The sequence below is a fragment of the Oryx dammah genome, unplaced genomic scaffold (assembly GCF_014754425.2).
Source record: "Oryx dammah isolate SB20612 unplaced genomic scaffold, SCBI_Odam_1.1 HiC_scaffold_18, whole genome shotgun sequence".
Classification (NCBI taxonomy): Eukaryota; Metazoa; Chordata; class Mammalia; order Artiodactyla; family Bovidae; genus Oryx; species Oryx dammah.
The window spans coordinates 678,473-750,561 of record NW_024070202.1 but is presented as its reverse complement, the minus strand read 5'-3'; the positions used below and the strand labels follow the sequence as shown (position 1 = coordinate 750,561).

Here is a 72,089-nt window from a genome sequence, read left to right as displayed (position 1 = left end):
GCCACATTTTCTTAATATCTTTTGCTTCTGTTAGGTCCATATCATTTCTGTCCTTTATCAAGCCAATCTTTGCATGAAATGTTCCCTTGGTATCTCTAATTTTCTTGAAGAGATCTCTAGTCTTTCCCATTCTGTTGTTTTCCTCTATTTCTTTGCATTGATCGCTGAGGAAGGCTTTCTTATCTCTTCTTGCAATTCTTTGGAACTCTGAACATTCAGATGCTTATATCTTTCCTTTTCTCCTTTGCTTTTCGCCTCTCTTCTTTTCATAGCTGTTTGTAAGGCAAATTAGATATAATTAATTATTATATTTACCAACAATAATTTTATACAAAATGCATTCAAGATACAGTAAAAATTACAAATTTTTTCTACCAATGAGCAAACCTCTGTTACGATGAAGCAAACTTGGAAAAGATGGGGAAGCAAGAGCTGCAATGTCTTAAAATGAATGGCCCCAAGATACAGACATAAAACTTAAGTAAAATTAGATGGATGGTCTGCTTCATCTTAGTTTTGTCCAGGTAAAGTGTCAGGCTACAGAGTCAGCTCCATGAAGGCCAAGTTGATATCCATTACAAACAACACTAGACATAAATAATATGTCATCAGAATATTTTTTTCCAGTAGCAAGAGAGACTGGGCAAATACATTGTAAATATCCATTATTATTCATGCTATTTTAATAAAAAGCCTTTCCTTCAACACTGGAAAATATAAGCAACACCTTGGTATATTAAGAAGACTGGAACCACTGTTTAAGTTTACTGATGCAATTCAGTTCAGTTCAGTTCAGTCACTCAGTCACTTCCAACTCATTGTGACCCCATGAATCACAACACGTCAGGCCTCCCTGTCCATCACCAATTTCTGGAGTTCACTCAAACTCACGTCCATCCATTCGGTGATGCCATCCAGCCATCTCATCCTCTGTCGTCCCTTTCTCCTCCTGCCCCCAATCCCTCCCAGCATTAGAGTCTTTTCCAATGAGTCAACTCTTTGCATGAGGTGGCCAAAGTACTGGAGTTTCAGCTTTAGCATCATTCCTTCCAAAGAAATCCCAGGGGACTGGTTGGATCTCCTTGCAGTCGAAGGGAATCTCAAGACTCTTCTCCAACACCACAGTTCAAAAGCATCAAATTTTCGACACTCAGATTTCTTCACAGTCCAACTCTTACGTCCATACATAACACCTGGAAAAACCATAGCCTTGACTAGATGGACCTTTGCTGGCAAAGTAATGTCTCTGCTTTTGAATATGCTATCTAGGTTGGTCATAACTTTTCTACCAAGGAGTGTCTTTTAATTACATGGCTGCAATCACCATCTGCAGTGATTTTGGAGCCCAAAAAAGTAAAGTCTGACACTGTTTCTACTGTTTCCCCATCTATTTCCCATGAAGTGATGGGACCAGATGCCATGATCTCTGTTTTCTGAATGTTGAGCTTTAAGCCAACTTTTTCACTCCCCTCTTTCACTTTCATCAGGACGATCTTTAGTTCTACTTCACTTTCTTCCATGAGGGTGGTGTCATCTGCATATCTGAGGTTATTGATATTTCTTCTGGCAATCTTGATTCCAGCTTATGCTTGTTCCAGCCCTGCGTTTCTCATGATGTACTATGCATATATATTAAATAAGCACGGTGACAATATATAGCCTTGACGTACTCTTTTACCATTGGGAACCAGCCTGTTGTTCCATGTCCTGTTCTAACTGTTGCTTCCTGATCTGCATATAGGTTTCTCAAGAGCCAGGTCAGGTGGTCTGGTATTCCCATCTCTTTCAGAATTGTATTGTGATCCACACAGTCAAAGGCTTTGGCATAGTCAATAAAGCAGAAATAGATGTTTTTCTGGAACTCTCTTGCTTTTTTGATGATCCAGTGGATGTTGGCAATTTGATCTCTGGTTCTTCTACTTTTTCTAAAACCAGATTGAACATCTGGAAGTTCACAGTGCGCATATTGCTGAAGCCTGGCTTGGAGAATTTTGAGCTTTACTTTACTAGCGTGTGAAATGAGTGCAATTGTGAGGTAGTTTGAGCATTCCTTGGCATCGCCTTTCTTTGGAATTGGAATGAAAACTGACCTTTTCCAGTCCTGTGACCACTGCTGAGTTTTCCAAATTTGCTGGCATACTGAGTGCAGCACTTTCACAGCATCATCTTTCAGGATTTGAAATAGCTGAACTGGAATTTCATCACCTCCACTAGCTTTGTTCATAGTGATGCTTTCTAATGCCCATTTGACTTCACATTCCAGGATGTCTGGCTCTAGATGAATGAGCACATCATCGTGATTATCTTGGTCGTGAAGATGTTTTTTTGTACAGTTTTTCTGTGTATTCTTGCCACCTCTTCTTAATATCTTCTGCTTCTGTTAGGGCCATACAATTTCTGTCCTTTATCGAGCCCATCCTTGCATGAAATATTCCCTTGGTATCTCTAATTTTCTTGAAGAGATCTCTAGTCTTTCCCATTCTGTTGTTTTCCTCTATTTCTTTACATTGATTGCTGAGGAAGGCTTTCTTATCTCTCCTTGCTATTCTTTGGAACTCTGCATTCAGATGCTTATATCTTTCCTTTTCTCCTTTGCTTTTCACTTCTCTTCTTTTCACAGCTATCTGTAAGCCTTCCCCAGACAGACATTTTGCTTTTTTGCATTTCTTTTCCATGCACTGATGCAATACTCACATCAATAACAAAAGAGACTGAAAAATTGATTTGGTATTCAATCTTAGCAATTTCAACTAATTTTCGAGAAAATCAGTGTATTAATTGTAGGTTTGTACTCAAATTGGAACCACTGCTGCTGCCAAGTCGCTTCACTTGTGTCCAACTCTGTGCAACCCCATAGACAGCAGCCCACCAGGGTCCCCTGTTCCTGGGATTCTCCGGGCAAGAATACTGGAGTGCGTTGCCATTTCCCTCTCCAATGCATGAAAGTGAAAAGTGAAAATGAAGTCACTCAGTCGTGTCCAGCTCTTAGCGACCCCATGGACTGCAGCCTACCAGACTCTTCCATCCATTGGATTTTCCAGGCAAGAGTACTGGAGTGAGATGCCATTGCTTTCTCTGCAAATTGGTACTAGGTTTATGAAATTACAGAATTCTCTGTATTTTTTAAATTTCCCTATTGCTCATTGCTGCCAATTTCAGTACTATAAATCTTAATTGTGAAATCCACTTCATGCCATATTAGTGCAAATTAAAATGTTTCTGATCATAGAAAGAAATCATCTATAGTTTGTGGAATAATCTATACAAGTTGTAGCTCCATCTTTTCCACTTAATTTGCAAGATACAGATAGAAGCATGAACTGACCTGAAACCCGATGTTCTTGATTAATTTAATGAGAATTTCTTTTTAGGAGTAATGAATCTCAAGTATGTTTCTTCTCAGTATTCATACATTCTTTAAGATATTAAAAGAATTTAGGATTGCAAAAATGGTAGAATATTTTAATGAGCATGCCAGTAAAATGGCATTTTATTTCCAGTGACATTAGAAATATCAAAAAATACAAAGAAAAATTTAAAAGCTGAATTCACAATCTAAATTCTGCCAAACCCTGGGTTATATTTCCCCCGTGACCATGAATATATGAAGTACACAGAATTGTACTTGGAGTATTACTCAGTGGACCACAAACCATTTAATTAGGTGAAACACTGTCTCTTGTGTCATTTTAGTGGATGCATTTTCTTCTAAATCATTAAAGATAATTACACCACCACATCTATCCCATTAATTACATTTTTGGATATTGAACTTTTGAAATAATAGGTGTTCATCAAATAAACATGAAATGTAGACTGTGAAATATGGGAAAAATATAGAAATAATTGTTATTAACTGCATTTCAAATCCAACATTCAAGTTTAGAATGGAGAAACTTGGCCAGCTCTGCCTTAAGCAAAAGATAAAGATGGTCTTCTCCAGTGATGTAAAGTGGATATAATTCACCCTTATATGACATCATGAGAAAATCTTCACCTCTGTGGTAAAACCATACCCAAAATCTACCATCCCAGTTTAATGTCAGGCAATCATTAGGTAAACCCATATCTGGAAACATTCTGCAGGATACCTCACCAATATTCCTTAGAATTTTCAAAGTCAAGACAGTGCAGAGGACACTGAGGAGATGTGAAAACTAATCCAGTATGGTACCCTGGATTATGTCTCAGAAAGAAAAGAGTGTATTAGTGGGAAAAAACAAACCTGATGGAATTCAAATAAAATTTAAATTTTAGTCATCATAATGTGCCATTAATTCTTTCTTAAATTTTATTTTACTGTGTGAGAACACCATATGAGATCTACCCTCTTAAGATATTTTTAAGTGTACAATACTGTGTTTGCATCTTGCTAAATTGAAACTTCTTGACCATTGATTCATAAATTCCTGCTTCCCTCTCCGCTAGCCTCTGATAACTATTACTCCATTCCTTCATTCCAATATATCATATAAGTGGAATCCTGCAGTATTTGTCTTTCTATGACTGACATTTTCATTTAACAAAATCTCTTCAAATTTCATCCATGTACTCATATATTACACAATCTCCACTTTTTTAAAGGTCAGATTGTATTCCACTGCTTACGTAAGTACTGCATTCTTTTATCAAACTATCTGTCCATAGACATTTCAATTGTTTCCACACCCTGGATATTGTGAATGGTTCTACAGTGAATGTGGGAATGCTAACATATTTTTGAAAGCTTGACCTCAAATTTTTAGGATAAAACCCATAACCAGGATTGCTGGATCATGTACAATTTAATTTTCAACTTAATAGAGAAACTCTATACTATTTTCCATAGCAGCTACAACATTTTGAATTCCTACTGAAAATGTATAGTGAGATGTGATGAAAACTCTGAAATATCTTTGCAACTTATTTTTTAAATTAAAAATTATATAATTTATTCTTAAAATGTCATCATTCATATTAGTAGTCCCATTTTATTGTATCTTCAATACTACAACCAGCTCTGCTTTATGCCAGTTCAGTTCAGTTTAGTTCAGTTCAGTTGCTCAGTCGTGTTTGACTCTTTCTGACCCCAGGAATCACAGCACGCCAAGCCTCACTGTCCATCACCAACTCCTGGAGTTCACTCAAACTCAAATCCATTGAGTCGGTGATGCCATCCAGCCATCTCATCCTCTGTGATCCCCTTCTCCTCCTGCCCCCAATCCGTCCCAGCATCAGAGTCTTTTCCAATGAGTCAACTCTTCGCATGAGGTGGCCAAAGAACTGGAATTTTAGCTTTAGCATCATTCCTTCCAAAGAAATCCCAGGGCTGATCTCCTTCAGAATGGACTGGTTGGATCACCTTGTAGTCCAAGGGACTCTGAAGAGTCTTCTCCAACACCACAGTTCAAAAGCATCAATTCTTCAGCGCTCAGCTTTTTTTACATTCCAACTCTCACATCCATACATGACACCTGGAAAAACCATAGCCTTGACTAGATGGACCTTAGTTGGCAAAGTAATGTCTCTGCTTTTGAATATGCTATCTGGGTTGGTCATAACTTTTCTTCCAAGGAATAAATGTCTTTTAATTACATGGCTGCAGTCACCATCTACAGTGATTTTGGAGCCCCAGAAACAAAGTCTGACACTGTTTCCACTGTTTCCCCATCTATTCCCCATGAAGTGATGGGACCAGATACCATGATCTTCATTTTCTGAATGTTGAGCTTTAAGCCAACTTTTTCACTCTCCTCACCATGCCAGCATACTATCAATTCTGAACTGAAAAAGTGTAAGTGTAATAAGTAGCTCTCAGTTTCCCCACTTTGCATCATTTTGCTACAACATTTACCAGATTTTGTTTTTAGTATCTGTGACTGTCAGTGTGTTGGGGCCAGGTTTAGAGGTAGTTTTTGGGAGTAATAAGCAATATTTTTTTAGCTTATTATTAACGAAATAACAACTAACTTAGTGACTGCAAACTTACAATTTCCTAGTAATTTTGGGCTGGCCATAAAAGTTCATTACAATTTTTCCATAACATGTTACAGAAAAACCAGAACAAACTTTTTGGCTAACCAAATATACACATTTCAGAAAGAAGTAAGCAAGAAACAACAAATCTAATTTCCTGGTCCAGAAAATTGGTATGTGAAGTCAGGGTTCAAACACTATTTTCTTTGCATAAATAGATAATAAATATAACAGTTGTTTTAGGGCCTCCTCCACTAGTAGGTTTCATGGTGGCTCATACAGTAAAGAATCTGCCTGCAATGTTGAAGAACTTGGTCCAATCCCCGGGTTAGGAAGATCCCATGGAGGAGGGCACTGCAACCCACTCGAGTATTCTTGCCTGGAGAATACCATGGACAAAGTATCCTGGTGGGCTACAGTCTCTGGGGTTGCAAAGAGTCAGACACAAGTGAGTGAGTGAGCACACCAGTAATAGCCATTACTGGAGTGATTGCTTGGAGTACAATAATCGCTTTGAGTACAGTAACTGCCCTTGGAGTACAGAATGAAGCAGGGCAAAGGCTAGTAGAGTTCTACCAAGAGAATACACTGGTCACAGCAAACACCCTCTTCCAACAGCAAGAGAAGACTTTACACATGGACATCACCAGGTGGTCAACACCAAAATCAGATTGATTATAGTCTTGGCAGTCAAAGATGCAGAAGCCCTATACAGTCAGTAAAAACAAGACTGGGAGCTGACTGTGGCTCAGATCATGAATTCCTTATTGCCAAAATCAGAGTTAAATTGAGGATGGTAAGGAAAACCACTAGAACATTCAGGTATAACCTGAATCAAATCCCTTACAGTGGAAGTGAGAAATAGATTTAAGGGGCTAGATCTGATAGACAGAGTGCCTGATGAACTATGGACAGAGGTTCATGACACTGTACAGGAGACAGGGATCAAGACCATCCCCAAGAAAAAGAAATGCAAAAAAGCAAAAGGGCCCTCTAAGGAGGCCTTACAAATAGCTGTGAAAAGAAGAGAAGCTAAAAGCAAAGGAGAAAAGGAAAGATATATCCATTTGAAGGCAGAATTCCAAAGAATAACAAGGAGAGATAAGAAAGACTTCCTCAGTGATTAGTGCAAAGAAATAGAGGAAAACAATAGAATGGTAAAGACTAGAGATCTCTTCAAGAAAGTTAGAGACACCAAGGGAACATTTCATGCAAAGATGGGCTCGACAAAAGACAGAAATGGTATGGACCTAACAGAAGCAGAAGATATTAAGAAGAGGTGGCAAGAATACACAGAAGGACAGTACAAAAAATATCTTCACGACCAAGATAATCACGATGGTGTGATCACTTATCTAGAGCCAGACATCCTGGAATGTGAAGTCAAGTGGGCCTAAGGAACCATTACTACAAACAAACCTAGTGGAGGTGATGGGATTCCAGTTGAGCTATTTCAAATCCTAAAAGATGATGCTGAGAAAGTTTGCACTCAAAATGCCAGCAAATTTGGAAAACAGCAGTGGCCACAGGACTGGAAAATATCCATTTTCATTCAAATCCCAAAGAAAGGCAATGCCCAAAGAATGTTCAAACTACCGCACAATTGCACTCATCTCACACGCTAGCAAAGTAAAGATCAAAATTCTCCAAGCCAAGCTTCAGCAGTATGTGAACTGTGAGCTTCCAGATGTTCAAGCTGAATTTAGAAAAGGCAGAGGAACCAGAGATAAAATTGCCAACATCCGCTGGATCATCAGAAAAGTAAGAGAGTTCCAGAAAAGCATCTATTTCTGCTTTATTGACCATGCCAAAGCCTTTGACTTTGTGGATCACCAGAAACAGTGGAGAATTCTGGAAGAGATGGGAATGCCAGACCACCTGAGCTGCCTTTTTAGAAATCTGTATGCAAGTCAGGAAGCAACAGTTAGAACTGGAAATGGAACAATAGACTGATTCCAAATAGGAAAGGGAGAATGTCAAGGCTGTATATTGTTACCCTGCTTATTTAACTTCTATGCAGAGTACATCATGAGAAACGCTGGGCTAGATGAAGCACAAGGGGGAATCAAGATTGCTGGGAATACAAATAGCATCAGATATGCAGATGACCTCACCTTTATGGCAGAAAGTGAAGAAGAACTAAAGAGCCTCTTGATGAAAGTGAAAGAGGAGAGAGAAAAAGTTGGCTTAAAGCTCAACATTCAGAAAACGAAGATGATGGCATCCAGTCCCATCACTTCATGGCAAATAGATGGGGAAACAGTGGAAGCAGTGGCAGACGTGGTTTTTTTGTTTTTTTTTTTTTGTTTGTTTGTTTTTTTGGTTGTGGTGGGCACTTCAAAGTCATTGCAGATGGTGATTGCCTCCATGAAATTAAAAGACCCTATTCCTTGGAAGAAAACTTCAGACCAACCCAGACAGTATATTGAAAAGCAGAGACATTACTTTGTCAACAAAGTTCCATCTAGTCAAAGCTATGATTTTTCCAGTGGTCATGTATGGATGTGAGAGTTGGACTGTGAAGAAAGTTTAGCGCCAAAGAATTGATGCTTTTGAACTGTGGTGTTGGAGAAGACTCTTGCCGGTCCCTTGGACTGCAAGGAGATCAAACCAGTCTATCCTAAAGGAAATCAATCCTGAATATTCATTGAAGGACTGATGCTGAGCTGAAACTCCAACACTTTGGCCACCTGGTGTGAAGAGCTGACTCATTTGAAAAGATCCTCATGCTGGGAAAGATTGAAGGCAGGAGGAGAAGGGGATTACAGAGAATGAGATGGTTGGATGGCATCACTGACTGAATGGACATGAGTTTAAGTAAACTTGGAGTTGGTGATGGACAGGGATGCCTGTCGTGCTCCAGTCCATGGGGTCGCAAAGAGTCCAACACGGCTGAGTGACTGAACTGAACTGAATAGCAATTAACTTTTAGTTGTTGTGTTTTTGCTTTATATAAATACTGTCCTTGTGTTTTTCCCTATCACACTCTCTTTTTCATTTCTACATGATATTCACTGAATTGAATAAGAAGACACTCTTATCATTTATGTTTTAAGAGAAAAATATAATATTGATGGAAAAAACTAACAAGTAAAGGACAATAAAAGAAAATTACAGAACAATATTACTAATACAGAATTTTAAAATTTGCATAAAATATTGACACATTAAACCAATCAACTAATAAAAAGGTAAATATACAATGCTTATAGTAATTTTCTTTGGAAAAACACATATTTTGACATTAGAAAATTTTTAAGAATAAAAGTTACCATATCAAAATATTAAAGGCGTTAAAATGAGGGAAATTAACTTGATAAATTCAACATTCACTCACCGAAAAACAAAATATAACAAACAGACACATACAAAAATAAATACATGAGATAACTTTGCTTAACATTTTAACCATGAAATGTTAAGTATTTATACTTTCCTTGTTAGATGAAGAAGTCAGGGGTACCCACTTTTACTGTTTATTCAAAATTGTACTAATGTTTTCAGCTAGTTAACCAAACACAAGAAACAAATAAAAGGAATAACATTGGAAACAACATATCCAGAAAATGTTTAATTAGAGATTGTATAATATGCATGTTGAAAATCCAAAATAACCTACAAATAAATTATAAAATTATTAAGAAATATTGTTAGAGTTGCCAAAAATCCATTGAATCCTAATGGAAAAACAATAAACATTTTACTAATGACATTTAAAATACTATGAAAAATAGTCAAACATCCAGATTAATTTAAAAATATATGTAAGAACTTTATAAAGTATATATCTTATATTGTAAAACATGATGTAGATCTAAATAAATATAATAATGTAGCATGCTTATGATTTGGAATACTTGAGGATGCAAACTTATCATTCTCTGCAGATAGATATACAGTTCTGTTTTTCTACACTAAATCTAAACAAGAATTACTCTAAAGTTTGTTTTAAAAGGTAAAGATAAAGAATATCTTAAACACTCTGTAAGATAAAAAGTAACTTTTTAGGAGTTGCTCAACTTGATGTCAAAGCCTATTAGTTAAGGGTAGTTCTAATTATAAAACAGCTAGAAGCATACAGAAAGTCTAGAAACAGAACTATAGATGTACCATTATTTACTTTATGAATATTCTGGCACCACAGAGCAGTGTTAAAATGAGTGAATTTTTCAATAAGTATTTCTGGGGTAAATATACACCAATAAGTTAAAATATAAAATTATGCCCCTTCAAAATTTACTTTCAGTTTGCAGCACTGTTTTTAATAGCCAGGACGTGGAAGCAACCTAGATGTCCATCAGCAGATGAATGGATAATAAACCTGTGGTACATATACTCAATGGAGTATTACTCAGCCATTAAAAAGAATACATTTGAATCAGTTCTAACAAGGTGGATGAAACTGGAGCCTATTAAACAGAGTGAAATAAGCCAGAAAGAAAAACACCAATACAGTGTACTAACACATATATATGAAATTTAGAAAGATGCTAATGATAACCCTGTATGCCCGATAGCAAAAGAATCACAGATGTATAGAACAGTCTTTTGGACTCTGTGGGAGAAGGTGAGGGTGGGGTGGTTTGGGAGAATGGCACTGAAACATGTATATTATCATATGTGATACAGATCAGCAGTCCAGGTTTGATGCATGATACAGGGTGCCTGGGGCTGGTGCACTGGGATGACCCAGAGGGATGGTATAGGGAGGAAGGTGGAAGGGGGGTTCAGGATGGGTAACACATGTACACCCATGGCAGATTCATGTTGATATATGGCAAAAATACAATATTTAAAGTAATTAGCCTCCAATTAAAATAAATAAATTTATATTTAAAAAAATTTTTAAAGTGAAAACAAATAAACATTGTAAACCAAAAAAAAAATAATAAATAAATTTAAAAATCAATACAAAAAGAGAAAATAAAACCTCAAATTTGAAAATAGAGGAAGTAGAATATAAAATATAATACTGTATGAAATGTGTGATAATTTAGCACATAAAATATGAGAATACCTTATTTTGAAGGTAAGAAGTGGATCTTAAATAAGACATTAAAAGCACTTCACCGTGTAAAGAAACAGTTTGATAAACATTAATTCATTAAACAAAAGGAAATGTGTGCACCTAAATACATCACCAACTGAATGCATAGACAAGCCACAATCTAGGAGAAAATATTCATGATATATACATCACATGACTTTTATTTAGAATGCATAATGAAACACATGTTTCCTAATAAAATATTAACAATCTAATACAAAAATAGGTTTACAAAAACCCTGAATAGCCCCATTCACAAAAAGTAATACAAGTCAAAAGACTCATAAAAATTATAGGAATTCAACCACAGTAAAGTGGAGTTGAATTCTTAACCAAAATGAAGTACCCCTACTCACCCACCAACCTGAAAATATTAAAAAGTCTGCTATGACAATATTAAATGTTGGCAAGAATGGACAATAATTAGAACCCCAGCAATATGTGAACCATGAACTCCCTGATGTTCAAGCTGGTTTTAGAAAAGGCAGAGGAACCAGAGATCAAATCGCCAACATCTGCTGGATCATGGAAAAAGCAAGAGAGTTTCAGAAAAAACATCTATTTCTGCTTTATTGACTATGCCAAAGCCTTTGATTGTGTGAATCACAATAAACTGTGGAAGATTCTGAAAGAGATGGGAATACCAGACCACCTGACCTGCCTCTTGAGAAACCTGTATGCAGGTCAGGAAGCAACAGTTAGAACTGGACATGGAACAACAGACTGGTTCCAAATAAGAAAAGGAGTACGTCAAGACTGTATATTGTCACCCTGCTTATTTAAATTATATGCAGAGTACATCATGAGAAACGCTGGACTGGAAGAATCACAAGCTGTAATCAAGATTGCCAGGAGAAATATCAATAACCTCAGATATGCAGATGTCACCACCCTTATGGCAGAAAGTGAAGAGGAGCTAAAAAGCCTCTTGATGAAAGTGAAAGAGGAGAGTGAAAAAGTTGGCTTAAAGCTCAACATTCAGAAAATGAAGATCATGGCATCTGGTCCCATCACTTCATGGGAAATAGATGGGGAAACAGTGGAAACAGTATCAGACTTTATTTTTGGGGGCTCCAAAATCACTGCAGATGGTGACTGCAGCCATGAAATTAAAAGACGTTTATACCTTGTAAGAAAAGTTATGACCAACCTAGATAGCATATTCAAAAGCAGAAACATCACTTTGCCGACTAAGGTCCATCTAGTCAAGGTTATGTTTTTTTCTGTGGTCATGTATGGATGTGAGATTTGGACTGTGAAGAAGGCTGAGCGCTGAAGAATTGATACTTTTGAACTGTGGTGTTGGAGAAGACTCTTGAAGGTCCCTTGGACTGCAAGGAGATCCAACCAGTCCATTCTGAAGGAGATCAGCCCTGGGATTTCTCTGGAAGGAATGATGTTAAAGCTGAAGCTCCAGTACATTGGACACCTCATGCGAAGAGTTGACTCATTGGAAAAGTCTCTGATGCTGGGAGAGATTAGGGGCAGGAGGAGAAGGGGATGACCCAGGATGAGATGGATGGATGGCATCACGGACTTGATGGACGTGAGTCTGAGTGAACTCCGGGAGATGGTGATGGACAGGAAGGCCTGGCATGCTGCGATTCATGGGATCACAAAGAGTCGGACACGACTGAGCAACTGAACTGAACTGAACTGACATGCAAATAGTTGGAATTTAAACTAATCCATCTATTTTGGAAAATTGTTTGATGGTACCTAGCAAAAGATCAGAAATGAGCTCTCTTTGATCCAGAACATTAAGAGATAGGGCATAGCTCACACAGTGAGTGCTCATGTGCAATGCAGCACATACTTGTGTAAGAATGTTCATGCAGCATATCCATTAAAGAGAAAAAGGTGAGATAACCAGGAGTGAAATTGCTGGCTCATATTGTAGTTCTATATTTAGCTTTTATGTGTGTGTTTGTGTATATGGGTGTGCAAAATTCCATATTGTTTTCCATACAGCATGCAATTGGTTATACCAATTTACATTCTTACCCACAATGCACAAGGTTTCTCTTTACTCTAATTATCTCCAAAAATTGTTATTTGCAGACTTTATAAGGAAAGGAGGAGGGGCAATTTAGGAGTATAAAGTATACAAAATACTCTGTATAAAATAGATAAGCTACAAGTATACCGCTGTCTAGAGCCATAAGTTATAGCTATTATCTTTTGTGTTCTGTGCTGTGCTCAGTCACTTCAGTCATGTCCAACACTATGCGAACCCATGGACTGTAGCCCACCAGGCTCCTCTGCCCGTGGGATTGGGTTGCTGTGCCCTCCTCCAGGGGATCTTCCCCACCCAGGAATTAAACTCATATCTCTGGCATTGTCTACATTGCAGGCAGGTTTTTTACCCACTGAACCACTACGTTTTAATAGTGTGTAGTCTAAAAATATAATGAATCACTATGTTGTGCATCTAAAATTATTATAACACTGTAAATAAATAATACTTCAATAAAGAAGAGGAAATAGCCAAATTCCATTTGTAGTAGTAGTATGAATAAACATATTATCATATTAATTTTTATTTTGTGGAACATTCTTCCACGACAAAAATGGAACTACTGTTACAGTCAATTACTTAAAAATTCTTTTGAAACAAAACGCTGAGCCAAATAAGCCAGACATAAGGGAATATACTCTAAAATTTTAATAATACAAATTTCAAAAGCAACAAAATTAAGTTTTATACTCTCACAACCTATTTTCTGGTTAGAAGAAAAAGTTTTGAACATAGCAGTGAAGTTTGCTCCTAGAGGTATCAGAGAGACACAGTGACTAGAAAAATGCTTACAGAAATGCTGTAAAGAGCTGATAATTTCTTGGAGAAAGTAACATACAGGGTGATTATACAGAATTACTTGTCTACTTATTTATCACATTTCATAATTTGAGAGAGAGAAAAAAAGAAAGGAAGGAAGAGGGGGGAAAAAAGAAAAAGAAGAAATGGAACAGAAATCATTTGCAAATTCTGAGGATTTTAGGATCTGGACAGCCTTTTGCTGTGCTGTGCTTAGTCACTCAGTCTTATCCGACTCTGCAACCCCATGGACTATAGCCCACCAGGCTCCTCTGTCCATGGGGATTTTCCAGGCAAGAATACTGGAGTGGGTTGTCACGCCCTCCTATAGGGGATCTTCCTTACCCAGGGAAAGAACCCAGGTCTCCCATATTGCAGGGAGATTCTTTACCATCTGAGCCACCAGAGAAGCTCATGGACAGTATTAGATGATCATTATTTTTCCTGTAACACTATGAAAGTGAGACATAAACATAATTTTATTTCCTTTTTCTTTTAAACTAAAGGTGATATTTTAAAATCACATTGCAATTTAAAAATCAAGTTATATTCATTATATATATAATAAAATAAAATATATATATAATTATATATATAATAAAATATAATATATATAATACAATATATATACAATAATATATATATATATATAATTTTATCAAGAGATTGTATCCCATTTTGTCTCAGTCACTAAAGAATCAAAATGTACTTCAGGAGACATGAGTTCCATCCCTGGCATGGGAAGATCCCCTGGAAGAGAGCATGGCAAACCACTCCAGTATTCTTGGCTGGAGATTCCCCATGGATGGAGAAGCCTGGTGGGCTGCAGTCCATGGGGTCACAAAGAGGAGGACATGAATGAGCGAATAAGCACATCATGTTTGAAAAAAAAAATGTAATAACCATCAACACACTGTATAAAGCACATTTAAGAAAGTGCTCTCCTCTATCTCTCTTCTCACTCAAAATTGCATTGGGTGAGAAAACATTCTGATGTTGGCTAATTTTCTGGTAGTCTCCTTCATATCATTATTTCTAAGACTGTAGATAGGGGATTTAGCATGGGGATCACTATTATGAAAAGCACAATGTCTACTTTGATGAAGAGCCATGAGCTTCAGGAGTTGGGTAGCCAGTGGAGAAGAAGGATGACCCCATGGAAAATGGTGATGGCAGTCAGGTGGGAGGCACAGATGGAGAAGGCTTCTAGGAGTTCACTGGCTGAAGGCATCTTGACAACTATAAAAACATAGGAGGCGAGAATAATCAGGAGGTGACACACCTCATTGAGAGGAAAAATGATAAAACATGTCATCTGACTGAAGTAAAAGTCAGAGAAAGAGGCAGAGACGATGGCAGAATACTCACAGCCAAAGTGATGTATGATGTTAGAGACGATGGCAGAATACTCACAGCCAAAGTGATGTATGACGTTAGAACCGCAGGACAGCTCCAAAAGAGAACATGTGATTGTCAAGGAACACATTCCACCCCATGTGTAGGTTCCAGCGACCAGGAGGCTGCAGAGCTTAGGAGACACAGCAACTGTGTAGATCAGGGGGTTACAAACAGCCACAAACTGGTCATAGGCCATCATTGCTAGCATGAACATATCTGTAATCACAAGTGTGCAACCAAAAAAGAACTGCATCATGCAACCCATGTAGGAGATAGTCCTTGTGTCCACAACCAAGATCTCTAAGAGTTTGGGTGTGGTTATAAAAGAGTAACAAAAATCAAGAAAGGAGAGATAACTGAGAAAGAAGTACATGGAGGTGTGAAGTTTGGGATTGGTTCTGATGATCACAATCATATCCAGGTTCACCACCACAGAGACAGCATTGATGAAGAAGAAGACCAAGAATAGGGGCCACCTGGAGCTGTGGATAACCTGAGAAGCCTGAGAGGATGAAGGTGATTCCAGCACGCTGATTTCTCTCATCCATCACTATGGTTTCCGGCAGAGAAAACCAGAGTTCACCCTAAGCAACCAGACACGACAGAAATAGAGGGTATTTTTTTCCCAGCCTGGACAGGGGACTGGTCTGCAGTGGTGAAGTCTGGGATTTCCCAGGAATGCGAATAAGACATGGTTGGAGCCCAAATGGTATACCGTGTGTCTACAGGTGTGGAGAGTGCAAGTTAGCTTCTGATGGAGGGGCAAGGAGAGGATGGACTGGGAAGAACAGAGTGTCCCAGTGACTCAGAAAATGTTCTTGTTTGAATTTTTTCAAACTTCTCGTCTCTATCTCCCTTTTCTCCACATGGATAATTCCTTTGCTTAGCTTCATTTAATTGAAATTGTTGATTACACTTGCAAATTCTTATGTTTGTTCAAGCCATTCTAGCTCCTCAAGACGTCCTCTGTTTTTCTCTCACTTTTTCTTAGTGCTCTCCGATCAGAGAGAGGCTTCCCAGGTAGTGCGGTGGTAAAGAATCCTCCTGATAGTTCAGGAGATGTAAGGGATGTGAGTTCAACCCCTGGTTCAGGCAGATCCCCAGGGGAAAGAATTGGCAACCCACTCCAGTATCCTTGCTGGTGAAATCTGATGGATGGAGCAGCCTGGCGGGCTACAGTCCATCGAGTCACCAGTCACATAACAGAGAGATCCAGCACCCACCTCATCAGAGAAGCCTCAGGTTTACGGCCCCTTAATGATTTCGCCAACTGGCCAAACCTTGGTAAAAAGTCATATATTGTATCTCCTAGAGAATATGAATGATGTTTTGTTAACAATCTAGACTCTTTAATCAAGTCAACTTGTCTTCAAATTTAACCTCAGTCACTTATTAATATGTATCTGACAAGTTAAGCTCTCTGAAACCTTACCTATAGAATATAATTCTAAGAATTTGTTTTTACTACATAATTAAGTATAAAATATAGCTTAAATTAGTGAATTATTTTCTAAAATGTTTAAGACTTTAATTTCACATGTAATACATACCCCCCACCAAATTTAGTTTAGAATACTGGAGCGGATAGCCATTCCCTTCTTGAGGGGGTCTTCCCAACCCAGAGATTGAATCCCGGTCTCCCATAATATAGGCTGATTCTTTACCAGCTGAGCCACAAGAGAAGATCAGAAATACTGGAGTGGGTAGCCTATCCCTTCTCCAGCAGATCTTCCCAACCCAGGAATCAAACCGGGGTCTGATGCATTGCAGGCGCATTCTTTACCAGCTGAACTATCAGGGAAGTCCAAATTTAATTATTTTCTAAAACATTTAAGATTTTAATTTCACATGTAATAAATGTCCCCCACCAAATTTAGTTTTTTCTCTTGTATTTCTAGTGCTGATTTTCTTTTTTTATTTTCAGTTATATATAAATATATTTTATTTTTCATATTATTTTCCATTGTTTTATTTATTATTATTACTGTTTATTTTACTTTACAATACTGTATTGGTTTTGCCATACATCAACATGAATCTGCCACGGGTGTACACGTGTTCCCAGTCCTGAACCCCCCTCCCACCTCCTTCCACATACCATCCCTCTGGGTCATCCCAGTGCACCAGCCCCAAGCATCCTGTATCCTGCATCAAACCTAGACTGGCGATTTGTTACTTATATGATATTATACATGTTTCAATGCCATTCTCCCAAATCATCCCACCCTCTCCCTTTCCCACAGAGTCCAAAAGACTGTTCTATACATCTGTGATTCTTTTGCTGTCTGGCATACAGGGTTATCGTTACCATCTTTCTAAATTCCATATATATGTGTTAGTATACTGTATTGGTGTTTTTCTTTCTGGCTTACTTCACTCTGTATAATTGACTCCAGTTTCATCCACCTCATTAGAACCAACTCAAATGTATTCATTTTAATGACTGAATAATACTCCATTGTGTATATGTACCACAGCTTTATTATCCATTCATCTGCTGATGGACATCTAGGTTGCTTCCATGTCCTGGCTATTATAAACAGTGCAGTGATGAACATTGGAGTGCATGTGTCTCTTTCAATTCTGGTTTACTTGGTGTGTATGCCCAGCAGCGGGATTACTGGATCATAGGGCAGATTCAATGCAATGCCTATCAAGCTACCAGCAGTATTTTTCACAGAGCTAGAACAAATAATTTCACAATTTGTATGGAAATACAAAAAAAAAAACAACCCTCAAATAGACAAAGCAATCTTGAGAAAGAAGAATGGAACTGGAGGAATCAGCCTGCCTGACTTCAGGCTCTACTACAAATCCACAGTCATCAAGACAGTATGGTACTGTCAAAAAGACAGAAATATAGATCAGTGGAACAAAATGAAACCCCAGACATAAATCCACACACCTATGGACATCTTATCTTCGACAAAGGAGGCAAGAATATACGATGGATTAAAGACAATTTCTTTAACAAGTGGTGCTGGGAAAACTGGTCAACCACTTGCAAAAGAATGAAACTAGAACACTTTCTAACACCATACACAAAAATAAACTCAAAATGGATTAAAGGTCTAAATATAAGACCAGAATCTAATGCTGTTTTTCATGTTTATTTTGAATTTAAAATATATGACCTCAAAATATTCTACGATGTAGCATCGCCTATAATTTTATGAAGTCTGAATTTGCAAATAGTGCCTAAGAAGTAGAAAAAATGCATACATGAAGGACGTCTTTTTCTTACTTTTTCTTACTTATTTTCTAATGTTTCCTTCTTAGCTGCACATTTCCATTAATGTCTCAAGCCATCAAGGAATAAGCTTTGTTTTGTCCATTGTTCCCTGTCCTTGTCTGTATCACTATGATTTCCATTCCATCCAAGGTTAAGGCTGTGAAATACGTAATTAGGGCAAAATTCTTCAAAATACACTCCCATTTTTTATTGCTAGCTACCACCCATCTACTCAGCAGCTATCTTTATTTAGCCTACCTACAGCCATCCTTCAGGACTAATTTTCATTCAATCTTAGTTTAAAATCATGCTCAAATGCTTACCCATATTCAAAATCATCGCCATACAAATTGCCTGCAATCTGAACACATCTGTCTGGATTTCTGCGATCTCTAAAAGAACTAAACTACCAATGGAGCAGACATAAGAGACACGGGTTCTATCCTTGGATTGGGAAAATCCCTTGGAGGAGTGTATGCATTCTTGCTTGGAGAATCCCATGGACAGAGGAGCCTGGTGGGCTATAGTCCATAGGGTTGTTTATAAAGAGTCAGAAAGGACTGAAACGACTTAGCATGCACAGTATCACTGCATTATCTAGACTGCTTGATAGCTACTTCTTTCTTTTTACTCACTGCAGGAATTTTTATTTTTGTGCACAAAATACACACATTTTGGTATATAAAGGCATTATTACCTTTTAATATCAAATACCAGGCAACATATTTCAGACTACTTTGGGGTTTAATTCAGAGCTCAAATTTGCTGTACTGCTCCAACCTGCATAATTTTAAACTCAAAAAAATTAATGCTAAATCTGGCATATTTCTCTGTAGTTTTATAGGTTTCTTTTTAATATTTCCCTAATTTTTTTATTGTTTTTAATTGAAAACAAATACTACTACTTGAATGTCCACTAAGGACATCATTCAACCATATAAGCAAAGTTCAAAATTAAGTGCATCGCATGAATCTCAAAGATATAAGAAATAAGTTCAATATCTTATATTCTTACCCTTAAATGAATTAAATGAATACCATTTCATTGCTACTGGTGTTGCATAGGTGCTTCTCTGCCAAAATTATTGTTAATTTCAGTTTCCCACATCAGAATTAAAGTAAATCATTTAATTTAAACAACTCCCAGAAGCCATATAGTCTTTATAGATTGATTTACTGAAGACTTCTTTAATTTAAATAAGAATCTTAAAAAGTATTTAACAAAAATACTTACATTTAATTAAAATTGTTGTAGCTTGTAATAAGTATTGTAACCTCCTCTGAAGTATATTTCAGTAAAGTCATCAAGAAAATTACATTTTTTCTCATTAAAAAATAGAGACACTCTCAAGGGTAAGCAATACTTGCAAACTAAACTTACGGATCATGCTGTATATTTATGTCTACCTGAAAAGCAGCAGCAGCAGAATGACTTTGGGGATTCACACTCCAGAGAATTTTGATTAGGGCGTTTTCCATGAGCTACAAACAATTTAAAGAAAATCCCATACTCCTCATTTAAAGTATAATTTATTTAAAATCATTAAATCGTGTAGGAAGCTTGAGCATGTTTATCTTCTCATCTTAGATAAATAACACCAGCAATCAACCTGTTTATGTTTATCATGGAAGACGTGAACTCCAAAATTCAGAAAGAGAAAATCACAATTACTGTCCAATAAACCAAGCATAGTGTTGTTCCTGTGTTATGTTTATTTCAGTCTTTCCTGTAAGTTTTCTTATTTGGACATCTACATTTTTGTAAAAACCACATTCACTATCACACTGAATAGAAATATGATATTATGGCATTTGCAGTTATCATTGTATCCCAATGTTTCCCTGTTTTATGAAAACTTGTTGAATATACATTTTTCAATAATGCAATTGATAAAACCTATCAATTATGTGGTATATTAATGGTCTATTTCATCATAATAAACTGCTACAGATTCAGTGGCTTAAAAATGCTCATTTATTAATTCACAATTTTGTATGCCCGAAATTAGGCACAATACACCTGGTCCCTCTTTTCAAGTTATCACAAGGCTGAAATCAAAGTGTCATCAAGTTTCTCATCTAGAAATTGGTTCTCTTCCAAGCTCATTCGTGTTGTTGGAATAATGCAGTTCCTTGAAGTTATAGGAATAAGGTCTTGTTTCCTTGACATCTGCTTTGGGGTTATTCACAATTCCTAGAATCCACTCTTAAGTATCCGCATTATTTTCTCTGCTCAAGTCACTCTTACACCTCAAGTCTCTCTTTCAACACCCTCTTATAATTCATCAGTTCAGTAGCTTAGTCGTGTCTGACTCTTTGCGACCCCATGAATCACAGCACTCCAGGCCTCCCTGTCCATCACCAACTCCCGGAGTTCATTCAGACTCACATCCATCGAGTCAGTGATGCCTTCCAGCCATCTCATCCTCGGTCGTCCCCTTCTCCTCCTGCCCCCAATCCCTCCCAGCATCACAGTCTTTTCCAATGAGTCAACTCTTCGCATGAGGTGGCCAAAGTACTGGAGTTTCAGCTTTAGCATCATTCCTTCCAAAGAAATCCCAGGGCTGATCTCCTTCAGAATGGACTGGTTGGATCACCTTGTAGTCCAAGGGACTCTGAAGAGTCTTCTCCAACACCACAGTTCAAAAGCATCAGCCTTCATCACAGTCCAACTATCACATCCATACATGACCACAGGAAAAACCATAGCCTTGACTAGATGGACCTTAGTCGGCAAAGTAATGTTTCTGCTTTTGAATATGCTATCTAGGTTGGTCATAACTTTTCTCCCAAGGAGTAAGCGTCTTTTAATTTCATGGCTGCAGTCACCATCTGCAGTGATTTTGGAGCCCAAAAAATAAAGTCTGACACTGTTTCCACTGTTTCGTATCTATTTCCCATGAAGTGATGGGACCAGATGCCATGATCTTCGTTTTCTCAATGTTGAGCTTTAAGCCAACTTTTTCGCTCTCCTCTTTCACTTTCATCAAGAGGCTTTTGAGTTCCTCTTCACTTTCTGCCATAAGGGTGGTGTCATCTGCATATCTGAGGTTATTGATATTTCTCCTGTACATCTCTTTAAAGAGGGATTCAAGAATTTTAAACAAATCATTGGATTATATGAGACCCACTGATCAGGATAGTCTTCTTTTCTTATAATCAACTGATTTAAAACTAGTTGTAATTTAAAATTATTTGCCAGCAGCTCCCAGATTAATGTATAAGTGAATGGCTAGTTGAAGATATGTGTACACCAAATGGTGGGGAATCTTAAGGACTAGTTTAGAGTTCTACTCATCACTCATGAGGTTAACATTTTTGTAATCTCTCTATTAATACCTTATTCTAATTAAAATAGCACCTACTTGCTTGAATGTTTCACTTAAGAGAAGAAACTTGATGATCTGTGACTCCATCTTAAGAAGATAAAAAAGCATAGTTTTTAATCTCACAATAAATAGAAGGAAAAGATGAGAATGGTGATCAAAAATAGAAAATGGACAGTGAAATAGAAATAAAGGATTGAGGAGGTGGGAGGGGGATTCAGGATTGGGAGCTTGTATACACCCGTGGTGGATTCATGTCAATGTATGGCAAAATCAATACAGTATTGTAAAGTAAAATAAAGTAAAAATAAAATTTAAAAATAAAGTCCCCCCCCAAAAAAAAAGAAAGAAAGGATTGAGTAAAACTAAAATTCTGATGTTTAAAATGATACATAAAATCAATCATCTGTTAGATAAATTGATTAAAAATAACAGATCATAACACAATTGCTACTCAAGAAAAAAATAATGGGACTTCATTACAGATTCTGTCAATGTAGAAAAAATAATTAGGGAGAATTATGTATAATTTTCTTCCAAAAAAATTGACTACTTAGTTGATGTAGAAAAATCATTTGAACCATACAAATAGACTTACCAAAGATGAAATACAAAATAAGAATAGCCTCTATCTTCTTATGAAATTGAATTCTCGGTTAAAAATCTTCCCACAAGGAGAACCCCGGGCCCATACAATTAAATGGTAAATTCTGTCAAGCATTTAAGTAATAAATGGCACAAAAAATGTATGGATATTTGAATCAACAGAGCAATAAGAGATATATGCAACACTTTTTGTTCATCCCATTAATATAGCTCATACTCAAACTAGAGCCACTGGGATTTGAATTCAGTCAGTCTGGCCCCAGAATTTCTGCTCTTAGTTTTTTGTTTTTTTTTTTTTACTTTACAATTCTGTATTGGTCTCGCCATGCATTGACATGAATCTACCACGGGTGTACAGGCGTTCCCAAACATGAACCCCCCTCCCACTACCCTCCCAACAACTTCTCTCTGGGTCATTATGTCATTTGATTGGGCTATAAAGATTCTTAAAGGATAAACTTATGATCATGGGTTTTATAGTCTCACAATTGGAAAGGTTTTGGTTGAAGGAAGGACTTGATTAGAATTTTGCTCCAGGAGGATGATTCAGACAGGAAGGGGAGGAGGGGCTAGAAGAGGAAAGAAGACTGGAAATCAAGTTATTTAAACTTGATGCTGTTACTATCTTGCCTATACCTTGTGTGAAACACGTACTTAGGATTGTGTTTATTTGTACGTGACAGCTCTCTAATTCCCAAACATCTATGTACATAAGAACATTCTAAGAAGCTTGTTTAAAATGAACATTCCTGGGTTTCTCTGCCAAATATCCATGAGTTTAACTGATTTCCCAGATGATTCTGACAGAGGTTCTAAGAAACGTCTAAGATAGAAACCAAAGATTTCTGGATTTGATTTTCAGCTACAATTATCTAGAACCCAGCACTGTGCAAGTACAATGATAAAATTCTTTGGCCTGCTTCCTGACCCTCGGGAGATCAGGATTTGGTTGAAGAGGCAAAGACAATTCAATCAACAAAGTGAAAAACCTGAAAATGATTAATTAGTTTAGAATGTGTGAATCATAACTCTATAGTTTAAAAACTGATAGCTGACATGCAGGTTACTGGCAACCATCAGTATACATATATTTTTTTTGTCCCCAGTAAAAAATGCATTTCTCAAGAAGGCAAAAATTTTAAATGAAGGTATGAAGTTTATTTTTAGAGATATAGCACAAGTGGGAGAGCAGGCAGAGAAACTGTTTAGTTATGATCGAAGCAAGGCAGAGAGGCACACCAGGAAAGAAAGGGTGTGGGTGTCCCCTACAGTGAGGAGGAGCCACCACCAATATTTCTGATCATTTTCTGAGTTTTTGGACATCTCTGGTGTTTCATGGGTTTCCCTGGTGGTTCAGAGGCAAAGAATCCATCTGCCAGGCAAAGGACACATGTTTTAACTCTAGATCAGGAAGATCCCCTGGAGAAGGAAATGGCAATCCACTCTAGTATTCTTGCCTGGAAAATTCCATGGATAGAGGAACCTGGAAGGCTACTGTCCATGGAGTTGTAAAAGAGATATGACTTAGTAACTAACCAACAACCATCAACAACAAAACCAGACAAAGATGTTGTTTAAAAAAAAAGAAAAAAGATCAAGATAACTAATGTACGTCATTACAGAAATATTGAATAAAATATTAGAAAATAAAATATCACAGTATATGATAGAAAAATAAATTATGACTGGGGGGGGGCGACCAAAATAATTACCTGTATAGCAGCAAACGATATATATAAGAAAATTCCTTCAAACTGATGAGGATCATCTACAAAAATACCTCTAGCTAGCATTTTGTTTAATGTAAAAACAGAAAATAGAAAAAAAATCCTACATAAAGTAAAATAATTTGATTTTCTACTCACCCTGTGTATAACAAAAACCAAAAAAATAATGTCTTCAACCACTTTTATTCAACATCTTGTTTTAAATTTTTGCTGAATGAGGAAAGAAAATTATAATTACTGGAAATTAGAAAGTAAAACTGTCTTTATTTGCCAGCTAGATTCTGTATATAGAAAATTATAAGGAATCTACAAATAAAGTATGAAAAAATAATAACAGAATATAAAATATTAATTGCATCATTGTATTCTAATGGTAGCAAATAGAAATGACTTTTTAAAGTATAATTTTCAAGACTAACTCATGCATGCATGTATGTGTATGTGTTAGTCTCTCGGTCGTGTCCAGCTCTTTGCAACCCCATGGGCTGTAGCCTGCTAGGCTCCTAAGTCCATGGAATTCTCCACTCAAGAAAACTGAAGTGAGTTGCCATTTCCTTCTCCAGGGATCTTCCCGACCCAGGGATTGAACACAGGTCTCCTGCAAGCATAAGGATTATCAATAAAATGTTGATAGCTTAGCTGTAATCCCTGAATACCTTAATTACACCAAAGGTAAGCCATTTTTAGTATTCATGGTGAGCAGTCCATATTTTTCACAATGATAACCTATTTCTGACATTCTATACTCTAACAAGAAAGTGAAAGTGTTAATCACTCAGTCATGCCTGACTCTTTGGGACCCCATGGACTGTAGTCTGCTAGGCTCCTTTGTCCATGGAAATCCCCAGGCAAGACTGCTGGAGTGGCTGACCATTCCCTTTTCCAGGGAATCTTCCCAATCTAGGGACTGAACCCAGGTCTTCTGCATTGCAGGTGGACTGTTTACCACTTGAGCCACCAGAGAAGCCCACACTCTTATCAGTCAGTTCAGTTCAGTTCAGTCACTCAGTAGTCTTCAACTCTTTGTGACCCCATGAATTCCAGCATGCCAGGCCTCCCTGTCCATCACCATCTCCTGGAGTTCACTCAGACTCACATCCATTGAGTCCGTGATGCCATCCAGCCATCTCATCCTCTGTCGTCCCCTTCTCCTACTGCCACCAATCCTTCACAGCATCAGGGTCTTTTCCAATGAGTCAACTCTTTGGATGAGGTGGCCAAAGAAATGGAGTTTCAGCTTTAGCATCATTCCTTCCAAGAACACCCAGGACTAATATCCTTTAGAATGGACTGGTTGGATCTCCAAGGGACTCTCAAGGTCTTCTCCAACACCACAGTTCAAAAGGATCAATTCTTCAGCACTCAGCTTTCTTCACAGTCCAACTCTCACATCCATACATGACCACTGGAAAAACCACAGCCTTGACTAGACGGACTTTTGTTGGCAAAGTAATGTCTCTGCTTTTGAATATGCTATCTAGGTTGGTCACAACTTTTCCTCCAAGGAGTAAGCATCTTTTAAATTCATGGCTGCAGTCACCATCTGCAGTGATTTTGGAGACCCAAGATATAAAGTCTGACACTGTTTCCACTGTTACCCCATCTATTTCCCATGAAGTCATGGGACCAGATGCCATGATCTTCGTTTTCTGAATGTTGAGCTTTAAGCCAACTTTCTTGCTCTCCTCTTTCACTTTCATCAAGAGGCTTTTTAGTTCCTTTTCATTTTCTGCCATAAGGCTGGTGTCATCTGCATATCTGAGGTTATTGATATTTCTCCTGGCAAACTTGATTCCAGCTTATGCTTCTTCCAGCCCAGGGTTTCTCATGATATATTCTACATAGAAGTTAAATAAGCAGGGTGACAATATACAGCCTTGATGTACTCCTTTTCCTATTTGGAACCAATCTGTTGTTCCATGTCCAGTTCTAACTGTTGCTTCCTGACCTGCATATAGGTTTCTCAAGAGACAGGTCAGGTGGCCTGGTATTCACATCTCTTTCAGAATTTTCCACAGTTTATTGTGATCCACACAGTCAAAGGCTTTGGCATAGTCAATAAAGCAGAAATAGATGTTTTTCTGGAACTCTTACTTTTTTCATGATCCAGCAGATGTTGGCAATTTGATCTCTGGTTCCTCTGCCTTTTCTAAAACCAGCTTGAACATCTGGAGGTTCATGGTTCACGTATTGCTGAGGCCTGGCTTGGAGAATTTTGAGCATTACTTTACTAGTGTGTGAGATGAGTGCAATAGTGTGATAGTTTGAGCATTCTTTGCCTTTCTTTAGAATTGGAATGAAGACTGTTTTCTAGTCCTGTGGCCACGGCTGAGTTTTCCAAATTTGCTGGCATATTGAGTGCAGCACTTTTACAACATCATTTTCAGGATTTGAAATAGCTCAACTGGAATCCTATCACCTCCACTAGCTTTGTTTGTAGTGACGCTTCCTAAGACCGACTTGACTTCACATTCCAGGATGTCTGGCTCCAGGTGAGTGATCACACCATCGTGATTCTCTTGGTCGTGAAAATCTTTTTTGTATAGTTCTTCTGTGTATTCTTGCCATCTATTCTTAATATCTTCTGCTTCTGTTAGGTCCATACCATTTCTTTCCTTTAGCAAGCCCATCTTTGCATGAAATGTTCCCTTGGTATCTCTGATTTTCTTGAAGAGATCTCTAGTCTTTCCCATTCTGTTGTTTTCCTCTATTTCTTTGCACTGATCACCGAGGAAGGCTTTCTTATCTCTTCTTGCTATTTTTTGGAACTCTGCATTCAGATGTTTATATCCTTCCTTTTCTCATTTGCTTTTAGCTTCTCTTATTTTCACAGCTATTGTAAGTCCTCCTCAGACAGCCATTTTGCTTTTTTTGCATTTATTTTCTATGGGGATGGTCTGATCCCTGTCTCCTGTACAGTGTCACGAACCTCATTCCATAGTTCATCAGCTACTCTATTTATCAGATCTAGTCCCTTAAATCTATTTCTCACTTCCACTGTATAATCATAAGGGATTTGATTTAGGTCATACCTGAATGGTCTAGTAGTTTTCCCTCCTGTCTTCAATTTAAGTCTGAATTTTGTAATAAGGAGTTCATGATCTGAGCCACAGTCAGCTCCCGGTCTTGTTTTTGCTGACTGTATAGAGCTTCTACATCTTTGGCTGTAAAGAATATAATAAATCAGATTTCGGTGTTGACCATCTGATGATGTTCATGTGTAGAGTCTTCTCTTGTGTTGTTGGAAGATGCTGTTTGCTATGACCAGTGCGTTCTCTTGGCAAAACTCTATTAGCCTTTGCCTGCTTCATTCTGCATTCCAAGGCCAAATTTGCCTGCTACTCCAGGTGTTTCTTGACTTCCTACTTTTGCATTCCAGTCCCCTATAATGAAAAGAACATCTTTTTTGGGTGTTAGTTGTAAAAGGGCTTGTAGGTCTTCATAGAACCGTTCAACTTCTGCTTCTTTAGCATTACTGGTTGGGGCATAGACTTGAATTACTGTGATACTGAATGGTTTTCCTTGGAAACGAACAGAGATCATTCTGTCGTTTTTGAGATTGCATCCAAGTACTGCATTTTGGACTCCTTTGTTGACCATGATGGCTACTCCATTTCTTCTAAGGAATTCCTGGCCGCAGTAGTAGATATAATGGTCATCTGAGTTAAATTCACCCTTTCCAGTCCATTTAATTTGCTGATTCTTAGAATGTCAACATTCACTCTTGCCATCTCCTGTTTGACCACTTCCAATTTGCCTTGATTCATGGACCTAAGATTCCAGGTTTCTATGCAATATTGCTCTTTACAGCATCAGACCTTGCTTCTATCAGCAGTCACATCCACAGCTGGGTATTGTTTTTGCTTTGGCTCCATCCCTTCATTCTTTCTAGAGGTATTTCTCCACTGATCTCCAGTAGTATATTGGGCACCTACTGACCTGGGGAGTTCCTCTTTTAGTATCCTATCATTTTGCCTTTTCATACTGTTCATGGGGTTCTCAAGGCAAGAATACTGAAGTGGTTTGCTATTCCCTTCTCCAGTGGACCACATTCTGTCAGATCTCTCCACCATGACCCACCCATCTTGGTTGGCCCCACATGGCATGCCTTAGTTACATTGAGTTAGACAAGGCTGCGGTCTGTTTGATTAGTTTAACTAGTTTTCTGTGATTATGGTTTCAGTGTGTCTGCCCTCTGATGCCCTTTCACAACACCTACCGTCTTACTTGGGTTTCTCTTACCTTGGAAGGGGGGTATCTCTTCACAGCTGCTCCAGCAAAGCACAGCTGCTGCTCCTTACCTTGCACGAGGGGTATCTCCTCACCACCGCCCCTCCTGACCTTGAACATGGAGTAGCTCCTCTTGGCCCTCCTGTGCCCGCACAGCCATTGTTCCTTGGACATGGGGTTGCTCCTCTCGGCCGCTGCCCCTCTATCAGGAAGAGGTTAATTTCTATTCAACACATAGATAGTAGAAATATTTGTCACAGCCATCTAGGAAGTACGAACTTTTCAATTAAATCTCTAGGGGACTGCCTTTGGATTTATACATTCTTGGGGAGATGTTAGTTTAGATATACACATAGTATTACAGCCAAATTATTTTAAAATTAATTTTTTAGTTAATATGAGGATTACTTAAAGTTTCTTATAGCTAATTACAATTGTATTAAATGTGAGTTGAGAAAAATCATCCATTCAGAAAGCAATGAGTTTTGTATTTAACCAAATTATTTTTCTAGAACTGTAAATTGCAAGAATGATATATCTTCCCTTTTGCTTTAACATGTTGATTTGTGGTTATTAATTCATGACTGTTAAACCACTTTTCAGTTTCTGGAATAAAATCCAGTGTGTTGATATTCTGTTTTGAATATTGATTATCTAAACTCATGAGAAAGATTGATCTATAAATTTATTTCTTATAAAATATTTGTTTGAATTGATTGTTAAAAATTCAGTGAATATAATGCATTATTAAATATCCTCTCAATCTATTCTCTAGAAAGATTTGTGTATGATTGACAATAATTCTTAAATGTTTGGAGAAATTCAGCAACATAATAAACAGGGCATAAGATTTCTTTGTTAGGAAGTTTTTGAAAACAAATTCCATTACTTTGGGCTTCCCCAGTGACTCAGTGGTAAAGAATCCACCTGCAATACAGAAGACACAGGAGACGGGGTTTCGATCCTGGGTTAGGGATATCTCTTGGAGAAGGGCATAGCCACCCACTCCAGTATTCTTGTCAGGATAATCCCATGGAGAGAGAAGCCTGGCAGGCTAAAGTCCATGGGGTCACAGAGTCAGACATGACCGAACACACACAGACATTAATTACTTTAAAAGATAAGACTTTACCTAGATTTCCTATTTTTATTATATAAGATCGAATGCTATGTTTTTCCAAGGAAGGTGCTTATTTCACTAAAATTTGTAATTTCTTAATAACGATTCTTCACAATATACTTCTATTTTAATTTCTATTTTTACTTTACTTTACAATACTGTATTGGTTTTGCCATACATTGACATGAATCTGCCACGGGTGTACATGAGTTCCCAACATGAACCCCCCTCCCTCCTCCCACACCATATCATCTCTATGGACCATTCCCGTGCACCAGCCCCAAGCATCCTGTATCCTGTATCGAACATAGACTGGCGATTCGTAGTATACATGTTTCAATGTTATTCTCCCAAATCATCTCACCCTCTCCCTCTCCCTCAGAGTCCAAAAGTCCATTCTACACATCTGTGTCTCTTTTGCTGTCTCGCATACAGGGTCATCATTACCATCTTTCTAAATTCCATATATATGTGTTAGTATACTGTATTGGTGTTTTTCTTTCTGGCTCAATTCACTCTGTATAATCGACTCCAGTTTCATCCACCTCATTAGACCTGATTGCAATGTATTCATTTTAATGGCTGAATAATACTCCATTGTGTATATGTACCACAGCTTTATTATCCATTCATCTGCTGATGCACATCTAGGTTGTTTCCATGTCCTGGCTATTATAAACAGTGCTGCAATGAACATTGGGGTACACGTGTCTCTTTCAATTCTGGTTTCCTCAGCGTGTATGCACAGCAGTGGGATTGCTGGGTCATAAGGCAGTTCTATTTCCAGTTTTTTTAAGGAATCTTCACACTCTTCTCCCTAGTGGCTGTACTAGTTTGCATTGCCACCAACAGTGTAAGAGGGTTCCCTTTTTTCCACACCCTCTGCAGCATTTATTGCTTATAGACTTTTGGATGGTAGCCATTCTGATTGGTGTCAAGTGGTACCTCATTGTGGTCTTGATTTGCATTTCTCTGATAATGAGTGATGTTGAGCATCTTTTCATGTGTTTGTTAGCCATCCATATGTCTTCTTTGGAGAAAAGTCTATTTAGTTCTTTGGCCCATTTTTTGATTGGGTCGTTTATTTTTCTGGAAATGAGCTGCATAAGTTGCTTATATATTTCTAAGATTAGTTGTTTGTCAGTTGCTTCATTTGCTATTATTTTCTCCCATTCAGAAGGCTGTCTTTTCACCTTGCTTATAGTTTCCTTTGATGTGCAGCAACTTTTAATTTTATTTAGATCCCATTTGTTTATTTTTGCTTTTATTTCTAGTACTCTGGGAGGTGGATCATAGAGGATCCTGCTGTGATTTATGTCGGAGAGTGTTTTGCCTAAGTTCTCCTCTAGGAGTTTTATAGTTTCTGGTCTTACATTTAGATCTTTAATCCATTTTGATTTTATTTTTGTGTGTGGTGTTAGAAAGTGATCTAGTTTCATTCTTTTACAAGTGGTTGACCAGTTGTTAAAGAGATTGTCTTTAATCCATTGTATATTTTTGCCTCCTTTGTGGAAGATAAGGTGTCCATAGGTGTGTGGATTTATCTCTGGGCTTTCTATTTTGTTCCATTGATCTATATCTCTGTCTTTGTGCCAATACTATACTGTCTTGATGACTGTGGCTTTGTAATAGAGCCTGAAGTAAGGAAAGTTAATTCCTCCAGTTCCATTCTTCTTTCTCAAGATTGCTTTGGCTATTCGAGGATTTTTGTATTTCCGTACAAATTGTGAAATTATTTGTTCTAGCTCTGTGAAAAATACCGCTGGTAGCTTGATAGGGATTGCATTGAATCTGTAGATTGCTTTGGGTAGTATACTCATTTTCACTGTATTGATTCTTCCGATCCATGAACATGGTATATTTCTCCATCTGTTAGTGTCCTCTTTGATTTCTTTCATCAGTGTTTTATAGTTTTCTATGTATAAGTCTTTAGTTTGTTTAGGTAGATATATTCCTAAGAATTTTATTCTTTCCATTGCAATGGTAAATGGAATTGTTTCCTTACTTTCTTTTTCTACTTTCTCATTATTAGTGTATAGGAATGCAAGGGATTTCTGTGTGTTGATTTTATATCCTGCAACTTTACTATATTCATTGATTAGCTCTAGTAATTTTCTGGTGGAGTCTTTAGGGTTTTCTAGGTAAAGGATTATGTCATCTGCAAACAGTGAGAGTTTTACTTCTTCTTTTCCAATTTGGATTCCTTTTATTTCTTTCTCTGCTCTGATTGCTGTGGCTAAAACTTCCAAAACTATGCTGAATAGTAGTGGTGAAAGTGGGCACCCTTGTCTTGTTCCTGACTTTAGGGGAAATGCTTTCAATTTTTCACCATTGAGGATAATGTTTGCTGTGGGTTTGCCATATATAGCTTTTATTATGTTGAGGTGTGTCCCTTCTATTCCTGCTTTCTGGAGAGTTTTTATCACAAACGGATGTTGAATTTTGTCAAAAGCCTTCTCTGCATCTATTCAGATAATCATATGGCTTTTATTTTCCAATTTGTTAATGTGGTGAATTACATTGATTGATTTGCAGATATTGAAGAATCCTTGCATCCCTGGGATAAAGCCCACTTGGTCATGGTGTATGATCTTTTTAATGTGTTGTTGCATTCTGATTGCTAGAATTTTGTTGAGGATTTTTGCATCTATGTTCATCAGTGATATTGGCTTGTAGTTTTCTTTTTTTTGTCGCATCTTAGTCAGGTTTTGGTATTCGGGTGATGATGGCCTCATAGAATGAGTTTGGAAGTTTACCTTCCTCTGCAATTTTCTGGAAGTGTTTGAGTAGGATAGGTGTTAGCTCTTCTCTAAATTTTTGGTAGAATTCAGCTGCGAAGCCATCTGGACATGGGCTTTTGTTTGCTGGAAGATTTCTGATTACAGTTTCAATTTCCGTGCTTGTGATGAGTCTGTTAAGATTTTCTATTTCTTCCTGGTTCAGTTTTGGAAAGTTGTACTTTTCTAAGAATTTGTCCATTTCTTCCACGTTTTCCATTTTATTGGCATATAATTGCTGATAGTAGTCTCTTATGATCCTTTGTATTTCTGTGTTGTCTGTTGTGATCGCTCCTTTTTTTCATTTCTAATTTTATTGATTTGATTTTTCTCTCTTTGTTTCTTGGTGAGTCTGGCTAATGGTTTGTCAATTTTATTTATTCTTTCAAAGAACCAGTGTTTGGCTTTGTTGATTTTTGCTATGGTCTCTTTTGTTTCTTTTGCATTTATTTCTGCCCTAATTTTTAAGATTTCTTTCCTTCTACTAACTCTGGGGTTCTCCATTTCTTCCTTTTCTAGTTGCTTTAGGTGTAGAGTTAGGTTATTTATTTGACTTTTTTCTTGTTTCTTGAGGTATGCCTGTATTGCTATGAACTTTCCTCTTAGCACAGCTTTTATAGTGTCCCACAGGTTTTGGGTTGCTGTGTTTTTATTTTCATTTGTTTCTATGCCTATTTTTATTTCTTTTTTTTTATTTTTTCTGTGATTTGTTGGTTATTTAGAAGCGTGTTGTTCAGCCTCCATATGTTGGAATTTTTGATAAGTTTTTTTCCCATAATTGAGATCTAATCTTAATGCATTATGGTCAGAAAATATGCTTGGAATGATTTCGATTATTTTGAATTTATCAAGGTTAGATTTATGGCCCAGGATGTGATCTATCCTGGAGAAGGTTCCATGAACACTTGAGAAAAAGGTGAAATTCATTGTTTTGTGGTGAAATGTACTTAATATCAATTAAGTCTAACTGGTCTATTGTATCATTTAAAGTTTGTGTTTCTTTGTTAACTTTCTGTTTAGTTGATCTATCCATAGTTGTGAGTGGGGTATTAAAGTCTCCCACTCTTATTGTGTTATTGTTAATTTTCCCTTTCATACTTGTTAGCATTTGTCTTACATATTGCAGTCCTCCTATGTTGGGTGCATATATATTTATAATTGTTATATCTTCTTCTTGGATTGATCTTTTGATCATTCGTAGTGTCCTTCTTTGTCTCTTTTCACAGCCTTTGTTTTAAAGTCCATTTTATCTGATATGAGTATTGCTACTCTTGCTTTCTTTTGGTCTCTATTTGCATGGAATATCTTTTTCTAGCCCTTCACTGTCTGTAAGTGTCCCTTTTTTTTAGGTGGGTCTCTTGTAGGCAGCATATATAGGGATCTTGTTTTTGTATCCATTCAGGCAGTCTTTGCCTTTTGGTTGGGGCATTCAACCCATTTACGTTTAATGTAATTATTATAAGTATGATCCCGTTGCCATTTACTTTATTGTTTTGGGTTTGTGTTTATACACTCTTTTTGTGTTTCCTGTCTAGAGAATATCCTTTAGCATTTGTTGGAGAGCTGGTTTGGTGGTGCTGAATTCTCTCAGCTTTTGCTTGTCTGGAAAGCTTTTCTTTCTCCTTCATATTTGAATGAGATCCACTCCAGTATTCTTGCCTGGAGCATCCCATGGACAGAGAAGTGTAGTAGGTTACAGTCCATGGGGTTGCAAAGAATGTCTTGCCATTCCCTCCTGGCCTGAAGAGTTTCTATTGAAAGGTCTGCAGTTCTCCTTATGGGAATTCCCTTGTGTGTTACTTGCTGTTTTTCCCTTGCTGCTTTTAATATTTGTTCTTTGTGTTTGATTTTGATTAATATATGTCTTGGGGTGTTTCACCTTGGGTTTATCCTATTTGGAACTCTCTGGGTTTCTTGGACTTGGGTGATTATTTCCTTCTCCATTTTCGGGAAGTTTTCAACTATTATCTCCTCAAGTATTTTCTCATGGTCTTTCTTTTTGTCTTCTTCTTCTGGGATTTCTATAATTTGAATGTTGGAGCATTTCATATTGTCTTAGAGGTCTCTGAGATTGTCCTCATTTCTTTAATTCATTTCTCTTTTTTCCTATCTGATTCATTTATTTCTACCATTCTATCTTCTATTTCACTAATCCTATCTTCTGCCTCCATTATTCTACTATTTGTTGCCTCCAGAGTGTTTCTGATCTCATTTATTGCATTATTCATTATAGATGGACTCTTTTTTATTTCTTTTAGGTCCTTGTTAAAGCTTTCTTGCATCTTCTCAATCCTTGTCTCCAGGCTATTTATCTGTCATTCCATTTTGATTTCAAGATTTTGGATCATTTTCACTATCAATATTTGGAATTCTTTCTCAGGTAGATTCCTTATCTCTTCCTCTTTTGTTTGGTTTGGTGGGCATTTCTCCTGTTCCTTTACCTGCTGGGTATTCCTCTGTCTCTTCATCTTGGTTATATTGCTGCGTTTGAGGTGGCCTTTCTGTAATCTGGGAATTTGTGGAGTTCTCTTTATTGTGGAGTTTCCTCACTGTGGATGAGGTTGTATCAGTGGCTTGTCAAGGTTTCTTGGTTAGGGAGGCTTGTGTTGGAGTTCTGGTGGGTGAAGATGGATTTCTTCTCTCTGGAGTGCAGTGAAGTGACCAGTAATGGATTATGAGACGTCAATGGTTTTGGAGTAACTTTGAGTTGCCTGTATATTGATGCTCAGGGGTGTGTTCCTGTGTTGCTGGAGAATTTGCTTGGTTTGTCTTGCTCTGGAACTTGTTGGCCCTTGGGTGGTATTTGGTTTCAGTGTAGGTGTGGAGGAGTTTGATGAGCTCCTGTCAATGTTCCCTGGATTCAGGAGTTCTCTGATGTTCTCAGGATTTGGACTTAAGCCTCCTGCTTCTGGTTTTCAGTTTTATATTTACAGTAGCCTCAAGACTTCTCCATCTATACAGCACTGATGATAAAACATCTAGGTTAAAGATGAGAAGTTTCTCCACATTGAGGGACACCCAGAGAGGTTCACTGTTTTTGAAGACAATGATCTGCTTTTCTGGGTGCCTGATGTCTTCTGCCAGCATTCAGAATTTGTTTTGTGGAATTTACTCAGCGTTGAAATGTTCTTTTGATGAATTTGTGAGGGAGAAAGTGGTTTTCCTGTCCTATTCCTCTACCATCTTAGGACTGCTTCACTGGGAGGCTTTAGCCCCAGGCTCACTTGAGAAGCAGCATTTTCCTTAGGAGTCTACTCTCACCTTCCCAGCTTCATACAGTCCACTTGGTTTACAGGAACCTGTAGTCAGCTCCTGTCCAATACAGGCCGGCTGGGGTAGGTTGAGACCATGGACCCTAAAACTCCACAATATATTCTTATCTACCATGCCTGTATAAATTTACCTGTGCCCATTTTTTTCCCATAATCAGTAAAAAAAGAGGTAAAGTTTGGATTATTTTTTAAATTTATTATTATTATTTATTTTATTATTATTATTATTATTTTACTTTACAATATTGTATTGGTTTTGCCACACATCAACATGAATCCACCACGGGTGTACACGTGTTCCCAATCCCAAACCCCCCTCCTATCTACCGCCCAACACCATCCCTCTGGGTCATCCCAGTATACCAGCACCAAGCATCCTGCACTCTGCATCAAACCTCAAACTCAGTATATAACATGCCTTTGTTTTCTCTATTTTCCCTCAGAAACTGAATCAATCATAGTAATGATAATGAGAAATAAATGAAATAGCAAAGTCACATCAATAAAAACAGTGGTGGGATTTCCCTGGTGGTACAGAGGTTAAGATTCTTTGCTTCCACTGCAGGGAGCACAGGCTTTATCCCTGGTTGGGAAGCTAAGATCTCACATGTGCAGCACAGCCAAAAATAAAAATAAAAATCAATAAATTAAAACAATGGTAAAATAAAACCCAGCTAATATGATCTTATCACTATGAAGGAGTATAGATGAATGAAGCAAAGAGGGCATGACTATAGTCGAGCATGCTTTAACATGCAGAGCTAAAGAACAAGTGACAAATTTTAGAGCCCCTAAGAGTCTCAGGGTTTAAAAGAATGAACAAAATAAATACTGAAGTCTATATGAAAATGAAACGGTCAAGATAAACAGGATCCACTTACAGGGAAGAAAAGACGTCAGAAGTTGCTGTAATGGATAGTGAGATTTACTTCAAAGTTATCATAAAGAATATGTGGTAATGACAGGTACTTCAAAGGAATATCAGAAAGAGTTATTAAACTGAATGAGGTAGATTCATGATTAGGTCCAGTTATTCAAAAACATCTCTGTTAATCTATTATAATTTTTTCATACTTCATTATTGATAAATAGCATTTCTTCTTGTTTGGATTATGAGAGCAAAGCTGAGACATGAATGAGTATATATGTTAGAAGAAGAGAAGATAGAGCAGTTCTTAACTTGGGCTTTATCACTGAGTAATCATTATATCTTCTTAGAAATACATTTAACTTTTTCTCAGTATTCAGTATCATCTTAAACACCTTTTATTGAACTATATTATACTGGTATTCAAAAAGTTAGTGATGCATATAGAGACTAGCTATTATTTTCAGGATCTTCTTGCTTAAAATCAGGTAATATTTTTATAATGCAAACTCAAAAGTCCTAATTTTATGTGGAGTAAAATAAAGTTTTGAGAAAAGCTAAAAGTTGCATTCTATAGAACTGAATCAAAAGAGTTAGTTATGAGAACCTGAGTGCAAATTTAACCCTAACCCTAACCTTAACCCTGACACTAAACAGTTATCATCTGTGTTTGCAGCAGTGTTACAAATCACAACATAAACTGTAGCATAAGGAATGAGTCTCTAATAATATATATATTTTCATCACTCTGACTTTCATAATGTATTATTTCTATATTAACTCAGAAATCATTGTAGCTCATCCTGACCATCAAAAAATGTAAAATGCAACATACAATTTATTTGAAACATAATCATATATTTACTTAAAATAAAGGTAAACTAGCATCAGAAATATATAAGAAAATTATTAGGCATTATATGAACATAAAAATGTTTATTTGAGTTATTCACAGCTTGACTTTAATTCAACTGGTTGTTCAATCCTATTGGACTTCTGAATTATATTGAGGGAGAAAGCAGTTTCATAGTTTTCAAACTCCTAACTGTCTCTTTCACATCTTTATTCCTAAGGCTATAGATAAGAGGGTTCAGCATAGGAATTGTGACAGTAAAAAAAAACAGTGGCTACTTTGATGAGGACCCATGAGCTTTTGGAGTTGGGTATACAATAAAGGAACAGGACAGTCCCATGGAAAATGGTGATGGCTGTCAGGTGGGAGGCACAGGTGGGGAAGGCTTTTCGGAGTCCAGTAGCTGAAGACATCTTGATGATTGTGACATCTATGAAAACATAGGAAGTGAGGATAATCAGGAAGCTACACACCTCATTGAGTGTAGAAATGATGAAACACATCAGTTGACTGAAATGGGTGTCAGAACAGGAAGCAGAGATAATGGCAGAATACTCACAGCCAAAGTGATGTATGATATAGAACCGCAGAAGGACAGCTCCAAAAGGGAACATGTGATTGTCAAGAAACACATTCCACCCCACGTGTAAGTCCCAGCGACCAGGAGGCAGCAGAGCTTAGGAGACACAGCTACTGTGTAAAGCAGGGGGTTACAAACAGCCACAAGCCTGTCATAGGCCATCACTGCTAGCATGGACATCATAATCACAAATGTACAGCCAAATTAAAACTGTGCCATGCATCCTTTGAAAGAGATAACTCTGTCTTTCACTACCAAGATATCTAGGAGTTTGGCTGTAAATACACTGGAAGAACAAATATCCAAAAACGATAAATGGCTAAGAAAAAAATACATGGGTGTGCGGAGTTTGAGACTTGTCCTTATGATCACTATTATGCCAAGGTTCCCCACCAGAGTGACTGTGTAAATGTTCAAGAACACCAGGAAAAGGGATTCCAGGAGGTGTGGATATTCTGAGAAGCCCAAATACAGTAGAATTAAAATTGAACAGTGAAACATGAAAAGGTGGAGTGAAAGAAGTTCAAGATTGCTCAACCTAAGCTAGTGAAGGCAATGTGATCAGTGTATACCCAGGAATGTTCTGAAGTGTCAGGTTGAAGTCTTTGCTTGACAACTTGAGTAAATTTGATTATGGGAAATTAGCTTTATCCTTTAGAACTTCAGTTTCTTTATCTGGAAAATAAGAAAGAATAGTATTTATCAATAGTAGTATTATATATAAATGATTCCTGAATGAGTATAATGCTTAAAGTATTAAATATCCCCAAGATAGAATATAATTATATGAGAACAAAGGCTACATAGAGGAAACCTAAAAAGAAAAAGAAAAAAAAAACTAAACAAATCATTGATTGGGTTATGGCAGTCATATGATAACAGCAGAATTGGCCTGGGAAAGATTAAACAATTTTAACACATAAAGAAAAATATAATAGTAAATTTCTCTGGGGTTTAACATATAACTGCACATGTATGATGGTCCTGTGACTAATAAAAGTAGAATTTAGCCTGTATATTGCTGTTTTCAGTTCATATAGGTTTCCTCTGCCAAAAATCTTCTGGATCCATATCCCTCAGATCAGACTGAAAGGATGATCCTAGGTTAAATCAACTCACCAAATGCCAGATATCCTTGGTGTATTTCTACGACGGATTCCTTGCTAACACTAATATGCTGCATATACATTTTATATCAAAATTGAAATGTTTGTTTAAGTGTTTCCAGTCCTTGAATCAGAAAGTTGATGATTCTTGCAAAATATAGTTAATAGCAATAGCCAGAAATATAATCTGTTATTTTTGCAACAGTCAAGAAATTGCAGAAGGAGAATGAACATGTTCTTGAGTAATAGGCAGACCTAGAAATTATACTTCATGATGGTGTTTTAATTTGTTTTATATCTAACCACCTAAGCCTAGGGACTCAAACCCTGAAGAATTCTTACAGAGTTTATTGTCATGAGCTATAGACAGAATAACTAAAGGAAAATTCGTCTTCTGTAATTTACAGTATGATTTCTTTTGTCATTGACCTATTGCTGATATTTTTAAAAATAATTCACCTCCATACAGAGGCTGTGTTTGTGCATGCTAAGTCACTTCAGTCGTGTTGGACTCTGTGACCCCATGGACTGTAGCCCACCAGGTTCCTCTGTCCATGGGATTCTCCAGGCAAGAATACTGGAGCAGGTTTCCATGCTCTCCTCCAGGGATCTTCCTGACTCAGGAATTGAACTCCTGTCTCTTTATTTCTCCTGCATTGGCAGGAGGGTTCTTTACCACTAGTGCCACCTGGGAAGACCATACAGAAGCTATACTTCTTAAAATCATAAAAAATTATGTTAGTATATTTTCCAATGAACGTAACCCAAATTATGACTGATACAATGTGCTTTTTGTCTTATATATCTCCACATATATTGATATGGAAACACACTTAACATTACACTGTACAAAACACACAGCATTATACTATACATATTTTTGCATTTAGCCAGTTAGGCTTATTAATCGTCATGCTCTGAGTATGAGTGCCATCAGCTATGGGTTGGTAGAGTGGATATTGATTAGGTGTCATGATCCTAGCTTGGACAGCAAGGAGATCCACCCAGTCCATTCTAAAGGAAATCAGTCCTGAATATTCATTGGAAGGACTGATGCTGAAGCTGAAGCTCCAATATTTTGGCCACCTGATGCAAAGAACTGACTCATTGGAAAAGATCCTGAAGCTGGGAAAGATTGAAGGCAGGAGGACAAGGGGCTGACAGAGGATGAGATGGTAGAATGGCATCACTGACTCAATAGACATAAGTTTGAGTAAGCTCCGGAAGTTGGTGATGGACAGGGAAGCCTAGCATTCTGCAGCCCATGGCGTCATAAAGAGGCAGACACGACTGAGTGACTGAACTGACTCACTTATTGATGATACTGCTGATAGATCCAGCTATATTTCTGTACTACAGTCACAGAGGTCATAGCACTAATATTTTTAATTCATCCATGTGATCCCTGCACCTACTCCTTTATGTCACAACTATGTGACATATGTATCAAGAAAGAAAAAATAAGGCCATATAAAATATTGACCCAATAAGATGATACTACATAGTTTCTTTGGAGGAGGAAATTGCAACCACTCCAGTATTCTTGCCTGGACAATTCAATGGACAGAGGAGCCTGGAGGGCTAAAGTCTATGGGGTCTCAAAAAGTAATACACAACTAAACATATGGACATATTCATTCACACACACGCATAGTTTCCTGTGTAGGAAATTTTGATATACACATATGTAGGGGCATTGGAAAACAAAGATTACAAATTATTTGAAGGGATTGACAAATCTGGTGCAGCCAATTTTGGAAGATTTGGCCAAATGGGCAACCTATAACTCAGCAGCTAATTGAGGTTCCCATTTACAAGTGTAAGCTATTTTTAATATATCGCTAAGAAATAAAGAAAATATCTACTTACTTCTTAGAGCATCTATTGTCACCACATCAATGCAGTTGGCCTGATATTTCAACTGAAGCTTTGTCAGGGATGGAATCAACAAATATGCTGTAAATCCAATCAAAGGAACATTTTAAAAGAGAATCATTTGAAATAGGTTTTGATTTTTTATGTTTTTGCTATTTTACAGATTTCTTAGTATGCTTATTAGTAAGTCAAATATAAATGATAAAGACAGTTGAAGTCCATGAAGACCAAAGATAATTAGTACAACAAGTTTATTAATTCTATAGAGTATTACTTTGTAATTCTAAATTCCTTTCTTCCAAATTTTGTTCAGTATTGCATGCTAGTTTTAGTTAAAGCAAGTACTGTGTATATGATACTAACTTGTTTATTTTTTTTTAATATTATTTATTTATTTTTGGCTCGTGGCTCCAGAACACAGGCTCAGTAGTCATGGTGCATAGGCTTAGTTGCCACGTGACATGTGGGATCTTCCCAGACAAGGGTTCGAAACAGTGTTTTTATCCTCCAATATTTAGTTTATTTAAAGCTTGAAGACCTTAATTTCATAAACTTTGACAGTGCTTCTAGATAGAGAAGCCTAGATTGTGCATGCTCCCACAGAGAGGTTGGGGATTGCATTATGTAAATACAGTTTAAAAAATGGATGTCTTAAACATTTGTGATATGGCATCTTTTAAAAAAAAACAGAATTATTTAAAATTCATATTTAAAGATTTGTGAAAGTGGTAAATGCCAAATACTCATTTAAAGAATAAATGACTAAATGGTTTCATTTACAGAATTTGTTATTTTTAAACAACTACAAGTACAGTGAGAAAGAAAAACAAAAGAAAAATTAGAAGAAACAAGTTAAACCACAGAAAAATATTTGCCAGAGAAATGTTAAGGTTCAAGGGTCTAAGCCAGAGAGATATTAAAATAAATTGTTAATGTACCGAGGCAGATTGCTGAAAAAAGTTTTTCAAAGGGAGAAGTATTTCGTTTGTCTGATACAAAATCAGACTGTATCCTAACAGACACCAACAAGCAATTGGGAGAAAATATCAAAATAGACTGGAATGCCAACAATATTGCAGAATGCCACAGATCATGTGATAAAAAAATTATTTTATAATGTTGAGGACTATATAGTCCCTGACACACAGTTTTCCCACTGAGAAGTTTAGGGAACTTTCCTAGTAGCTTAAAGAAAAAGAAGATTGAAAGTGAAGTCGCTCAGTCGTGTCCAACTCTTTGCGACCCCATGGACACAAGGCTCCTCCATCCATGGGATTTTCTAGGCAAGAGTACTGGAGAGGGTTGCATTTCCTTCTCCATCTTTTAGGGCTACCATAAGATATTTCAGCTTCTTTCAAAGTAATTTTTGCCAAAGTGTTGATGCCCAGAATTTTGTCGTTTCCTACTGCAAGCTCCCCAAGACAATCAAAAGAACCCATACCTCATTTTCTCCCATTTCCTGTGATCACCACAACTTTCATGACATTATTCTTCATCAGACACCCAATTTTTCAAGATATTTGGTTCAGTGAACACTCTATTACAGTCATCCACAAAGGATAATTTATAAATCATAATATTACTACAGACCATTGATTACTGGAATCCAATTTTCTATTCACATGATGCTTGGTCTTTGTTTAAGGCTAAAGATATTGTCCAAATACTCATCTTTGAAAGTTTTCCCCCAAATTACCACTTCTTGCTTGAATTTCTTTGGAAAAACATAAACCTGACTAGGTTATAGTAGGAAAATACTTCTTTTAAAGTATTGAAGAATTGATTTTAAAAAAGAAAAACAATGAATCAAGATATTTCACAGTAATGATCACACTGGAAGAGTATCATCTTTAGGACTGGAGGATGCTATGTTAGTAGAATATGGAAGAATGCAGATAGGTATCACAGATCAAGAAACTATCTTTTTATAAATGTGAATCAAAAGCTGTTTTAATGATTTCTTACTAAATCTAGTAGATTTTATATTTTTTAAACATTTTACATTTTTTGATTCTGAATTTCCCTTATGTAAGGGCTTCCCTGGTGGCTCAGAAGGTAAAGAATTTACCTTCAATGCAGGAGATGTGGGTTTGACAAATGGGGAAAGATCACCTGGAGAAGAGAATTGCCACCCACTCCAGTGTACTTGCCTGGAGAATTCCATGGTCAGAGGATCCTGGCGGGCTACAGTCCATGTGTGCATGCTCAATCACTTCAGTCGTATATAACTCTGTGTACCTGTGGACTGTAGCCCACCAGGCTCTTTTGTCCATTGGATTCTCCAGGGGATCTTCTCCACCCAGGGATTGAGCCCAGGTCTCCTGTGTCCTCTGTGTAGCAGGCCACCAGAGGAAGCCCAGGCTGCAGTCTATGGACTCACAAACAGTTGGACATAACTGAGCCACTAACACACTTTAGTTATGTAAAGAAACTTTAGTTATGTAAGGAAAATGTCTTGTAATAAAATAATATAGTAAGATACGTGCCCAATATCAATCAGTATATTGGTTGTTTCCTTCTTTACTTAGTAAACTTATTAATATTGGCATGTATACATCATGCACCAGATCCAGGTTTTGTAATTATTGCTCCAGAAAGAAGTGAACATTGAACTGTACAATTCTTGGCAGTATTGTATGTATCCTCAGTAACCGTTTAGTCATAGTTTTTCAAAGAAGAAAAGTTATATTTATACTTGCTACATACAAAAGTTTTAAAGATAAGTAGCATGTAAATCCATCTATAGAAACAGTAGTTCATAAATGTTACTTAATAGAACCATTAGTAAACTAACCTATGTTATCTAATATATCAATGCATTGAGCTTCATAGTTAAAATGTTTATTTTTAGATTGAAATTGCAACCTAAGAATTTTTGGAAAAAAGTTTGCATTGCATTTATATAAATAAACTGCCTATTCAAGAGCATTTACCAAGCAAAAATAATCTATGCTAAAAAGATTTTGCAACTATTTGATCCTTTTCTCTTTTGTTTTCTTTCTACTTAATATAAAAATCTAATGAGAACCAAATTACAAGTTACATAACTTCAAATTTGATATTTAAAACAGTATATTTTAATTGTTATCTTAAAACATTACTGAATTTGTCAGACATTACATGATGCATTCTCAAATTTTCTAAATCGTTTTTGTATTAGTAACAGATCTTTATTAAACTACACACAGACACGCAGCACACTATTTTGGTTTCTGTTTTTTTTTTTTTTTTTTTGCAATACTGTGCTGGTTTCTGCCATGCTGCTGCTGCTGTTGCTAAGTCTCTTCAGTGGTGTCCGACTCTGTGCAACCCCATAGATGGCAGCCCACCAGGATCCCCCATCCCTGGGATTCTCCAGGCAAGAACACTGGAGTGGGTTGCCATTTCCTTCTCCAATGCATGAAAGTGAAAAGTGAAAGTGAAGTCGCTCAGTCGTGTTCAACTCTTAGCGACCCCATGGACGGCAGCCTACCAGGCTCCTCCATTCATGGGATTTTCCAGGCAAGAGTACTGGAGTGGGATGTCATTGCCTTCTCCGGGTTTCTGCCATACAACAATGCTAATCAGCCATGATTATACATGCATCCCTTCCCTTTCTAAGCTCCCTCTCCTCTCCTCATTCCATTCCTCTGGGTCATCACAGACTACCAGACTGGGCTCCCTATACTGGATAGGAACATTTGGTTATGACCCTTGGATGACAAACAAAAGTTAAATTCCTATCTCTATTGCCATGAATAAAGAGGGTCAGCAATTTTGTTGTATATTCGTAAACAATAAAAGACATATGATTTAGTATAAAGAATTATGGTAAATATTTAATTTTCATAGAAAACTAAATCATGGAAGTAAATGTAATATTTAATATGTTGAATTATAACTACAACACATGGTCCCTTGCTACTTTCTGCTTATAAACCTTAATCATGATTGAAGTGAAGTGAAGTGAAGTTGCTCAGTCGTGTCCGACTCTTTGCAACCCCATGGACTGTAGCCCACCAGGCCCCTCTGTCCATAGAATTCTCCTGGCAAGAGTACTGGAGTGGGTTGCCATTTCTTCCTCCAGGGGATATTCCCAACCCAGGGATTGAACCTGGGTCTCCAGCATTGCAGTCAGACACTTTACCATCTGTGCCACCAGGGAAGCCCATTAATAAGACACAAATAGGAAAGGCAAATTATTATATTTAATCTAAATCAGTCATTGGAGAAGGAAATGGCAACCCACTCCAGTGTTCTTGCCTGGAGAATCCCAGGGATGGCGGAGCCTGGTGGGCTGCCGTCTATGGGGTCGCACAGAGTCGGACACGACTGACGCGACTTAGCAGCAGTCATTTGCTTAAAGCAATCCAGTGACCCATCAATTATTAAAACCTAGGTAAAACAAGTCATAGTCATGAATTCTCTGCTATTTGCTATAGAATTACCTGGAATTATCAAGAAAGAATATCTTTGATGAGGCAAATGTTTTAATTAATCTTTGGTGAATATTGAGCCAGGGCTTTCCACGTGGTGCTAGTGGTAAATAATCTGCTTGCCAATGAAGGAGACGCCAGAGACTCTGGTTCAGTCCTGAGAGGCCTGGATTTGATTCCTGCATTGGGAAGTTTCCCTAGAGGAGGAAACGGTGACCCACTCCAGTATTCTTGCCTGGAAAATTCCATGAACAGAGGAGAGTGAGGGGTTACAGTCTATGGCATCACAGTGTCAGACCTGACTGAGAAGGCATGCATCACACATGCACAAATGTTGAGCCAACTTCTTCATGTCACCATAAACCCCTGACCTAAAACATAACAGCTCTACAAGAGGCAAAGATTTTCAAACCTTGCCTTTGATTTTATCCTTTTTTTTTTTTTTTTAACTTTGACCCAAACATAGATGAGACCCAAACAGGGACTTGATTGCTTCCAACATAAGAATGGTCCAAGGAGGATGATTTATATACAGGTATGTAGACTGAAGATTAGTTGGTCCAATTAGCTTAGCCCTGAACCTCGAGTGACCTGTCTCATATCAGCAGAGCTGCCTCAGTAAAGTCACTATTCCAAAAATAGCTGTTGTTGCAACCTACTGAAGTTCATAAATATTTCTTTTTCATCATAAATAGCTAATGCTTTAATGAAATCTGTACACTAAATCATAATCAATTTGTTGGTTGTTATATTATACTATACATGGGAGAACTGGTTTAAAGATACTGTAACTTAAAATGAATTGAAAATTACCTAAGTAAAATTTCTAGTAAAAGAGATAGGTAAATACATTTTAAAATGTACAACCACAATGATGTACATGGAAAAACTTAAGTGATAGGTATACATTATATTTCCAACATTTGTATCATTTTCTTGCACTAGCACATAGAAATAATTTATATCTGGTTATATTATCAATTATATTTAAACTATATCATATTATGAACTATTTAAGTTAAAGATATTTCAAATTTGTCTTTGTTTGCCTGGGAATCTTCCAAAGTCAAAGTGTTTCTTATGGAATTAATAAAGTCTTAGTCCCACAAAAGGATAATTGTGATAAAAAGTATGTGTATTACTCCAAGAGTATAATGCAGACATCAACAAGGAACAAAGCTTCTGGGACATCACAATGGCATACAGAAGAGGATTACAAATGGCCATAAATCGGTCATATGCCATCACTGCCAACAGGAATGTCTCTGTCACCACAAATATGCAGACAAAGGATTGTATGAGGCATCCTGTGAAGGAGATGGTTCTGTCTTCCACAACCAAGTTTTCTAGTAGCTTGGGTGTAACTACTGTCGAGTAACAGAAATCAATGAAGGATAAGGGGCTGAGAAAGAAGTACATTGGTGTGTGGAGCCTGGAACTGGACTTGATGATCAGGATCATGCCCAGGTTCCCCAGCACAGTGACTGTGTAAATGGTCAGGAAGATCAGGAACAGGTGCAGCTGGAGCTGAGGATATTCTGAGAAGCCCAAGAGAATGACAGTGACCTCAGCACTCTGGTTTACTTGGTTCCTGTGGACAAAATATCAATTTTCATCCAGAAGAGTGAAAACTAAACTTTGAAATAGGCGGGAGAATAGAAAATGTGTTGAGAAGCTCACTGGGTCTGTTTACAGTGTTTCTGTAAATGCTATATTTCTGCTTTATTTCAAATGCTAATGTTCACTTATATGTCAATTATACAGCCAATAATAATTTTCATTGTGTATGATCTTCAGAAACAAAGAAAACAGATTAGATCCTGCTTTATTTCAAATAATAAAATTCATTATTACCAGCTGTTTTCAGGAGACATGGTATTTGCGTGAATCTGAGCTTTGTGAAAACACCTGATATGACAATCCAATTACATGTATTGGAGAAGAACATGTCATTAGGTTCCACAGTTTCTTACCTGCCTCACCTCCTGAGCCATGAGACAATTAACTTATATGCTAATTTGTATAATGGTAACATCTCTGAAAAATTGTTAATATAATATTCTTTTGGTTGTTCTATCTCCTTTCAATTCCTTTCTTATTCCTAGTTATTCCAAATTCTCAACCCATTCTGGAGCTATGATATAAGACATACTAAACTTTTTCACTTATGTTGAATTAATTTTGAAAATATTTAAATGTATTCTTCATAGCCAGTTGTATTATTCATCAGAAGTTTCAAAACAAAATATGTGCTATGCTTCTTATGATCATAGTTGAAACAATATTGAACAGAAAACTCTTATTTTTTTTCCATTGTAGCAGATTTTGGAGTTTGGGTGACAAAAATAAGAACTGTGAAAATACTGGAGAAAGCATATAGGCTTCAGAATGGATCAAATATATACTCTGCCATTTTGAATTAAGTTTTTAGTTCTTCCAAAGAAAAATGGGTGGAAAACACCTATTTCAAATGGGACACCAGAATATTTCTTGATTATTACTGATCACAATGTATTTCCTCTATATTAAGATAAGAATATTAATATAAATTATAAATCATTAGATTGGAACTGGATACTTCAATAATGAATTCCAATGCTGTAAGACATGGTAGAACAGATATTTATCTTTTTACATATTAGAATTATGAATAATTGTTATTATTTCAAACACCTGATATGTTTGTGAAAATCCAGCACAGCATGGACATCTATCAGCTGGTAGACACATTGGGGAAGACAATGCAGAAATCCCTTCTTCTAGAAGCCACACAACAGAAACACTGTACAATTTCATTAGAACACTTGGTTTAAGATGCATGTTTCCTTATTTTCCTCTAGATTTTCTCACAACACTATGGCTTTCTTTGATTCCCACATGATAAACTTGTAAGAAAGATATCTTCCAAAAACCATGTCCACAACAGATCCTCTGTAACAATACTTTGTAAGGTCTCAGCACTGCAAAGATTGATTATAACTATATTATTCCAGCCACATTCCTTCCATTTAAAATGCTCTGTGCAAGGTTATGAGAATAATTTTCCATGATTGTTTAATATAACAGTGACTTTAAGATTCCAAATAAATATTAATAGCAAATGCATAACATTAACATTATTCAGTATGAGTCTTCCAAAAACTACTTGGATCTATAAATTCAACCTCATTATCATTTAATACATCCTTCTTTAGTGAAGGTGGATTTATCAACCTCTGCTATATAGTACATGCCTATTTCTTTATAATTTATTTCCCCATTTTATTTTTTCTTATGAAGTTTGCTTTATTTTACCACCTACTTTTATAGACATGACTTATTTTTTCATCCCCTCTGTATACAGACAAACTTTCATATTTATCACTCACAATTACTATAGGTTATATTCCTATTATTTATAAATATTGTTGTTAATGTCACTTTATTTCTAGAAAATTACAGGAAAATCTTGAAGACAAGGCTCACTTTGTTATAACCCTCCCTTTTGCCAAAAGGAGAATTCTCCATTTTGGACTTTATGGGGACTACCCAGTGAGAAAACTAGGATAAAAATTATTTGAAAGAAAGAATTTGATATAACTCCATAAACCTTCTCAGCCAAAAAGTGGTTCTTTGTGGACACTTTGTTCTACACATGTGTCTGTCTCCCACAAAGATTACTGGATCTTTGTATTTTCTTTTTTAAGTAAAACAAAAGAGACATGAGTCAACTCACCTAAACAGAGAAGAACTTGAATGAGTCATTTAGTGAAGAACTCTTTACTAAGATTAATGAACTCCAGCAATGCTGCTGCTTAGTACTTAATAGAAACACACCTGAAAAGGGTAGTAAAAATGCCCAGTTATTTTCATTAATTATTTCATAGTTTATGATTTTCCAACCTGTTGAGAAAACTCAGAGATACCAAAGATAAGATCAAGCCTGAAAAGTAAATCCTGGCACCAAACTTTATCACAAATATACGCCATCATGACCTTAAGGATATGAAAACTAGAGAATATAACTGACGTGATGCCTTGATGACTGCAATTCAACTAATTACATTATAACTCTGAAGTCTGTCCCAGGTGGTATATTGATTGTATATTATTTCCCTAAAGCTTTAGGGCATTTGTATTATCAACTTAACACATTTAATCTTAAAAAACAAACAACACCATTTAAAAATATTTTATGTGGATATAAAATACATAAATCAACAAGGGGAAATTATACAGCAATATATTTACTTTTATTAATCCATATTTAATTTTTAAAAATTTCCTATAATATTTGTACTATAAACTTTATTTTATATTTACACTATTGATTCTATTGATAGAAAACAGCTTCCATTGGCTTTTCAAATATAGAATATGCTCAGATGTTTATATTTATTACTGAATCTAAAAAGAAATTTTGGATGATATGTTTTCTAAAAATATCTGTTTATGAAAAGGATGATATTTTCACTAATTTTGGCAAATACCCAACTTGGCTTTAAGGACACAGGTTAAGAATACTAATAACTTGATGCAGAAGGAGCTGAAGTGGAAGCAGTGTAAGATTTCACTTTCTTGGGCTCCAAAATCTTTGCTTTATGGTGACTGCACCCCTGAAATTAAAATGCACTTGCTCCGTGGGATCAGTTCAGTTCAGTCACTCAGTCGTGTCCAACTCTTTGCGACCCCATGAATCGCAGCACACCAGGCCTCCCTGTCCATCACCAACTCCCGGAATTCACTCAGACTCACGTCCATCGAGTCAGTGATGCCATCCAGCCATCTCGTCCTCTGTCATCCCCTTCTCCTCCTGCCCTCAATCCCTCCCAGCATCAGAGTTTTTTTCCAATGAGTCAAATCTTCACATGAGGTGGCCAAAGTACTGGAGTAAGTTATGATAAAACTAGGCAGCATATTCAAAGCCAGAGACATCACTTTGCCAACAAAAGTCCACATAGTCAAAGCCATGGTTTTTCCAGTAGCCAGGTATGGATGTGACAGTTGGACCATAAAGAAGACAAAGTGCCGAAGAATTGTCCTTTCAAACTGAGGTGCTGGGGAAGACTCCTGAGAGTCCTTCAGACAGCAAGATCCAACCAGTCAATCCTGAAGGAAATCAATCCTGAATATTCGTTGGAAGGACTGATGCTGAAGCTGAAGGTCCAGTGTTTGGCCGCCTGACATGAAGAGCTGACTTACTGGAAAAGACCCTGATGCTGGGTATGATTGAAGGCTAGTGGAGAAGAGGGCAGCAGAGGATGAGATGGTCAGATGGCATCACTGACTTAATGGACATGAGTGTGAGCAAACTCCAGGAGACATTGAAGAGCAGGGAAGCCTGAAGTGTTGCAGTCCAGTTCAGTTCAGTTCAGTCACTCAGTCGTGCCCGACTTTTTGCGACCCCATGAATCACAGCACGCGAGGCCTCCCTGTCCATCACCGTCTCCCAGAGTTCACTCAGACTCACGTCCATCGAGTCCAGGATGCCATCCAGCCATCTCATCCTCGGTCGTCCCCTTCTCCTCCTGCCCCCAATCCCTCCCAGCATCAGAGTCTTTTCCAGTGAGTCAAATCTTCTCATGAGGTGGCCAAAGTACTGGAGTTTCAACTTTAGCATCATTCCTTCCAAAGAAATCCCAGGGCTGATCTCCTTCAGAATGGACTGGTGGGATCTCCTTGCAGTCCAAGGGACTCTCAAGAGTCTTCTCCAACACCACATATCAAAAGCATCAATTCTTCAGTGCTCAGCCTTCTTCACAGTCCAACTCTCACATCCATACATGATCACAGGAAAAACCATAGCCTTGACTAGACGGACCTTAGTCGGCAAAGTTCTGCTTTTGAATATACTATGTGGGTTGGTCATAACTTTTCTTCCAAGGAGTAAGCGTCTTTTAATTTCATGGCTGCAGTCAGTCCATGGGGTGGCAAAGACTTGGACATGACTTAGTGACTGAACAACAATAACACAATAACAACAAGCTTATTTCTCACTAGTGGAAGATTCAAAATACATTTTGACTAGGTAGCTGTGCCCTATACGGACTCTGATTTCTGCCAACTTGTACCTCACCATCATCATGGTGCTTCTGAGGTTATGATTCTCTTAATATTCATTGGAGAAAGAATAGATTCTTCTTCAAATAAGTGATGCTAGGACAACTGGGTGTTCACAAGTAAAATTATGGGATTGGACACTTGCCTCATATTATATACAACAGTTAACTCAGAAAGTGAACAAGGACCTGAATGAAAGAGCATAAGCTATAAAACTCTTAAAAGAAAAACACAGGCCTTAAATTTCATGGCCTTGAATTTGGCAGTAGATTCTTAGATAGGGAAACAAAAACATAAGTGACAATAAATAAATAAATAAATTGCTAAATTGAACTTCCTCAAAATTTAAAATATTTTTATATTAAAAACATCATCAATAAAGGAAAAGAAAATGTAAAGAAAAGAAACAATAGAGACAAAAAGTCAAATCAGATACAACACAAAATTTACAAATGTCCAACAAGCATGTGAAAATATTCTCAACATATTTAGTTACTGAGTTATGAAGTCACTCAGTCATGTCCTACTCTTTGTGACCCCATGGACTGTAGCCCACCAGGCTCCTTCATCCATGGAATTTTCTAGACAAGAGTACTGGAGTGGAGGGGCGGTCCTAAGATGGCAGAGGAATAGGACAGGGAGACCACTTTCTCCCAAAAAAAATTCATCAAAAGAACATTTCAACGCTGAGTAAATTCCACAAAACAACTTCTGAATGCTGGCAGAGGACATCAGGCATCCAGAAAAGCAGATCATTGTCTTCAAAAACAGGTAGGAAAAAATATAAAAGATGAAAAAAGAGACAAAGGAGGTAGGGAGGGAGCTCCGTCCTGGGAAGGGAGTCTTGTCCCAGGAAGGGAGTCTTAAAAAGAAGAAATTTCCAAACACCAGGAAACATTCTCGCTGCCGAGTCTGTGGTGAGCCTTGGACGGGCAGAAGACAACATAACAGGGAAGAAAAATAAATAAATAATTAAAACCAACAGGTTACGAGCCCATTGGTAACTCTCCCAGCAGAGAAGCAGAACAAGTGCCTGCGTCCACCACTAGAAAGTTGGGGCTGGGCAGGGAGGTGCAGGCTGCAGTGCTTTTTAAGAACTGGGCCAGAATGCCCTGAGTGTAACTAGAGCGAACTAACTTGGGCTAGCATACCAGACTGTAGGATAGCTACCACGCAAAAAGCTCTAACATATGACACCGCCAGGCCCACACACAGAACAAAGGATGGAACAGAAATAGCCGGCTGCAGACCATCCCCCTCCGGTGACAGGCAGCCGGAGCCGTAAGGGCTGGAAGGGGGCAATTGCAGCCCTGGTGAGGCATTACCTACCAAACTGCAAGCAGGCTTCTTTGCTAAGACTTCTTGGGGTTCTGAACAGTCACCATCTGCCTGAGAAGGGGAGCCAGTGGTACACCCAGAAAACTGAACAGCAGGGACGGGAAAGGTGATAAGTTGGAGCGACTGCGGTCGCCAAACACCTGAGCTACTTGGACCTGCAAAGGGCACAAACGGCAGGCCCAACCTAATCTGTGGCTCTGAGGGCTACCTGAGAGCTGAGCCTGAGTGGCTTAGACCGGGGAGGTGCATGCAGCCCAGGGCTGGCCTCAGACGGTTCCTGGCAGAGCAACGTAGAGCCTGAATGGTGTGTGCTGTGAGCAGGGGCAGGCCCAGCATGGCTAAGACACTGCAAGCACAAGCCAGTGTTATTTGTTTGTAGCATCCCTCCCTCCCCACAGCTCGACTGAACAAGTGAGCCTAAAAAGAAAAAGAAAAAAAAAAAAGTGTCCACCACCACCCCCTTGTGTCAGAGTGGAATTCAGACACTGAACAGACCAGCAAAAAGAAGAAGCTAAACAGAGGGAACCGCCTTGGAAGTGAACCCACACTGCCCACAACACCAGAGAAAGTCCCAGATATATCTTTACTATTTTTTTTGATCATTCTCTTTTTTTGTTGTTGTTTTGTTTTGTTTTATTGATGTTGTTGATTGTTTTTTCTTTTCTTTTTCTTTTTTTTTAAATTTTTAACAATTTTAAGTCCTCTATTTCTCCTTTAATTTTTATTTTTATAACCTACTATTACTTTTCAAAAAAAAAACCCTATTTTTAAAGCAAACACCATATATATATAGTGTGTGTGTGTGTGTGTGTGTGTGTGTGTGTGTGGTTGTGGTTGTTGTGTTTTTTTTTTAATAATTCTTCTAACTATTTTCTCTTCTTCTTCTTATTTTCTTTAATATTGTATTTTTGAAAATAGAAACTCTACTCTAGATTTTTAATCTTTGCTTTTTGGTATTTGTTGTCAATTTTGTACATTTATAAACCCAATCTTCAGTACCCAATTTTACCTGAGATTGAGATTACTGGCTTGACCACTCTTTGCTCCTTTGGACTCTCCTTTTTCTTCACCAGGTTGTCTCTGTCTCCTCCCTCCCCCTTCTCTTCTCTACCCAACTTTGTGAATCTCTGTGTGTTCCAAACGGTGGAGAACACTTAGGGAACTGGTTACTGGCTGGATCTGTCTCTCTCCTTTTCATTTCCCTCTTTTATCCTCCTGGCCACCTCTGTCTACTTCCCCTGTCTCCTCTTCCCTGTATAACTTTGTAAACATCTATGAGTGGCCTAGACTGTGGAGCACACATAAGGAAGTGATTACTGGCTAACATGCTCTCTCCTCTTTTGATCCCACCTCATCTCATTCCAGTCACCTCTAACTACCACCTCCCTCTTCTCTTTTCCATGTAACTCAGTGAACCTCTCTGGGTGTCCCTCAATGTGGAGAAACTTTTCATCTTTAACCTAGATGTTTTATCATCGGTGCTGTATAGATGGAGAAGTCTTGAGGCTACTGTAAAAACAAAACTGTAAACCAGAAACAGGAGGCTTAAGTCCAAATCCTGAGAACATCAGAGAACTCCTGAATCCAGGGAACATTAATCAATAGGAGCTCATCAAATGCCTCCAACCTACACTGAAACCAAGCACCACCCAAGGGCCAACAAGTTCCAGAGCAAGATGTACCAAGAAAATTCTCCAGCAACACAGGAACACACCCCTGAGCTTCAATATACAGGCAACTCAAAGTTACTCCAAAACCATTGACATCTCATAACTCACTACTGGACACTTCATTGCACTCCAAAGAGAAGAAATCCAGTTCCACCCACCAGAACTCCGACACAAGCTTCCCTAACCAAGAAACCTTGACAAGCCACTGATACAACCCCACCCACAGCAAGAAAACTCCACAATAAAGAGAACTCCACTGCCGGGGTCCAGCCCCGGTGGACCCAGGGTGATTCGAAGGTGGGGGGACGGCGTCAGTGTCTTTGGAAAAATACATATTTAATTACAGATATATAGAGAGATTAGAAACGGATAGTGTAGTAGGAGAATTAGTGGAGAAAGAGGCTGAATTTCAGCCAGAGAAACAGGAGCAAGAAAGAAGCCACATGGTGGAATCAGTCTTTCTGGAAACTGATCCGATTTCTTTATTTTGGGGTTTGCTTATATACCTTTTGTTACACATAGGGATGAATACAGAGTCACGCGAGGGTCTTAGGGATATTACATCATCTTCTGGCCATGAGTGAGACCTGCTGACATTCTATGACCCTTTCTTTCTGATAACCAAAAACCTTATTTCTTCCAAGGGTGGTTTTTCTTAAACCAGGCACCACCCCCCAGATAAAGTTGCATTCCTATAGGGTGAGGGTATAGTGAGTTACAATCAAGAAAGGAATTTATTTAACCCAAGGTTAACAGGATTAATCTTAAAGGTTAATACCTATCTCTCCTATATGTTTAAAGGTTAATACTTCTTTCTCCTATATGTTAGTTATATTCATTATAAGGGCAGGGAATATGGAGATTTAGCAGCAAACATCAGCCAAACAAATGAAAATCCTTTCATCAATGCTCCCCTTAAGATCTATTTAGCCTTAAGATAGTGATAAAGTTACATTTTTACATAACAAAGACACAGTGATTTATAACAAAGCACAGTGATCTATTACGAAAGAGAAAATTCATTAACTCAAAAAGCCTAGTATTGCTAACATCAAAAACTACTATATTTCCTTTTCTATATTCCAAATACATTGAATATATCCCAGGTGCCTAAGGATATGGAGGCCTGGCGGCAATCATTGACTCAAGAAGAAGAAAAAGCCCTATGCTAATTAAGACTCTCAAAATACTCCAAAACTCTCTGTGCTGTTTGTGGTTAACAGGTAGTAAACAATCAGGTGGCAGGAGTATGGATAATCCTGTCACAAAAGCTAGTCTGTCAGTAGAGAGGTTTGACCTCCTTGTCCCACCCAGGGTAGGGAATTAGCAGCAATTATTGGCACAAAAAATGAAAAACCCCTCACCAATTTAATTCCTAACCAACCCACTGTATTAATAATTTCTAACTCCCCAAAAGAACTTGCCTTTAGTAAGTCTACAACATCTCGTGCCTCTCAGATTTGGAGGCTGTAAACAATCACATGTGGCCGGATGAACCTATACAGGCGGGCTGGATAACCTTCAGAGGAGTCCTAAGCTGAAACACTCTTGTCATGCCCAGGAATTTTTATTGCCTTGGAGCTGCAAGTTAACTCCTTCTCCGAGGGAAACAGTTATGGGGGAGAGCCCCCCGTAAAGTCAGAGACGTAGGTGAGAGCATAAAACAGACTCTGGTTTGGGGGTAGATGCTCGGGAACAGGGGGTTTCCTGAGGCTTGACCACGCCTTTGCGTATGCCAAGCCTCCTTCCTCATGACCTTTGCCATGGGCGGAGTTCCTCACGCTGGCCACCAACACTCCACAAATTCCCAGAATATAGAAAGGCCACCCCAAACGCAGCAATATAACCAAGATGAAGAGACAGAGGAATACCCAGAAGGTAAAGGAACAGGAGAAATGCCCACCAAACCAAACAAAAGAGGAAGAGATAGGGAATCTACCTGAGAAAGATTTCCGAATATTGATAGTGAAAATGATCCAAAATCTTGAAATCAAAATGGAATGACAGATAAATAGCCTGGAGACAAGGATTGAGAAGATGCAAGAAAGCTTTAACAAGGACCTAAAAGAAATAAAAAAGAGTTAATATATAATGAATAATGCAATGAATAAGATCAGAAACACTCTGGAGGCAACAAATAGTAGAATAACGGAGGCAGAAGATAGAATTAGTGATATAGAAGACAGAATGGCAGAAATAAATGAATCAGAGAGGAAAAAAGAAAAATGAATTAAAAGAAATGAGGACAATCTCAGAGACCTCCAGGAAAATATGAAATGCTCCAACATTCGAATTATAGGAATCCCAGAAGAAGAAGACAAAAACAAAGACCATGAGAAAATACTTGAGGAGATAATAGTTGAAAACTTCCCTAAAATGGAGAAGGAAATAATCACCCAAGTCCAAGAAACCCAGAGAGTTCCAAATAGGATTAACCCAAGGCGAAACACCCAAGACACATATTAATCAAATTAACAAATATCAAACACAAAGAACAAATATTAAAAGCAGCAAGGGCAAAACAACAAATAACACACAAGGGGATTCCCATAAGGATAACTGCAGATCTTTCAATAGAAACTCTTCAGGCCAGGAGGGAATGGCAAGACATACTTAAAGTGATGAAAGAAAATAACCTACAGCTCAGATTACTGTACCCAGCATGGATCTCATTCAAATATGAAGGAGAAATAAAAAGCTTTCCATACAAGCAAAAGCTGAGAGAATTCAGCACCACCAAACCAGCTCTCCAACAAATGCTAAAGGATATTCTCTGGACAGGAAACACAAGAAGGGCATATAAACCCAAACCCAAAACAATAAAGTAAATGGAAATGGGATCATACTTATCAATAATTACATTAAACGTAAATGGGTTGAATGCCCCAACAAAAGGCAAAGACTGGTTGAATGGATACAAAAACAAGATCCCTATATATGCTGCCTACAAGAGACCTACCTCAAAATAAGGGACACATCCAGACTGAAAGTGAAGGACTGGGAAAAGATATTCCATGCAAATAGAGACCAAAAGAAAGCAGGAGTAGCAATACTCATATCCGATAAAATGGACTTCAAAACAAAGGCTGTAAAAAGAGACAATGAAGGACTCTACATAATGATCAAATGATTAATCCAAGAAGAAGATATAGCAATTATAAATATATATGTACACAACATAGGTGCACTGCAATATGTAAGACAAATGCTAACAAGTATGAAAGGGGAAATTAACAACAACACAATAATAGTAGGAGACTTTAATACCGCACTCACACATATGGACAGATCAACTAAACAGGAAATTAACAAAGAAACACAAACTTTAAAAGATACAATAGAACAGTTAGACCTAATTGATATCTATAGGACATTTCACCCCAAAACAATGAATTTCACCTTTTTCTCATGTGCACATGGAACCTTCTCCAGGATAGACCACATCCTGGGCCATAAATCTAACCTTGATAAATTCAAAAATATTGAAATCATTCCAAGCATCTTTTTCTGACAATAATGCATTAAGATTAGATCTCAAATATGGGGAAAAAAAACTATTAAAAATTCCAACATATGGAGGCTGAACAACACACTTCTGAATAACCAACAAATCACAGAAAAAATCAAAAAGGAAATCAAAATATGCATAGAAATGAATGAAAATGAAAACACAACAACCCAAAACCTGTGGGACACTATAAAAGCAGTGCTGAGAGAAAAGTTCATAGCAACAAAGGCATACCTCAAGAAACAAGAAAAAAGTCAAATAAATAACCTAACTCTACACCTAAAACAACTAGAAAAGGAAGAAATTAAGAACCCCAGAGTTAGTAGAAGGAAAGAAATCTTAAAAATTAGGGCAGAAGTAAATGCAAAAGAAACAGAAGAGACCATAGCAAAAATCAACAAAGCCAAATGCTGGTTCTTTGAAAGGATAAATAAAATTGACAAACCATTAGCCAGACTCATCAAGAAACAAAGGGAGAAGAATAAAATCAATACAATTAGAAATGAAAATGGAGAGATCACAACAGACAACACAGAAATACAAAGGATCATAAGAGACTACTATCAGCAATTATATGCCAACAAAATGGACAACGTGGAAGAAATGGACAAATTCTTAGAAAAGTACAACTTTCCAAAACTGAACCAGGAAGAAATAGAAAATCTTAACAGACCCATCACAAGAATAGAAATTGAAACTATAATCAGAAATTTTCCAGAAAACAAAAGCTCAGGTCCAGACGGCTTCGCAGCTGAATTCTACCAAAAATTTAGAGAAGAGCTAACACCTATTCTACTCAAACTCTTTCAGGAAATTGCAGAGGAAGGTAAACTTCCAAACTCATTCTATGAGGCCACCATCACCCGAATACCAAAACCTGACTAAGATGCCACAAAAAAAGAAAACCAAAGGCCAATATCACTGATGAACATAGATGCAAAAATCCTTAACAAAATTCTAGTAATCAGAATCCAACAACACATTAAAAAGATCATACACCATGACCAAGTGGGCTTTATCCCAGGGATGCAAGGATTCTTCAATATCTGCAAATCAATCAATGTAATTCACCACATTAACAAATTGAAAACTAAAAGCCATATGATTATCTCAATAGATGCAGAGAAGGCCTCTGACAAAATTCAACATCAATTTATGATTAAAACCTCTCCAGAAAGCAGGAATAGAAGGGACATACCTCAACATAATAAAAGCTATATATGATAAACCCACAGCAAACTATCCTCAATGGTGAAAAACTGAAAAAATTTCCCCTAAAGTCAGGAACAAGACAAGGGTGCCCACATTCACTGCTACTATTCAACATAGTTCTGGAAGTTGTGGCCATAGCAATCAGAGCAGAAAAAGAAATAAAAGGAATCCAAATTGGAAAAGAAGAAGTAAAACCCCCACTGTTTGCAGATGACATGATCCTCTACCTAGAAAACCCTAAAGACTCCACCAGAAAACTACTAAAGCTAATCAATGAATATAGTAAAGTTGCAGGATATAAAATCAACACACAGAAATCCCTTGCATTCCTATACACTAATAATGGGAAAGTAGTAAAAGAAAGTAAGGAAACAATTCCATTCACCATTGCAATGAAAAGAATAAAATACTTATGAATATATCTACCTAAACAAATTAAGACCCATATATAGAAAACTATAAAAGACTGATGAAAGAAGTCAAAGAGGACACTAATAGATGGAGAAATATACCATGTTCATGGATCAGAAGAATCAATATAGTGAAAATGAGTATACTATCCAAAGCAATGTACAGATTCAATGCAATCCCTATCAAGCTACCAGTGGTATTTTTCACAGATCTAGAACAAATAATTTCACAATTTGTATGGAAATACAAAAATCCTCGAATAGCCAAAGCAATCTTGAGAAAGAAGAATGGAACTGGAGGAATCAACCTGCCTGACTTCAGGCTCTACTACATAGCCACAGTCATCAAGAGAGTATGGTACTTGCACAAAGACAGAAATATAGATCAATGGAACAAAATAGAAAGCGCAAAGATAAATCTACACACCGATGGACACCTTATCTTCCACAAAGGAGGCAAGAATATACAATGGATTAAAGACAATCTTTTTAACAAGTGGTGCTGGGGAAACTGGTCAACGACTTGTAAAAGAATGAAAATAGATCACTGTCTAACACCACACACAAAAATAAACTCAAAATGGATTAAAGATCTAAACGTAAGACCAGAAACTATAAAACTCCTAGAGGAAAACATAGGCAAAACACTCTCCGACATAAATCACAGCAGGATCCTCTATGATCCACCTCCCAGAATACTGGAAATAAAAGCAAAAATAAACTAATGAGATCTAATTAAAATTAAAAGCTTCTGCACAACAAAGAAAATATAAGCAAGGTGAAAAGACAGCCTTCTGAATGGGAGAAAATAAGAGCAAATGAAGCAACTGACAAACAACTAATCTCAGAAATATATAAGCAACTTATGCAGCTCACTCCAGAAAAATAAATGACCCAATCAAAAAATGGGCCAAAGAACTAAATAGACATTTCTTCAAAGAAGACATACGGATGGCTAACAAACACATGAATAGATGCTCAACATCACTCATTATCAGAGAAATGCAAATCAAAACCACAATGAGGTACCACTTGACACCAGTCAGAATGGCTGCGATCCAAAAGTCTACAAGCAATAAATGCTGGAGAGGGTGTGGAGAAAAGGGAACCCTCTTACACTGTTGGTGGCAATGCAAACTAGTACAGCCACTAGGGAGAACTTAAAAAACTTAAAAAACTCGAAATAGAACTGCCTTATGATAATGCAATCTCACTGCTGGGGATACACACTGAGGAAACCAGAATTGAAAGAGACAAATGTACCCCAATGTTCATTGCAGCACTGTTTATAGTAGCCAGGACATGGAGACAACCTAGATGTGCATCAGCAGATGAATGGATAATAAAGTTGTGGTACATGTACACAATGGAGTATTAACCAGCCATTAAAAAGAATACATTTGAAGTGTGGTCTACTGGAGAAGGAAATGCCAAGCCACTTCAGTATTCTTGCCTTGAGAACCCCATGAACAGTATGAAAAGGAAAAATGATAGGATACCAAAAAAGGAACTTCCCAGGTCATTAGGTGCCCAATATGCTACTGGAGATCAGTGGAGAAATAACTCCAGAAAGAATGAGGGATGGAGCCAAAGCAAAAACAATACTCATTTGTGGATGTCACTGGTGATAGAAGTAAGGTAATGATGCTGTAAAGAGCAATATTGCATAGGAACCTGGAATGTCAGGTTCATGAATCAAGGCAAATTGGAAGTGGTCAAACAAGAGATGGCAAGAGTGAACATTGACATTCTAGGAATCAGTGAACTAAAATGGACTGGAATGTGTGAATTTAACTCAGATGACCATTATATCTACTACTGCAGGAAGGAATCCCTCCGAAGAAATGGAGTAGTCATCATCGTCAACAAAAGAGTCCAAAATGCAGTACTTGGATGCAATCTCAAAAAAGACAGAATGATCTCTGTTCGTCTCCAAGGCAAACCATTCAATATCACAGTTATCCAAGTCTATCCCCCAACTAGTGATGCTAAAGAAGCTGAAGTTGAACGGTTCTATGAAGACCTACAAGACCTTTTAGAACTAACACCCAAAAAAGATGTCCTTTTCATTATAGGGGACTGGAATGCAAAAGTAGGAAGTCAAGAAACACCTGGAGTAACAGGCAAATTTGGCCTTGGAATGCGGAATGAAGTAGGGCAAAAACGAATAGAGTTTTGCCAAGAAAATGCACTGGTCATAGCAAACACCCTCTTCCAACAACACAAGAGAAGACTCTACACATGGATATCACCAGAAGGTCAACACCAAAGTCAGATTGATTATATTCTTTGCAGCCAAAGATGGAGAAGCTCTATACAGTCAACAAAAACAGGACCAGGAGCTGACTGTGGCTCAGATCATGAACTCCTTATTATCAAATTCAGACTTAAAGAAAGTGGGGAAAACCGCTAGACCATTCAGGTATGACCTAAATCAAATCCTTTATGATTATACAGTGGAAGTGAGAAATAGATTTAAGGGCCTAGATCTGATAGATAGAGTGCCTCATGAACTATGGAATGAGGTTTGTGACATTGTACAGGAGACAGGGATCAAGACCATCCCCATGGAAAGGAAATGCAAAAAAGCAAAATGGCTGTCTGGGGAGGCCTTACAAATAGCTGTGAAAAGAAGAGGTGAAAAACAAAGGAGAAAAGGAAAGATATAAGTGTCTGAATGTGCAGAGTTCCAAAGAATAGCAAGAAGAGATATGAAAGCCTTCTTCAGTGATCAATGCAAAGAAATAGAGGAAAACAACAGAATTGGAAAGACTAGAGATCTCTTCAAGAAAATCAGAGATACCAAGGGAACATTTCATGCAAAGATGGGCTCGATAAAGGACAGAAATTGTATGGACCTAACAAAAGCAGAAGATATTAAGAAGAGGTGGCAAGAATACAAAGAAGAACTGTACAAAAAAGATCTTCACGACCCAGATAATCATGATGATGTGATCACTAATCTAGAGCCATACATCCTGGAATGTGAAGTTAAGTGGGCCTTAGGAAGAATCACTATGAACAAAGCTAGTGGTGGTGATGGAATTCCAGTTGAGCTGTTTCAAATACTGAAAGATGATGCTGTGAAACTGCTGCACTCAGTATGCCAGCAAATTTTGAAAATTCAGCAGTGGCCAAAGGACTGGCAAAGGTCAGTTTTCATTCCAATCCCAAAGAAAGGCAATGCCAAAGAATGCTCAAACTACCACACGATTGCACTCATCTCACATGCTAGTAAAGTAATGCTCAAAATTCTCCAAGCCACGCTTCAGCAATATGTGAACCGTGAACTTCCAGATGTTCAAGCTGGTTTTAGAAAAGGCAAAGGAACCAGAGATCAAATTGCCAACATCTGCTGGATCATGGAAAAAGCAAGAGAGTTCCAGAAAAACATCTATTTATGCTTTATTGACTATGCCAAAGCCTTTGACTGTGTGGATCACAATAAACTGTGGAAAATTCTGAAAGAGATGGGAATACCAGACCACCTAACCTGCCTCTTGAGAAATCTGTATGCAGGTCAGGAAGCAACTGTTAGAAGTGAACATGGAAAAATAGACTGATTCCAAATAGGAAAAGGAATATGTCAAGGCTGTATATTGTCACCCTGCTTATTTAACTTCTATGCAGAGTACATCATGAGAAACGCTGGACTGGAAGAAACACAAGCTGGAATCAAGATTTCTGGGAGAAATATCAATAACTCAGATATGCAGATGACACCATCCTTATGGCAGAAAGTGAAGAGGAGCTAAAAAGCCTCTTGATGAAAGTGAAAGAGGAGAGCGAAAAAGTTGGCTTAAAGCTCAACATTCAGAAAACTAAGATCATAGCATCCGGTCCCATCACTCCATGGGAAATAGTTGGGGAATCAGTGGAAATAGTGTCAGACTTTATTTTTAGGGGGGAGGCTCCAAAATCACTGCAGATGGTGATTGCGGCCATGAAATTAAAAGACGCTTACTCCTTGGAAGAAAATTTATGACCAACCTACATAGTATATTCAAAAGCAGAGACATTACTTTGCCGACTAAGGTCCGTCTAGTCAAGGCTATGGTTTTTCCTGTGGTCATGTATGGATGTGAGAGTTGGACTGTGAAGAAGGCTGTGCACTGAAGAATTGATGCTTTTGAACTGTAGTGTTGGAGAAGACTCTTGAGAGTCCCTTGGACTGCAAGGAGATCCAACCAGTCCATTCTGAATATCAACCCTGGGATTTCTTTGGAAGGAATGATCCTAAAGCAGAAACTCCAGTACTTTGGCCACCTCATGAGAATATTTGACTCATTGGAAAAGACTCTGATGCTGGGAGGGATTGGGGGCAGGAGGAGAAGGGGACGACCAAGGATGAGATGGCTGGATGGCATCACGGATTTGATGGACGTGAGTCTGAGTGAACTCCGGGAGATGGAGATGAACAAGGAGGCCTGGCGTGCTGCGATTCATGGGGTCGCAAAGAGTCGGACATGTCTGAGCGACTGAAATGAACTGAACTGAACTGAATCAGTTCTAATGAGGTGGATGAAACTGGAGCCGATTGTACAGAGTGAAATAAGCCAGAAAGAAAAACACCAATACGGTATACTAACACATATATATGAAATATAGAAAGATGGTAATGATAACCCTGTATGCCGGACAGCAAAAGAGACATAGATGTATAGAACGGACTTTTGGACTCTGTAGGAGAGGGAGAGGGTGGGATGATTTGGGAGAATGGTATACAAGATTGAAACTTGTATACTATCATGTAACAGAAGAATCGCCAGTCTATGTTCATTACAAGATACAGGATGCTTGGGGCTGATGCACGGGGAAGATCCAGAGAGATGATATGAGGTGAGAGGTGGAAGCGGGCCTCAGGATTTGGAACTCATGTACATGCATGGTGGATTCATGTCAATGTATGGTAAAACCAATACAGTATTGTAAAGTAAAATAAAGTAAAAAAAAAAAAAGAGTAGTGATGTGGGTTGTCATTTCCTTCTCCAGGGTATCTTCCCAACCCAGGGGTCATACCTGGGTCTCCTGCATTGTGGGCAGACTCTTTACCGTCTGAGCCACCAGGGGATCACTACAGACACTGTAGAATAAGTTTGGTGGTTCCTCTCACATGGATGAACATAGAATTACTATTAGACAAAATGCTTAGCAGGGAAAAAGAACAGTCTTTCACAAAGAGGTGTTAGGCTTTTCCCCCTATTTCTGGCAGATAATAGATACCTTATGTGGTAGTAGAGTTTATTTAGGGAGGAGGGGCTGGGTACACCTGATATCAAGATGTGTGCATACTGTGTCGTTTCAGTGATGTTTGATTCCTTGCCACTCTATGGACTGTAGCCCACCAGGCTTCACTGTCTATGGAGTTCTCCAGGAAAGAATACTGGGATGGGTTCCCATAGCCTCCTCCAGAGGATCCTCCCAACCCAGGAATTGAACCCATGTCTCCTACGTCTCCTGCATTGCTACGCAGGTTCTTTATCACTAGTGCCACCTGTGAAGCACCACAGCATTTGTCAAAATAAAACTCGCTCTATAGACTGGATGTGAGTTTACTGTGAAATGTGTTAGTTGCTCAGTCGTGTCTGAGTCTTTGTAACTCCATGGACTGAAGCCCACCAGGCTCCTCTGTCATGGGATTCTCCAGGCAAGGATATTGGAGTGGGTTGCCTTCCCTTTCTCTAGGGGATCTTCCCCACTCAGGGATAGAACCAAGGTCTGCAGCATTGCAAGTGGATTCTTCATCATCTGAGCCACCAGGGAAGTCCATGAGTTTGCTAGTTGGGCAAAATTAAATCAGGTTAACCAAGATGCTCTAACTGATATTAGCAGGGCCCCCATTCAATCCACCATTAATGTTACTTACCAATGAAGTTCTCTGTTATGTTATCATTGTACAGCAATAGCTATTTTATATGTAATTTTACTGACATGAAAGACTATTTTAGATTTAGCTGGAACTATTTCTGAAGTGTGCCTTTCTTAATTTTATTTTTGATAATTTATGTACAATGAACAAATAAATTTTATATTAACAAGTACAATGTTACCAAATCATTTTCAGGATTTTGTTGGGGCAGAGACATGACTTCTTTGCACTTATAATGTACCAATTCTTTCTATGTGGTGTTAAATAAATATATCCTTTAAGCTGGTAAAGAATCTGCCTGCAATGCAGGAGACATAGGTTTGATTACTGGTCATGCAGATCCCCTGGAGAAGAAAATGACTACCCACTCCAGCATTCTTGCCATGGACACAGGAGCCTGGCAGGCTAAAGCCTGTAGAATTGTAAGGAGTCGGACATGAGTGAGCAACTAAGTACAGGCATGTCTTTTAACTTTAATGTCCTAGTGTTGAACAACTCTTAGTTACTATGATTCAACTGATGTAACTCCCTCATGGTTAACTATAAACTTTCATGACAACTCAAATCCATTCTTTGATGACTTATGATGACTTAAGAAAGAAAGAAGACTCACCTGAACAGCCAATGATAATATGTCTTTACTCAGAAATCTTTACATGACAAACACTTTATCTAGATACTTAAATAGTCTAGGCTTTAATTAGGTGTTATTTATTATTTTATTGCTAATTCTCTACAGTTTACTAAGGTTGTTGAACGATGTATCAACAAGGGAATTACATTAAATGTGTGCACTGTTTTGCTTTCTAAAAATTGGAATTTGAAATGCTATTTAAAAATGCTAGAAAACTTGAACAGTTCTCCACAGTGCTCTTGTAAATGAAAAGCAAACCTAAGCTGTTTTACATTCATTGACATAATTTGGTATTGACTAGCTTCCTACCAGAGAAGGCAATGCACCCCACTCCAGTACTCTTGCCTAGAAAATCCCATGGCCGGAGGAGCCTGGTAGGCTGTAGTCCATGGGGTCGCACAGAGTCGGACACAACTGAAGCGACTTAGCAGCAGTATCAGCAGCAGCTTCCTACTAGTTTCTTTCACATCTTTGTTCCTGAGGCTGTAGATCACTGGGTTCAGCATGCGGATTACCACTGTGTAAAAGACAGAGGCCACCTTGACCATGAGCCATGAACTTCTGGAGTTAGGAACAGAGTAAAGGATAAGGATGGTCCCGTGGAAGATGATGATGGCAGTCAGGTGGGAGGCACAGGTGTAGAAAGCTTTGTGGCACCCCCCAGTTGAAGACATCTTCAGGACAGTGATAAAAATGAAAACATAGGAGGTGAGGATAATCATCAGGCTCCTTATTTCATTAAACGTGGCAGAGACTAAAATGATCTTCTGGCTAATGTAGGGGTCAGAGCAGGAAACTGCAACAATGGCCATGTGCTCACAGACAAAGTTATTTATGATATTATTTCCTCTAAAGGACAATTTGGATAAAAAGTGGGTAAGATTCAGGGAACAGACTGTACCCCAAGAGGATGATGCACCCACCAATAAGGAACAAAGCTTCTGAGACATGACAGCTGTGTAGAGAAGAGGGTTGCAAACGCCACAAATTGGTCATATGCCATCACTGCCAACAGGAATGTCTCTGGCACCACAAATATTCAGGCAAAGAAGAATTGCATGAGGCATCCTGTGAAGGAGATGGTTCTGTCTTCCACAATCAAGTTTTCTAGTAGCTTGGGTGTGACTACTGTTGAGTAACAGAGGTCAACAAAGGACAAATGTCTGAGGAAGTAGTACACAGGGGTGTGGAGTTTGGGATTTATCTTGATAATTAGGATCATGCCCATGTTCCCCAGCACAGTGATGGAGTAGATGGTTAAGAATAACAGGACAAGGGGTATCTGGAGTTCAGGATATTCTGAGAAGCCCAAGAGAATGAAAGTGACTTCAGCACTCTGGTTTTCTTGGTTTCTGTGGACAAAATATAAAAATTGATTCAGAGAAATCTGAAGCAAAATTTGAATGAAATGTAATTTTATTTCCTCAGTATTGTCGGACGTTTTTGGGACTCCATGGACTGTAGCCTGCCAGGTTCCTCTGTCCATGAGATTCTCTGGGCAAGAACACTGGATAAGTTGTCACGCCCTCCTCCAGGGATCTTCCTGACCTAAGCATAGAATGAAAGTACTTATGGGGAAAAAGAATTCATTGAATTATTATTATTTTTTTAATTAGCCTCTTTTCCTCCAAAATGCCTCTACTGTCTTTTCCTGACATTAAAATTCATTCTTTTCAAAGCTACTTCCTAAATTCTTACCAAAACCTGAAATGGCACTCAGTATAAAGGGAAGTTCATTCCACATAGAATTTTCTAAAAATTCTATATCTCATTAGGAGTTGAAATTAAACACTGTTATTTTCACTCAGGTTTTATAACTTTATACTCCAAGAACACGTGTAACACTTCAAGATTTCCTGTACATGTGTAACTATGTCATTCACATATTCCCCCACTCTTTTTCTGCAGTTATTCCTTTACATTCCTAAACATGCAATTAATTCCTGATTCCCTGAAAGTATGTTTTAATTTAACATACAAATCATAGAGTACATATTCTCTAACTAAAAACACTTTTTCAAAAAGTCAGGATGTGTTCCCTATGTCTATGGTAACAAAGTTTGAATAGCCCAGGGTTGAAAGGGAAATCTTCACCAAAGATGAATACAATTTCTGTTGCACACTTGCTCCTTCTTCCCCACATTCCTTCTCCACACCTGTAGCTTTTCACTCCACTTCCCACACTCTGTATTTGTCAACAGATTTGGGGCCAATGTTCCCAACCACCCATGCAGCCCAGAAAGTGTCAGCCATGCTCAGCTGTGAGCATAGGTGCTGTGCATAGTATTTATCTTCTTTTCTGTGCAATTACCTGGAATAATTTTCCCATTGCAGACCCACTATGTACTCAGTCCTGTAACAGGCATTTTAGAAACTATAAAATTATAAAATCTCAGCCTCAATTTGTTTCTTAGAGCATTGTTCCAGGCTATAATCCATATAAGCACAAATGACAATTTATAGTTCTTATTTATTATTAAAGTTTGTATGTATAAAGGGAATGAAAATATTGTGATCCAGAAAAAAGCAAAAAAATGTCCTTGTGATGTAGCCTAGTGAACAATAATAAACATGGTGAAAGATAAATAATCAAAAAACTTCTAGTCAACTAAACAGGTAACCTGGCAGTTAGATTTATACACAAGCTTGTTTGCCTCCTGCAAAGATTAATGGAGCATATTAGGAACATATTACATTCCTTTTAAAATGAAATAAAAATCAACTCACCTGAGCACAGAAGAATTAGACTGGCTCATTTAATAAAGCTTCTTTTCTAAATTTAATGGATTCTAGGAAAATTTCTTCTGAGAAGTCATTTTTTTTAATATAGTAATAAGCCTGAAAAATAGTAACAGGAATCTATAGTATATTTCAATGAATATTTCAGAAAAATGAATTTATCTTATAATGTATTTAAAATATATTCAGACTTGACAAAGAGAAAAGGAGACCAAAAAAGCCAAACCCTAACATCAAATTATCACATATACATACCACCAAAACCCTAAGGAGGTTAACCTTAGAGAACATTATTTAACTATTGCCTTGAGACCACAAATGGGGCAATTAGATGAAATAATGCCCTTGTGATACTTTGGTTGATTATGCATTTTTTCCCAAAGTTTGAGGAACAATTTCATAATGCACTCTAGTCCACTGATCTTTTTTAAAATATTGAACTAGACACTATATTTTTGTCTTTTTTTTCACAACTTTTTTTTTTTTAGTTTTTATTTTTACTATATTTTACTTTACATTACTGTATTGGTTTTGCCATACATTGACATGAATCCACCACGGGTGTATATGAGTTCCCAATCCTGAACCCCCCTCCCACCTCCCACCCCATATAATCTCTCTGGATCATCCCCATGTACCCAAGCATCCTGTATCCAACTTGCCTGATTTCAGGCTCTACTACAAAGCCACAGTCATCAAGACAGTATGGTACTGGCACAAAGACAGAAATATAGATCAATGGAACAAAATAGAAAGCCCAGAGATAAATCCACACACTTATGGACACCTTATCTTTGACAAGGGAGGCAAGAATATACAATGGAGTAAAGACAATCTCTTCAACAAGTGGTGCTGGGAAAATTGGTCAACCACTTGTAAAAGAATGAAACTAGATCACTTTCTAACACCGCACACAAAAATAAACTCAAAATGAATTAAAGATCTAAACGTAAGACCAGAAACTATAAAACTCTTAGAGGAGAACATAGGCAAAACACTCTCCGACATAAATCACAGCAGGATCCTCTATGATCCACCTCCCAGAATACTGGAAATAAAAGCAAAAATAAACTAATGAGATCTAATTAAAATTAAAAGCTTCTGCACAACAAAGGAAACTATAAGCAAGGTGAAAAGACAGCCTTCTGAATGGGAGAAAATAATAGCAAATGAAGCAACTGACAAACAACTAATCTCAAAAATATACAAGCAACTTATGCAGCTCAATTCCAGAAAAATAAATGACCCAATCAAAAAATGGGCCAAAGAACTAAATAGACATTTCTTCAAAGAAGACATACGGATGGCTAACAAACACATGAAAAGATGCTCAACATCACTCATTATCAGAGAAATGAAAATCAAAACCACAATGAGATACCATTTCACACCAGTCAGAATGGCTGCAATCCAAAAGTCTGCAAGCAATAAATGCTGGAGAGGGTGTGATGAAAAGGGAACCCTCTTACACTGTTGGTGGGAATGCAAACTGGTACAGCCACTGTGGAGAACAGTGTGGAGATTCCTTTAAAAATTTCAAATAGAACTGCCCAATGACCCAGCAATCCCACTGCTGGGCATACACACTGAGGAAACCAGAATTGAAAGAGACACATGTACCCCAATGTTCATCGCAGCACTGTTTATAATAACCAGGACATGGAAACAACCTAGATATCCATCAGCAGATGAATGGATAAGAAAGTTCTGGTACATATACACAATGGAGTATTACTCAGCCATTAAAAAGAATACATTTGAATCCATTCTAATGAGATGGATGAAACTGGAGCCGATTATGCAGAGTGAAGTAAGCCAGAAAGAAAAACACCAATACAGTATACTAACACATATATATGGAATTTAGAAAGATGGTAATGATAACCCTGTATGCGAGACAGCAAAGGAGACACAGATGTATAAAAGAGACTTTTGGACTCTGAGGGAGAGGGAGAGGGTGGGATGATTTTGGATAATGGCATTGAAACATATATACTATCATGTAAGAAATGAATTGCCAGTCTATGTTTGATATTTTTGTCTTTAAATACTTGCAAAATGAAGAAATATACAAAAGCAAAATCAGCTATTGGATAACAATCCAAAGATTCTTAATTTTTGTTCAATTTCTGGTTGTCCCTCTGTATCTGTGGACTTCCCTCATAGCTCAGTTGGTAAAGAATCTGCCTGCAATGCAGGAGACCCTGGTTTGATTCCTGGGTCAGGAAGATCTGGTGGAGAAGGGATAGGCTCCCCATTCCAGTATTCTTGGTCTTCGCTTGTAGCTCAGCTGGTAAAGAATCCGCCTGCAATGCAGGAGACCTGTGTTTGATCCCTGGGTTTGGAAGATCCCCTGGAGAAGGGAAAGGCTACCCACCCCAGTACTCTGGCCTGGAGGATTCCATGGACTGTATAGTCCATGGAGTCGCAAAGAGTCAGACAGGACTGAGAGACTTTCACTTTCTGTGTATCTGAGGGACATATTGATGTGTTTGGATGTAAAACTTATACAATATGAATCATATTATAGTGTTTTTTATCCTTTCTTTAGCATTGTGTTGTGAATTTCATTTTCTGTAAAAACCATTGGTTTTCTTAAGATAATACAACTTGCACTACTATTACAAATATGAGCACAATTCTTTTTTATTCTTACATTTATTATTGAAATTGCAAAAAAAAAAACTGGTATTCTATTTTTCAATTTATAGTCTAGGTTTATGGGAAGTATAGTATATTTATTATTTAAGAAGCTGCCATATCTTAACATATAAACATCTCAACTCCAGTGACTTAATTTAATAAAACAGGGAGCAGCACTTTTTTCTGGGAAAAGTAGTATAGTAAATACTTTAGCCTTTGTGGGCCACATAGTCTCAATTTCAGCTATGCACTTCTGCATCTTGCAGCCTGGATTCACCCATAGGCAATACATAAATCAATAGGCATGACTTTGTTCCAATAAACTTTTATTTATAAAAGACAGTAGGACAGATTTGGTTTGCAGATCACACTTTGTCAACCTATGCAATAGAATGCATTTCTTGATTGTTCAAAGTCTAAAATTATTTCCAGATCAGTAGACAGATGTCCTCTGAGTGGCAATGCAGAGACTTAAGCTTGTTCTCAATTATGGCTTATGATAATGTGACTAGGTGCATGTGTGTTAAGTCACTTTAGTAGTGTCTGACTCTGTGAAAGGGTATGGACTGAAGCCTGCCAGGCTCCTCTATCCATGGGATTCTCCGGGCAGAATTCTGGAGTGGTTTTTGCAGTGCTCTCCTCCCGGTAATCTTCCCAGCCCAGGGATCAAACCTGTCTCTCTTGGATTGGCGGTTGGGTTGTTTACGACTAGTGCCACCTGGGAAGTTCAACAATGGGATTGTTATGGTATAATTATAATGTAGTGAGAGAAATAATAATTTGCTTTCAAAAATACTACACTTTTCTGCATTGCCACTGTGCATA

General features: G+C 37.7%; 3 pseudogenes; all 3 read right to left on the bottom strand.

The window, feature by feature from the left end:
• Positions 1-14,779: 14,779 nt before the first annotated feature.
• On the bottom strand, positions 14,780-35,620 carry LOC120878257 (annotated as a pseudogene).
• A 1,754-nt stretch (positions 35,621-37,374) lies between these two features.
• LOC120878255 lies at positions 37,375-49,174 on the bottom strand (annotated as a pseudogene).
• Positions 49,175-66,319: 17,145 nt separating this feature from the next.
• On the bottom strand, positions 66,320-68,135 carry LOC120878254 (annotated as a pseudogene).
• Between the last annotated feature and the right edge of the window lie 3,954 nt (positions 68,136-72,089).